Source organism: Rutilus rutilus (genome assembly GCF_951802725.1).
Source record: "Rutilus rutilus genome assembly, chromosome: 17".
Taxonomy (NCBI): Eukaryota; Metazoa; Chordata; class Actinopteri; order Cypriniformes; family Leuciscidae; genus Rutilus; species Rutilus rutilus.
In genome coordinates, this window is record NC_140230.1 from 17861715 (window position 1) to 17922833 (window position 61119).

Here is a 61119-nt window from a genome sequence, read left to right on the forward strand (position 1 = left end):
AGGCTGATCACATGGATGAGTCAGTGATAGTGCCACCAACTGGCAGAAGGTGGATTGCTTGCTGCACTGCTTGCAGCTATGTTTCTGGTTTGGTTTAGTTTTCATTCTGTTCCCTGTTCTGCTTTGCCTGATTCCTGTTTGCTAGTTAGTTTCCTTAGTGACTGATTACGCTCACCTGTGGTTCATTTAGTTCCCTCTTTAACTGTGTATTTCAGCCTCACTGTATTTAAACCTGTGTATTTCAGCCTCAATTCTTTGTTCGGTAACGTTTGTGTGGTAATGTTAAAGTAAAGACTTTGTTATTGAATTTCCTGCATCTTGCGATAATTGCAGCACCAATACGTGACACAACCTTTTTGTTTTTTAAGGTACATTTTGGGGTTTGACTTGTATTGAATTCTCAAAAACGACTTTTGTGTTCTACAAAAAAAAAAAAAAAAAAAAACCTGCATACTGGAATAGAACGACATGAGGGTGAGTAAATAATGATTTATTTTATGTTCATTTTTGATTGATCCTTTCCTCTAATAGCATTTCCTGAGCTCCAAGAACTGTTGCTAAAACATTTTCTGATCATTTCAAATCCGTTCAGCATTTAGTCACATCAAGCTACTACCTAAAAACAAAATACGACTATTAATCTATTGACTTTAAGAGGCATGTGAAGCTGAAGAGTTTAGACATTAGACATTTCTGCTGTAACATGCAATGACAGATGTACATTATTCTCTCTGTGTGTGGGCAAATCACAAAGATAGGAAATCTGTGTAGGTACCAAATTCATACTGTGGGCACTAGATGTTCCTAATGACTCACCAAGTCCATGTGTAATGTGGGACACCCCCATATTTTCTCAGATTTTTGCGTTTCATGCTCTTAGGATCTGTATTAACTGACAAGAGGTGGTGGTGTGTTCAAGATAGATGGCAGTAACACAAAACTCCCCAGTTCAGTCTCAGGAAGGGATGATCTATGAAGTTTACCAGTGTATTTAGAGTCCATTGTCTATTTTTCACATCACCAAATACGCCACTAGCATCTACAGAAGCGGCAGCCAATAAGCATAAGGATTGTCTCTAACATTTAGTGAAACACTGCGGGTCATGTAATTTAAACATGGTAAATTACAGTGAGGGGGCGATCCGCACCATATATAATTAAAACACTTTTTATAGAAAACTATTATGATGAGTACATTTTACTCTTATGAGAGTGTACACCATTCAAATGAATCTTCACGTAAACATAATTTATTTTTTAATGTGTAAAACTGTTCAAATTAACATAAAATAATGCTGTAGGATTTACAGTCAGGCACTGAACAGAATTCAGATAATGGGATCCATCAAAAGACACACAGAGCAATTACCATTGAGATTTGCAGGTATTGTGGACATCATTAAAGGTTACCTTGTAAATGCTGTATTAAACAGTCGACGCTGTTTGTTTCTGCTAAATTTGCTTCATGAAACCCTGTCATAAATCAATTGGGAGGTTTTGAATGTTCTGCTATGTCTAAATCATGAGCACACATTCCTCACAAAGGTCACAGGTTTGACTAATAGAGCTGATCACTGACCATTTGTGTGTTCAGACTGAATGACAATGGCTGCTTAAGAGTCGTGTCATGTGTTGAATAGTTTTCGACGCTTTGTTTGCTCTGTTCAGGTGCGGCAGCTCAGGGCAGGGTGTGAAAACAGGTAGAGGAAGGGAATTTCCTTGTCTGTCTGTGTGAGAATGTCCTCCAACGTCTTCTGGCATCAGATGAGTTCCACGCTGACATCTGCATTTGTTTAGGTTTGAATCACTGTTGCAGGATTTCATGACAAAGATACAGTGTTATTGGTTGATAATCTAACATAAACAAAAGAGCATATGCTCCTGCCCCATGTTTGTGGAATTTACTGTGCTCCTGTTACACACCTGAAATGCCACCATCATCTGTTCCATCTTGGACCACTGTTACACACTCATGCAAACACACACCTGTGGCACTGAAAGCAACAGATTGGCCACCTGTCTGCGTGAGTGGGCGGGTGCAGACTGAGGCAGATTGTGAGTGGGAGCAGAGATGACTGACGCATCCTGTGACCAATCTGTACACATCTCACAGCTTCTGCAGACTGATTAGCTGTTAGCATTCTCAATGGAAATCCGCAATTTGAAAATGCCAAACACTTTTTAGAGCCTATCACCTGAACAGTAAGGCTGGGCTTCACAGGATTAGGCCTTAGTTCAATTAGGGAATTTAAGTAAAGAAATACTGGTGTCCATCTTGAGACAAAACAGTGGCACTGACATATTTTAAGATAATGTCAGTGCAAGTTGCTTTTGGTTAAAACAGCTCAAACGTGCATTGTAGTCTGGGACTAGGCTTAAAGGGTTAGTTCACCCAAAAAGGAAAATTCTGTCAGTAATTACTCACCCTCATGTTGTTCCAACCCCGTAAGACTTTTGTTCATCTTCGGAACACAAATTAAGATATTTTTGATGAAATCTGAGAGCTGGCTCACTCCTCCATAGGCTTCTATGTTATTGAAACTTGCCGGCCCAGAAAGTTAGTTTAAAATAGTCCAAGTGACTACAGTGGCTCAACCATAAGTTTATCAAGCGGCGAGAATGCTTTTTGTACGCAAAAAAAACCAACGTCAGAACGTAGGCTCACTATTGGCCGACGCTGGTCATGTGTGTGATGCTGGCCAATAGTGAGTCTACGTTCTGACGTTGTGCTGCGCTGCTACACTCCGTGAACTCTCTCAGAGGCCCACACAGAAGAAAATGAATAGCTGAATAAAATCGTTATTTTTGTTTGTTTTTTGCGCACAAAAAGTATTCTCGACGCTTGATAAACTTAAGATTGAGCCACTGTAGTCACTTGGACTATATTAACAACGTCTTTACTAACTTTTCTGGGCCGGCAAGTTTCAATAACATAGAAGTCTATGGAGGAGTGAGCCAGCTCTCAGATTTAATCAAACATATCTTAATTTGTGTTCCGAAGATGAACGAAAGTCTTACGGGGTTGGAACAACATGAGGGTGAGTAATTACTGACAGAATTTTCATTTTTGGGTGAACTATCCCTTTAAGCCTCGTCTGTGAAACCGGGGTAAATGTCATGTGACTAATCAATAGAGTGGAACAATTTTTTCAGCAGCCTTGGTTCTGGAAGTATTTTTCCTATTCATTTTAACTTAAAACAGTCTTTATTAAAGAGTTAAAAAGCCAGGAACCAAACAAACCAGCAACAAGATGAATCACATTACAGATTTTGATTTGAAGCCACAAAAAAAAACATAAAAAAAAAAAACATAAAAAACAACAACAACTACAATCCCATGGCCATGAAGCATTGCTAATGATATCAAAATAAATGGTGGAGATATAAAACTACTGATTTAAAGATGTTGATTATGTATATAGAAAGAATATATTTTAAATTTATTGCAACAAAAAAAAACATTTCTTGTAGGCCTACATTTATTGCATGTCTACTGTCAGAAGCTAATTTCTCAAAAAGTCAGTGAGTTTGCAGGTATGAAATTTACATTTGAATGCGGGAGGGCCATTTGATCATGTAGCTGAGCTTTAGCTTTGTTAATAAAGTTGATGTTAACTTAATGTTCTAATTTTTTTCAGTAGCAGATGTGAGGACATGAAAATCTTAAGGTGAGATTTTTAATCGTCTACAGTGGAGAGTAGAACATGAGTAAAGGACAAGCTGTCTGGCAAAGACCAGATGTCCCATGAGTCAGATGAGCAAATGAGAGCTGTGAAAAGTGGAAAAAGAGGGAGAAATAGAGAAACTAACAGATCTAGAGAGAGTGAAAGAAGGAAGGGGAAGAGAAGGTGACTAAGTTGAGGCACCATGTGGAGGCAGAAGCTCCTACGGATGATTCATTCGTGTGAATGAGAAGAGTATGTGGCTGTTGCTGCCACCCAGCGGCCAAAGGCGGAGAGACAGCATCACAGTCCTACAGATCGTTGTCACACATCGATTAAATGAACTCACAAGAAAAAGACAACATTTTCATGCACTGTTTTTTTTTTCTCTACCGTTTTTATTCAGATGAGTGAAACACTTCCAGTTACAAAAATGACTTTAAATGAACAACACTGTACAATGAACAAGCGAGTTATTTGTCAACTATTTTTTGGTTTCAGAGATAATTACACCGAAAGGCTAACCTGTCACCATAAGGAGGAAAAGAGACACGGAGGACAGAAGAGAAGAAAAAGGAATTGCTCAACTCAAAGGAGAAAAAAAAAAACAAGGATGGAAAGGGTAAAAACATGGCAACGCACATCAACAAGCAAAAGAGACGTACTACACGTTCACGCACATATCCACACTGCCAAAATAACCGCATATCTGTTCCGTTTTAGAGTGTAAAATACGTTCACGCGCACATGAACATGTACGCACAGAAAATGACGCAATCACGCGCTCTCAATTACGCAGATTGAGCAGTGAACGTGAAATCAGGGAGAAGATTCAGGGGACAGATCAACATCACTAACCCCCCCAAAAAGAATCAAAAAAGATTCACATACATACTAAGTCTTTTCTTTAAGATCATCGTTATCATCATAAGGATTTGTCCCTAAATAATGAATAATTAAAAATATACATTTCATCATTATCTTCATCGTATGTTACTTTGGATAGTTGAGGTTTTACCTTCAGAAACTGGGTTGCTAGGTGACCAGGGAAAGAGACAAAAGAAAACAGCTGAGGATGTGTTAGTGTAGCTCTTTGGTTTAACTAGATGTGTTTAAGTTCTTTGCTATTTAAAAAAAAAAAAATCTTTTCAAACACCTTTGGACTGAAGCTGGTATTTTTATTTTATTTTATTTTTTTATGTATAATATATAGACAGAGATAAATCAGAGAGTGAAGTGAGAAGGAAAAGACTCGCAGACTTGCAGTTATCTTGGTCAGGTATGCTTTTTTTCTTTTTCACCCATATCCGATTGTTACTAATTAATAAAGTGAAAACCGATGCGAATCAAACTCAAGGATTGTGTACAGACTTTAGGGAGCGTGTGTGTTGTGTTAGGACCTCGACTGTCGTGTTGCTTTGGTATCATTCTCAGGAGATTCACGCCAGTGAGAGACTTTTACACTTTGAACACGGTCCCTTACGCTGCTGTTATTACTTGCATATCAACATCGTGAAGTTTTTAAGACGTCCTTAACTGCGGTAAGAACGAAAGCTATAGAAAATATAAAGCAAGATTGAAAGCTTTCTCCTTATTTTCCTCTTCAACATCTCCTGCGTTTTAAGACATAATATTTGTCACCTAGCAACAACAGTCACCGCCTGCTCTCAGTCACCTATCTTATATACATACATGCACATTAACTGTGTGTATATATTATAAAGGTGTGTGTTTGTGTCCTGCCCTGTGTTTGGTGACTGGAAAAGTGGTCCCAAGGGACGAGGGAGAGTGAACATGGCAGAGCATCAATCTTATAATTAAGTTCTTTGAGTGCTTTCATCTTCATCCCTGGAGTCGGTTGCATAAACTGACTAGTTTTACAAGTTAAGCCCAATTTATACTTCTGCATCGAGTGTACGCAGGAGGTACGGCGTAGCCTACACATAGTCGTGTACCCTACGCCGTACCCTAACGCGCACATCCCCAAAAATGTAGGCTAACTAGTAACTACACATCGCAGACGCAAGATCTGTGATTGGTCGGCTTGGTAGCATCGCATTTCCTCCTATGCACTTCAGGCGCGTTCTTCTGCGCCGCCATTTTTAAGTTCAGTGAAGAATATGGCGAACATGGACATGGACCAAGTGAGCGAGCGATTAATTGAAGAGGTGCGAAAATACAGGCATCTGTATTACTCATCTTCAGCCGAATACAAACACTGCCAGATGGTGGCGAATTCGTGGAGAGAGACGTTGTTTTGGAGGTAGCGGAATGTATGAAGCGATGGAAGAACTCCAGGGACAAGTACGTTCGCCTCCGTAAAAAAGTCGCCACAAGGAGTGGGGACCCAGGCGGGAAAAAAGTCCCGCCGTTTAATTTCTTTCTGTCTTGGCGGCCACCCCATGTGAAACACCGGGTTAACACAGAAGTATAAATGCTCGGTGTCGGCCTAGCCTACGACATACACTCGACGCAGAAGCATAAATTGGCCTTTAGTCATTACATTTTTCTCTTTAAGACTGTTCATAACTTTTTTTAAGTCAGTTACATAAAAATGTAGATTGGTCTAATTTGATACCGAACAGTAAGACTGATTACCCCTAACTTAACTGCTAGTTGGTCATACTAGTTCTTAAGACACAGTCTTAACATAATGGCTATGTTTATACAACTGGCCCCTGCTGATCTTTCATCTAAACATTCCCTGGCCAATCCGAACACACGTCTCCGGCCCCTACAGACGGATGGAGCCCGCTTCTCCGTTTTAAAACATTCATCTATTTGGTTTGTTGTTAAGAGAGTGAGGTATATGAGGAACTATCTCTCTTCTACACCTCCATAGCCAGGAGACAGAACGACAGACACGCTAAAAAATAAATACAAAAAGCAGGAATAGAAGTAGGACAAAGAGGAGGAGGAGTGAGGCAGAGAGGAAGATGGAGCACTGATACATTTCCGCTATCATACAATACATACATTTTGCTGTATTTTCTCTCCAGGAACCCCAAATGCCCCCATCTTTTCTCTCCTAAAGTTTTTGGTTTTGTAGCTGTTTAAAGCTTTCAGGTCAAGGCTCACAGCAGCACTGCGCTCAACGCCATCACACACACGCACACACACACACACACACACACACACGGTAGCCATCACGACAGTAACCATAGCAACACGATCGGTAACATCAGCAGTGGTGAGACAGGTACTGTACGTTCATACACAATGCAGGTTCCTACAGAACCGTATCCCTTCTGAGCCATGGCAGTGCGTGCTTTTACTCTGGAAGGTTACTTCAGCGTTGAATGAATACTACCGAAACATTTGAGCAGAAGAACCACAGTGCTGCTTTTTCCCCTGATAGGTTTCCCTCCACAGGCTCTGTCCAGTAAGGAACAGCTAAGAGGTCGAGAAGACAAGTGTCTGCCCCTACACTGTCGATTAGTGGCCGGTCCATTCGGACCGACGGTTGCATTTGTCGATGGATTTGGTTTGAAAGGTCGCCTTGGCAAAGGAAGTTTACATTTGAATACAATCTGGTGCCTCAAACACACCCACTACAAAACAGCATTTGGAATATATTAAATAAATAATAATAATATTAATAATAAAAAAGGTCTGTTAAGAAAATTCACAAACGAGCAAGAGGAGGATAAATAACAAAATCAATTTCTTTAAAACGGGGATGGAAGAAAACAGAAAAACCCAAAAGAGAGATAGTGTGAATTTTTGGTCTAAGTAAATATCAACATTTTTTTTTTTTTATCTTTTCACATTGTTTTCTTCCATACATAAGCAATTAGTAAGCATTATAACATAGATCATTTACTACAAAATCTAGAGAAGCACTAACTGACCCATTCGGACTATACAGTAACGTAGAGAACTGATGTATCTTGTATCTATCCATCGTTGAACCTGCAGCGCTCACCGACTACAGGTTTCAGCACGATATAAATACAACGGTAAGGTGGATGAGAGCATGTGAATAGTTGTGTATGGGATATTTGGTTCTCTTTAAAGCTTGTTTATATTTGACTTTGGTTCTTTGGATGTACTTGAGCGTGTTTATCCTGGTTTCTTGTCTGTTGAACTGATTTCACAGTATTGTTTCAACCACCTGATTAGAGTCTCTAACACAACTAGATAGGAACAAGTAAGGAACGTAAAAAATGAGATTTTTTCCCCAAATGAAAGCACACAAATCTACACACACAGCTGAGAAAAAGCCCCACAAAACAGACAGACAGAACGAAAGAAACAACCCTCCCAACCCCCAAACGAACCCGAAACATCTTCATCTTTAGATGAGTCCAGTGAGGTCATCAAAGATCCCGCCACCCAGGACCAGAAAGAGTTTGAATGACAGGAGGCGGAGCCAGATCCCTTGCTACATGGTTCTGGGTGACCTCGGTCCAGAGATGCATGAAGGGATGCTGTTTTTTTTCTGTACAGTGACTCGTTTTGCTCCTCGATTCGTTTTTGGCTTGGTTTGTTTTTGGTTTTCCTTTCTGGGAAGTTTGGCTGGCTGTGAAGTTTCACTTCATTTTTTGGCTTGTAGAAGAAGCAGAGAGGATAGGAGCCCTTTCACCGCTACAGATCCCACACCATGCTGTCTTACCAGAGCGGCCTTGTCAAGGTTTGGGTCCCCGATCTCTTTCTGCATCATGTGAATGATGAACTGATCATGTATGAATGAATCGCTTTGGTATTCAAAAGGGACAAAGTGAGTGAGGGAAGCATGCAAGCACTTGAGAAATGAGAGTATTTACACTTAGAGCAGTGAAAGCTAGAGAGAGGAGCTTGGTCTCACTTTTATTACACTTTACGACATTCATGTCATTGGACAAACAAGTGCATCAAGCTATGCAGTGCTAATATGATGAACATCAAAGACCAAACACCCAATTCTCTCTATACGCTCGTTAAGACATGTAATGATGATGATGATGATAATAGAACACTGATGTACTGAAACATTTAATAAAGACAGATGGAAAATCTGCTACTTGTGTGAAAAAAAATTGACTAGAACGAGGAAGAACCAGAGAAACACAAGAACGTTTGAGCTCGACTTGCTCATCTTTTATGCTGAAACATTGAATCATAGAAACCGTGAAAGAAAACGGTATGATTTAATGGAAAATGAGATGAAGAGCTCAGAGATGGCTGGATTGTTGTCACTGGGTCTGGTCCTGGACGGTTGGCTATTTACAGGTCCTTTGGATAAAGCTTTTCCATCCGTATTTTTTGGTGTTTGTTTTTGGTATTTGAGATTTTGGTATGCTTGTATTTCTTTGTCATAGTGAGTCTCTCAAAGTTCCTTTATACTTTTTGGTATTCAGTATTCCACGTTTTCTTAAAAGAGTTGTTCTACAACACAGTAAAGTTTGTACTTTTTGTTGTTTTTGGTGCTCAAGGATCTCCTTTTGTCCTCTTGTCTCACTTCACTTCTCACATAGTTTTTTCTTCTCCTTTAATTTACGTATTTGGCTGTGTCCCGCTAAGCCTCATGGTGTTTTTTTGGTTTCATTTTCCCTCTTCTCTTCTTCCTTCCTCCTTCAACTCTGTCTCTCCATCTCTCCCCTCTTCTACTCTTGTGTATTTTTGGCATCAGTAGAGTGGGAGAGCGGAAGAGAGAGAGTATGAACGAGAGGAAACGAAAGGGAGCGAGGGGATCAAGAGATGCTTTGGTTGACAGGTAAGGTTTCACCTCCTCCTTCTCCTCCGTTTGTGATTGGACTTGGGCGACATCACTCGATTTTAGACCCTCCGATTGAGTGCGGGCTGTGCAGCAATTCACCGGAAGAGCAGGAAGAGACTGGGCTCGAGCAAGGGGAGGGACTCATGCCGCCTGCGACAGGAAATGAGGTTTTGCCAACAGCTGAACCGCCCAATCCCATGCCGGGGCCTGTTGCCATGGGCAACAAAGAGGAGTGGTTGAGGAAGAGGGAAGAGGTAAGACCTGCTCCTTGGGCCCCAGAACCACCAATTAACACCTTGCTGCTGCCTTCAAGACTGGAAATGGGCAGCTGGCCACCACTGGCTGCTAGAGCTGTGGAAGAGACGGAGTGTTACTCACAAACATCAACAACAATAATATGTGACACACACGATAAACAGGATGCACTAGTGCCGTGTGAACATAAGAACAATGGGAGCAAAGAAGAATAGGAGTGGTAGGACGTAAACAAACACTCAAACAGAGAGGACAAAGTAACATGACTGATATGAGGCAAAGTCATCAGCGTCTTTCTCGCCCTTCCTTTCGCACAAACCTTGAATAGTAGCAAGTGGGTTGCTGCCAAGTAGAGCTTGGTTCATTCCTGTGTTAATGCTCCTCATCGTATTCCTGAGTCACACAAACAAATAACCATCCCACAAAACACACAGAAAGAAACAGAAAACAGAAAGGAATGAAGGGAAAAAGAGAAAACATTTCGAAGCATAGTTAAGAGCTGGAAAAACAGTGCAAGAAGACAAATCTTTGCAGAATAAACATGGCTTTTCTTGTAATACAATGCAGGTCGCATACCAGCAGAACTCAGTGACGCATCAGTCCATAACAACCCGTACACTAAGATAGTTGTGGGATTTTACTAAATCTTTTGAATAAATATGAAAATCCCTGAACAAATATGCAAAACATACTAGCACTTTTGTGTACTGAGTGGATACTAAAATCAAAATATATAAATATAATTTTTTGTAGTAGTAAAACAATTTATAATTAATATTTTTTAATGTAATATATTAAATTGATAACTATTTAAATAAAGGAATGTTTACTTTACAACAAGGTAAGGCCTATATTTGCACTACTACTCAAAAAGTTAGGGGTCAGTAATTTAAAAAAAAAAAGAAATTAATGCTTTTATAAAGCAAATTATCAAAAGTGAAAGTAAAGATTTAAAAAAAATTATATAACATTTTTACATTGTTACAAAATATATATTTCTATAAAATAAATGCTGTTCTCTTGAACATTATATTTCACTGTAATTTGCTAAAATCGTATGATGATATTGTGACAACACTGGTGCTCACTGTGTGTATGTTGTCATAAATGGTCAAGTCAATATCAAAAACAAAGCCAATTTACCAGAATTCACCCTATGCCCTAATCCACATTTCCCTATACTTGGCAATGACAAATGTTATGTGAATGTGTGTGTGTGTGTGTGTGTACATGTTTTTCTATCCTGGTGGGGACTTCAACCTGAATGCACACAGACTCATGGGTACTGGTGTCACAGTGGGGACCTAAATTTAGGTCCCCATGGGTACACAAGCTTCTAAATCATACAGAATGAGTTTTTTTGGAAGTTTTCTGTGATGGGTAGGTTTAGGGGTAGGGTTAGTGTAAGGAGATAGAATATACAGTTTGTACAGTATAAAAACCATTAAGTCTATGGAGAGTCCCCACAAAGATATTGAACCAGACGTGTGTGTGTGTGTGTGTGTAAGAACACAGACTCTGCTGGTTGTATTCACCTCAAACTTGCAGCAAAGTCAGTGATGTAGTTAGAAACGTCACCATTCTTTTTATGCCATGAACTGCGGATAACAAAACCACACACAAAAATACATTTGCACACACACAAACACTGCAGGTACCTATATTTGCTGAGCCAGAGGGAGTAAAAGGTGATGAGTAAGTGTGTGTGTGTGTGTGTGAACATGAGAGAGAAATCAACTCACCCTGTGTTCAGACTTAGCGTACTGTGAGTTGGAGGGGCGGGGCTGGCATCACCACGTGAAGGCGGGGTTACAGGTGATGAGGCGGAGCTTAAGGTGGGCCCGCTTGAGGTCAAAGGGCAAACTGATGACATGGTGGTCACTGACAGAAGTAAATAATAACAGAAAGAACATCCATCATATATATATACTAAACAATTATATTTGTCTCTGATCAACAGATGTCCACTTGTGCACCCTACCTGCTGTGCTGAGACTGCTCACTGTCTGGGATAGTCCCTGACTGGACATCTGTAAGGAAGATGTGGATATGATGTCACAGGTCAAAAGGGAAACATGATGGACAGAGAGTATTGAAGGGTGAAAAAGAGGAAAAGGAGAGAGGCCGGTGTCAAACACTGGAAGGCTTGTGCTCTGTTTGTAGATGCTACTCACTCAGTTATACAAAACCTCAATTACAGAGAAAAATACTGAGTTTCAAAGTTAGTGAATACATGCAATATTCCTCCAAAAAACATGTGTAAGTAACAGAGGTTCAATCCTCCTGTAGTATTACAACAATGACAGTGCATAAATTGGCTATGAAGAAATGGATTACGATTATTTCACATTAAAATGCAAAGCAATGCAGGACGGGTGAAACCACATTCAGGAATGAATGGATGTGCCATTATGGGAATGATTATTATCAACTGCTCATGCAGGAGAAACTAGTAGAGTGTTGTGGCACAGGGTCATTTGAGATGGGGGTATGAGCCAAGGGAGCAAGCCAGGTCGTACCATGTGTGGGCTGTAGCAGGGGGGTTTGTGCGAGGTGGGCTGGGGTTGGCTGGGCAAGGGAGGGGTGGCACTGGAGGGGTTAATACGTTTCTCTTTCTGTCGGCGGTTGCAGAACCAGACGCGGATCACCTCCTTCTCCATGCTGAGCTTCTCTGAGATGAGCAGGATCTCCTCTGAGGTAGGCTTCTGGTTCTGAATGCAGAAAACACGACCGATTCAGAGGTTTCAGATGGGATTATTTGAGGACATTCATTTCGAAAGTGTATATGAATGTTTATTTGGTTATACTCTACCGTTTAAAAGTTTGGGGTCAGTGTTTTATATATATATATTAGAAATTAATTTTAAAAAAAAAGATACTGAAGACTGGAGTAATGGCTGCTAAAAATTCAGCTTTGCCGTCACAGGAATAAATGGCATTTTAAATAAATAATTATTATATTTTCTACTGCTTTGGTGAGCATACGAGACTTCTTAAAAAAAACATACTTTTGAACGGTAGTTTATGTTGTGCAATGGTTTTGTAATCACGTGTTCTGACCGTGATGAAGCTGCGTTCCAGAGCGATGCGGACGTTGGTCTCAATGCTGGTGCGTTTCTTCCTGCGGCGGCCAGGCAGGCCCTCAAACCCCAGCGAGGGAGAGGAGAGAGAACTGGGACTCGGCAAGGTGCAGTCCATCGACATTGTTTCTGAGTAAACCAAAAAGATATTTCAATTTTTCAGTTGATTCAACTGAAAAATGTTATATAAAACATTTTGTGGTTGACAGTCTATTTTTACATTCTATTTTTCAATTATAAAGTAGCCAAAATGCCACTTAATCTGTAGTATTATTGTATGCACAGGACATGCGTTCGAGACTGCTGGAAACTTTTTGGATTGTGTATGATTAGATTGATAGCTGTTAAATCTGATGGAGCTCTTTGTGATGGTTACCTGCGTCATTCAGCCACTTCTCCAACAGAGGTTTGAGTTTGCACATGTTCTTGAAGCTGAGATTGAGCGCCTCAAATCGAGAGATGGTGGTCTGACTGAAATCATTCCCATAGAGTTTCCCCATGGCCATTCCCACATCACCCTGTAGAGGGAAACAGAGACCAAACATGACTTTACAAGGAAATACAAATCTTATTTGTGCGCGTGTGTGTGTGTGTGTGTGTGTGTGTGTGTGTGTGTGTGTGTGTGTGTGTGTGTGTGTGTGTGTGTGTGTGTGTGTGTGTGTGTGTACCTGTGTGAAGCCCAATTTGATCCTTCTCTGCTTGAAAGTGCGGGCAAATTGCTCCAGTTCCTCCAGGTCACTGGGCTCCTCAGGGTGAGATGTCACTGTGTTCACGCTGCTCTCTGCAACCTTTTCTCTCTGCCACCAACCAGACACACATCAAGACTCAAACATGAGAGAATAGCACAGAATATAGTGTTGTGCACATACACTACTATTCAAAAGTTTGGGTTTGGTAAGATATTTGTATGGGGTGGGTAAGAAGGTTTATGAAAGACGTCTTTAATGCTGACTAAGGCTGCATTTATTTGATCAAAAATACTGTAAAAACAGTAATATTGTGAAATATTAGTGCAAAACTATTTTTATATACTTTAAAATGTTATTTATTAAGCTGAATTTTCAGCATCATTACTCCAGTCTTTAGAGTCACATGATCCTTCAGAAATCAAGAAACGTTTATTATTACAGTTAATAATATTAATATCTATTAATAAGTATGCTTAATATTTATGTAGAGCTGTGATTTATTTTCAGGATTCTTTGATGGATAGAAAGGTCAAAAAGATTGTCACTTTTGAACAATTAATGCATCCTGGCTGAATAAAAGTATTAAGTTATTATTTTTTTTTTTTTAAACCCAATCTTTTGAACAGTTGTGCTTATTTTACTACAACTGTAATCCACACAAATTTACAAAGTTTACAGACATTATTGTGTTTTTCTTGTTTAAAAAGGAACTGAAAATAATGACAATTCTTTTACAGTTACTTTATCAGTTATTTTATTCTGTTGACAACACTAATATTTGTAAAGGCATAATAAAAGCACTAATATATTTTTTCTATACTATGGAAGTTAATGGTTATCATCAACGGTTTGGTACCTATACTTGCAGAATAAAGAAGTTCATTCAGGTTTGTAACAACTTGAAATATCTTTGCAAAAACCCCTTGGAACCTGTTTATGTGCCCTCTGACATATGTTTACCTCCCAAATATATGGGTCTTTCATTAGACGATGTACCTGTGCTTGAAGACTAAGTCTGGGTGGACCGGCCAGCAGGCTTCCTTGGTTTTGCTGAGGTAGTGGAATTAGATTTGGTGCTGATAGCAGCCCTGAAACATACACAACCATATGATTATATTTATTACCCATAAATGGAATCTGAATGACAACCACGTTTTTTTAATCCAATCACTATGCCCTGAAAACATTATAAAATAAAGTGATAATAATAAATTCTTGTCTATGTTTTGTTTTGACCAGCTGGATCATGACAACTGACATGCAACAAGTCTGGCTTTAAGTGAAGAGGGACAAATGACCTGACATAGGAAACGTATTTAGGACACAGCGTGAGAATACAAATAGTGAATGAGCTACCTTGCTGCCCTTGCTGCGTTTGTGGTAAAATAAACTGTGAAGGCAGAGTGTGTCCTGGAACGAGGACTAACTGCTGCAGCTGTAACAACTGCTGAATGTCCTGAAAGAGAGAAAAGAAACAGATGCTGAGAGGACATGATGGTTTCGCTCTGATCTGAGGTGGTCTGAGGAGGGAATTCACTGAGAATAAGCAAATAAGATGCAGGATTTTGACTGTTTGGTGAATTCGTCCCTTGTATCACCTCAGGTGCTGCTCAGCACTGATTGGCTGTACCTGGGCAGTGAGCTGGATTGGCTGAGAAAGAGGGAGCTGGTGAGGAGGAGGTGGGACGGGGGTGGCGGTTTGTTCTTGTGTGCTCTGCGATTGGCCATGTGACTGCTGCTGAGCTGCCTGCTGATTGGCCTGCTGCTGGGCCTGCTGTTGATTGGCTGCGTGGGCCACATGTGACTGCTGCACAGCTGCAGCGAGGAGCTGCGCCTGCTGTAAGAGCAGCTGTTGCTGTGCAGGCAAAAGTGCAGTCAACTAGAGAGAGAGAGAGAGAAAGAGCAGCAGAGAAGGAAAATGTGGTGAAAATAAGAGTTAGAAAAGTGAATGAAAGAAAGCACATGTTAAGCAAGGCAAGCAAGCTCACGCAGGAACCCACACAGACACACACAAGCAGCACATGTAAAAAGTAAGTGTGTGTTTGTCTCACCCCTGCGAGCTGGCCACCCGTTAGCATCAGCTGTGTGTGGGAAAGGGCCGTCTGAGCGGGTGCAGCGGGAGACATCTCGCCACAATCCTCCACCTTAGCCTGAGACATAGAGACAGGGAAACATCAATGATGAATTCATGGGTTAAAAGAGACACGGGAAGTGGGGGTATTTAAATGAGGGTGACAAAGGGAGGATAATGAAATAATAAAAAGAGGTGGAAAAACTGTAAACTGTTAAAAAAAAAAAACCTGTAAAAACTAACTTTGGTTTCACTTTATTTTGACACTTCTGTTGACTCTCATTAGAGTGTTGGTAGAGTATTAGTAGACTAGAAGGGTTAGAATAAGTTTGACTTGTATTTGCAAAGTTACTTATAGTCAGTAGAATGTCTGTTGGGGAGCATCAAAATAAATTTGAGCAGATATTGAGCGGACAGTCTACTAATAGTCTAATGAGAGTTAGTTGACATGCAGTTGCAAAGTTACTTATAGTCAACAGAGTGTTCAAAAGGGACCATCAAAATAAACTTTTAGTCTAATTGTCTTCAGAACCGGTTTTAAATTGGCCATAACCCACGAACAAGAAAATGTGCAGACCTGTGCAGACTCACTTAAAACACTCAGTAATTCACATTCATTTACACACATCTACTCACTTTGTTGCCGCTACTCAGTGTGGGTGAAAGGGAGAAAGGGTTGATTTTCATCAGCTGAACCTGTTGGAGGGAAACACATTGAAAATATGATTCATTTTTTGAACGCTGTATTCAGATAAAAGATAACACTGGTACCAGTCACTTACCTGATTAGTTGAATCTGAGCCATTTCTTTCTGAGTCTGAGAAACACAATAAGAGAAGGCAACGTGATTTGTTTAAGTTAGTTGGTTTGTTAAATTGAGTTAGTTTGACATTAGAAGACTTGGCTACAAACATAATAAAATACATGTATAATTTTCATTCAATATAATGTTACAACATTATAAGAGTTAATATATATTATTTGATTTATTTAAAATGTTAACATAAAAATATGCTGCTAAAATACTTTTATCACATTTGTTATAGGGCCAGTGAAGATGTTATCAGGGCAAGTAAATATCTGAGCAGGAAAAACTTTTTTGTTGAGCCCTGTTTCAGACATACAGAAATATAATATAGCTCCATACCTGTGCTCTCCATCGGAGAGTCTGCCGCTGGATTCTCAACCTCTACTGGCTTTGACATTCTGATATCTGAAAAAAAAAGACAGAGAGGTATAAAATTAGTCATGAGCTGATGCATTTCTGTTTAACACAAGAGTAATGAAATAATATGATATATTATTCAATTTACTATTAGTTTTGATGATGATGAACGGAAGTTTAACAAACACAAGTTATATTTGGAATAAAAACATTTTTGATGATAGAGCAGCATCAGGTCTAGATTCCTTCATTCTCAAACAAGTGGAGACGTGATTAATCCAACAAACAACTATTACATCACCGCAGATGTATCACTTCAAATTTAACTGTAACCGAGCCAAATGGGACTGTCCCAGATCCTCAGCGGAGAGAGAAACAGAGTGTGCAAAGTTAACGTGTGTGAAATATATCTTCTAAGAATTCGAATAAAAACAAAAATTGAGAGTTTTATGAAGTTCTGGTCTACATTGAAGCAGGTAGATTCACATACATATATTCTTCAAAGTCAGAACACACAATTGAACATGTGTGTATGTTTCTGATGCACTCAAGCCAATTCAGTTTATTTGTATGGCACTTTTTACAATACACATTGTTCAAAGGAGCTAAGCAGCATCAGATGTAGCAAAAAAAGAATCTCTCAAATAGACGTGCATAAAAACACACACACACATGCTCACTCACACACAGAAACACTCACTTCCCTTTTGTGAAAAATGCAAATAAAGCCAACGACTGACTAATAATATCACCCACCTGCATATACCACTATCTCGTCCGATCCTCTTTATCTCAACACTCACATTTCACCCTTCATTTCTCACACTTTCAGACTTCCTTTCATCAATATTTCATTCCTGCCAACTACATGAATCAATGAGGCCTTTATCAGATACTGATAATTAATATCTGGCTCCTCCAGGGGGAAGTACAACTTAAAAATAAGAATCCCGGTAATAATCCCAGAGAAAGATACACAGGAAACCAGTTTCACTTGTATCAGTTGTGTCACTCGTGTAAAAGCCACCAAAAAGCTGATGAATTGCCGACTTCCTCAGGCGATCAAATCCGTGGTCCAGCCACAGTGGTTGGTGAAAGGAAGTAAAAAGGAAGGAAAGCCCCTCTTGAGGCCCGTCAGCGAGCGGGCCGTAGAGTTCAGGGTTTCCACAGAACGGCCTGTTGGTAAAATGGTGCTCTGATAGCTCAGGGTAAAAGTTTGAGAATATTTTCAGATTGCCTCACACAAGTTCTGACTATATTTAGTAAGATTCAGTTTCATAATTCATTTGAATGAAAAATATAAAGGGTCTTTTAAGCTGCCTAGAGGCCTTCAGAGAGGCATGTATTGTTAATTTAAAGCAAAAAGGTCAAAGAAATGTTTTTAATTATGGATTAATTTTAGTGAATCATCACAAACTTATTTGACACCTTGCAGTCTATGATAGCTTATTTGATATACATTCACCACAACAGTTTTTAATGATCAGATCTAGAATTCAAATTTAGTCTTATATGAACTACATGTGCAGTTCATCATTCATATGAAGTTAATATGAAAGAGAGGGTTTTGGTGTTAATGTCTCACTTCCCTCTCTGTTTCCCCTCAGGCTGGGGCAAACACAACGTGTTAAACCAAACACTTACTGTCGGGCCAGCTATTAATAGTCTCACAGACACAATGCTTATTTAGTATTTTTGTCTGGTTTCCAGTCCAAATATCAAAAAATTCTTAAATCAAGAAGCATTTACTAGATAAGTAAAATTAGATAAGATATTATGTCTTGTTTTCTGGGGGAATTAATCAAAATGAAGTGAGTTTTTGCTTAAAACAAGCAAAATTGTCTGTCCATGGGGTAAGAAAAATAATCTTAATATTCAAACAGAAACAAGATTATTTTTCTTACCCCATAAGAACCCCATATTCTTTTCTTACTTGTTTTAAGCAAAAACTCACTTCATTTTGATTTATTTCCCCAGAAAACAAGACATAATCTCTTATGGCATTTTACTACTTTAGTAAATGCATCTTGATTTAAGAATTTTTTTGATATTTGGACTGGAAACAAGACAAAAATACTAAGTAAGAAAAGCATTTTTTTGCAGTGTACACACACACACACGCACACGCTTGAATGTAATTGCCCCTATCATATACAGTCCTTATACAGTAGCTGACACACACAGATCTATTTCTTACTATTTTCCAGACTTCTCCATTTCATAACTTCTGTATTACAAAGATCTCTATTTTTATTATAAAACTGAAATAAATACGCTTACACTGCTTGCACATACTGGAAATTATGTTTTACATGATTTTCAGCTATACTGAAAGATGAAGATGCCACATGCAAAGAAGAAGAGCTATCTTGTGACAATAATTGGGGCAATCTCAAATCTCCATCGCTGTATGCATTTAGATACAAATTAATAATAGAAAGGTATCTGAGTTCCAGTCTTCTGACTGCTGATTTCTGGTCTGTTTGAAAGGTCAGATAATCAGTAATGATAATGCAAGATTTCTTTAGGAACATGATACTGGTTTCAACCTGCTGGACTCTTCACAGCAAGTGAAGGCAACAATCCTCAAAGAAGCATCCTAACGGCTTCTCATAACCTGTTTTAGAATAGTGTGTATAGTTTTGTACTGTACTGCGTGCAAATAAGATCAAGTGTCGGTTGGGATCTGGGAGGAAGGGGGGAAACCCCATGAAGAACTTCACACTGGGTTTCCCAGAGGTTTCCTCGCACTTCCAGGCAACAAATATGATTTCATCAACTCTTCAGTACTTAAATGTGCTAATTTTCCTGATGGATCAGCATTTTTTTTTTTATATATATATAAAATAATAGATATACATAATGGTAGTCTAATAACCTGAAGATTTTATGCACATAATACCACAAATTAGAGTTGATGTAAAGCACTTAAAAGCTAGATTTCAGAAGAGGAAAAACTATTTTTTTTGTGTATGTGGTATTAAAATATATTTTTTTTAACAATATTAACAATTGTGCCTTTGAATGCAGAGATATGTAAATTAATCTGAGGATTGCATTACAGAAATCAGAGGAAGACCAGTTAATAAGCAGTGCTTAGTCAAAATCAGATCATTGACCAGTTCTCACATTTTACTCAATTACAAATGCTACAATGAGAGCATTAGATTGCATAGTTTAAAAATGCCCACTAAACCTCACTGTGGCAACAAGAGACTCGCGAGAAAAGCCACAGAGTTCAGTAGCTATGTCATTACTCCCAAAAAAATATGTACAAGAAAACCTTGGGTCTGCCAAAAAGCTAAACGTTATAGGCCTATATGTTGTGCAAATTTAATACTGGCCACACTTTAAAAAACACCATCCTCACAGTGAAGAGGGTGGTGGAAGCATCATGCTGTGGCGCTGGGCATCTTAAAGTACATAAAATATATGGCACAAAAAGCAGAGAAATACAGCACAAAAATCGTATTCTGTCCGCTGAACTGAACTTTCAGCAGGACGATGATCGAACATGAAGGTGAATGTCCGACATTGGCCCAGATTTCAACTCAAATTCAAATTGTGTGAAAACTGCAGCGCATAAACATCATCTGACTACCCGAAAAGCCTGAAGTCTGGGAACGTTCTTAGAAAAAGAGATTCACAATGGCTCCAAAAAGTATTCGAACACTGACGCCACGCATGCCAAATGTCTCACAGTCACATTTATAATAAAATGTAATTCATTTTTAATAATAATCAAACTAAAAATATTTAACGAAACAATTTATACAAAATTTTAAATAAAATAATCACAGATAACGCATCTGAATCCATTCGCAAAGCATTGTAACATAAACTCCTCTATTTCTAGAAAAAAACACACACTCTGAAATTCAAGACATACTGTATATTTTGGAATTTCAGACTTTGTGTAACTTTGCATAGCACTTCCTTTCAGTTTCTACAAGCTGACCTTCTTGGTCTGATGGCCACAAACGACCCTGCATTTCTAACGAATCCATCAATAAAACTCAGAAGAGACCAACCTGGCAACCACACAGATGCTCTGGACACATACCTGGCAACCACATATGGGAATAATCCATGGATGCAACAGGACCGGTCTTTGTCATGTTGATGAATATGTGTGCACTCGTTCAGTGAGGTCCTCTTCCTCTCTCACACATGCACACACTCGTTCTCTGTCTCACTCTCTCCGCTTCTCTTTGGCGGCCAAGGAGGAGGAACAAACTGATAACAAGTGGGGGGGAACTCTCCACTCCTCCTTCTCTCCTCCCTCCGTCACCTCCTCTCTACGCTGTACCCACCCACACCTCCGCCCCCTCCTTGCCCACTTCCTGACCCCGAGAGAGCGAGAACGGAGCGGGTCAGAGCAGACACGCCACATTTGCATTTACAATACAATGCATTTTAAACTCGTGAGTGTGTTACAGGTCGGTTCGTCGGGCGGATTTACGTGACGGTCGCTTTTGGAGGATAAAGGTCTGAGGAAGGCGGGCAGGATGCTGAGCGAGCGAAGGAGGAAGTGAAGCACTGTCGATCGGTGGGCTGAAGAGTGGGGTCAGGTGAACTGAGAGAGGATGAAAGAGGTTGAGAGTGGGAAGGCAGCAGTGAGGAGTGAGAGATGAAAAATAAGCAGATGTTGAGATAGAGGTGAAAAGAGGGGGAGAGTTGTGCCGCTGGAAAGTGCTGGGGTTGCTGGAAAGAGTCGCTCACGAGTCCTGCGGTGACTCTCTCTGTCTCTCTCGCTCACCCGTGTCACGCCGTATCTCTACTGTATATCAACACATCTGTCACAACACAAGCCTCCATCAGAAAATATAGAATGAGGACGCTTTGCTCACACGGCCTTTTTTCCAACCTCACACGTCCACACTGGGGCATGAATCACCCCGTAGGAGCCCAAAACAAAGCAGAAAAAGCAAAACATTTGTGATGTAAAACTGTAATGTGTCTGAAGCAGGAAGCAGGGATGGATCACAAGCTGTACTGTTCAGTGACTGGAAATAGAAATGTCTAAACTGTCCTAACTACATATCAAAGAATAGTGTGGACATAATTATTTTTATTTAATTATTATTATTTATTTTTTTTCACATTTGAGAAAATTAGTAAAGTTATTATATGCTATGAAACAACACAAGTAGAGGGTACATCCTGGGATGCTTTTTTGAAGTGTTGAAGATACTTTTCACTATTTGGTCCAATTCAAATCACTAAAAAAATCTTTTTGTAAAGAAAATAATACGTCGACTCAATCAATTTGTCTAGAAAATTCATTTAAGCATGAGCATTTTAAACAAAAGTTCATGAGAAACAGTCACATTTTACTGCTCCTGCATGTCTTCATTTAGTTTTCACAAGTATTTGCATTTTCTGAAATTTATACGATTTTAAGACTATTTAATAACACTAATTTGAACATTAAATAAAGATAGAATATTAATACAAAAAATCCTAATGCAATATATATATTGAAAAAGCTGAGATTTTAGCATGTACATATACACAATATGATATTGTATATTTTGTTTAAACGTTAAGGCAAAGATAATGTAGATGGAGTGATGTAAAAGCATTAGTACATCTGAGCATTTACATTTATGCCTGAAGATTCATCACTATTAGATATATTTAAATACTGAATGTTTATTAAACATAAAACAGTTAAAAAGAACAAGATGTAATGACTCGTTCTTTCTGGGGATTTAAGAAAAAGTCTGAAATTATTTACAGTCAAGGTAAAGTCCAAGTCCAGGACATACGAGGTGATATAAAAGACTGCAGTACTGTATGTTCAACACTAAGAGGCGGCATTGCCCCACTTTATTATGAATGTTGGGAATAGTTTTTCTGGAATCTCCCAGTTGATAAGCGCTCCATTTCAAATTGACTGGTTATTTCAAAGAAACATTAAAGTGAAAACAACATATCTAGTTTAGATTCTCATTAATATACAGACACACACTCAAAGACAAATATAACAAAAGACAGCTGTATAACCTTATATTACAGGCCTGAAATAACAGTTTTTTTGGTTATACTCTCTGCATTTATTCTCTCTGTATAAATATAGATATATTTTCAAACGGATACAGATGGTAGCTTATGTGTTTTGTGGTTTCACACAAAGAGAGCAGAGTGTCAGGTTCACGGTCATCGAGAGTCTGTGCGTTTGCAGTGCGGCTGGTGGGGTTAGAGTTCATGACCCCGAGGTCACACACCACAGACATGTCTGCATATGTCAAGGGGGTCTCAGGCCGTTTGGCCGGCCCCTCATCACATGGCTTACGTGGAAACGTCACTCCTCGTAATGACATCAGTTTTAGTTTACGTGATGACTTGCAGCCTGATGCATGTGTGAAACAAACAGGAGCATCTCATGATCCACCAGCAAATGTGCCCCTATGATTTTTAAAAGCTAGTATGATTCTTCGTCCGTTCCTCTCGCTCTCCTTCCCTCCATGTTTATCTGATCAGCTGTCTGTTTAAGAGTGCAAGCTCCAGGCCTCAAGAGAGCCATCAATCTCACAGCTGTCAAAGCTCGGAGCCGCATGCGTGCGTATGTGTGTGAGTGATTAGATACTAACTATTTCACACAGCAAACACTCTTCGCGCTGTAGATGCAATCGCGTTCACTCCAACACAAATGTGTCTTAGTCTTTAATGCTGATAAAGTTACAGAGACGCTTTCTTCCCGTCCACCGTTCCAGGCTGATACGTCCACCTCTTCACCTCCATAAACACAAATGTCCATTCCCTCCACTTCCCACTCGCTCCTCCAGCTGTTAAACTATCAGCGTGTCCCGTAATGTAATGATAAAAATGCTCTTTTTAAATTGTTTCCAGACATTTGCTCTTTCTTTCCCTCTTTCTGTCTTTCTCCCCTGCTGGTCAGCAGACGCTGTGACATCACTGGACACTGCTCTGCACTGTGATTGGTCACTGGCCCACGTTGCCAGGCAACAGCAGTGAAAGGTCTCTTGTGTGTGTGTGTGTGTGTGTGTGTGTGTGTGTGTGTGTGTGTGTGTGTGTCTGTGCTTATGTGTATGTTTTTACCCCTGTGACAGACAGTGAAATGGTAAACGGAGAGCAGCTCTTGTGCTGATAAGTTTTCCTATCTGAAATGGAGCATTATTCCTGTAATGTGAGGGCTGAGTATCGTTTCCCCTGAATGAATGTGTGCATGTTTAATATTTAGGCTTATATCTGTGTGTGAACGCAGCTGTGTGTGAGAAAGTGTGTGTCTGGGGAAAAGGTGGTTATTGTTTTTGACACAGACCCTCATATTTCTGCATCGATCGATTCCTCTGACTCCCGACACGACAATAATCGCGCACGCACACACACACACACTTGGGCCTCTTTCTATCAGTAGCATTATTACTGTGCAGAGAGGTAAAGGGGGAAATAAGGGGAGCTAAGAGGAATTCATATGGCAGAACAGGAAAGAACGCGGATGTAGGAGAGAGTCAGGCCACTTGAAAAAGAAGTGCACAGTGGGAGAATTGATAGTAAAATCTCACAGGGAAAGAAAAGGACATGGGGGAGATGAAGAGAGATGAGAAAATAAATGAAAAACTTGGAAGATAAGACTAGAAAGTAGAAGGAAATGTGTGTTAGCGGAAAAAAAGTGCCACCAATCCCGTGCTCTTGGTCTCTACAAATGGCCGGTCAAACGGAACTGAACTATTTATTGGTGCAATATTGAATCAAACTGGCAACGTTCACAGTTACAGTTACAGTTTATCAAATATTCACAATATCTATACAACGATTTTACTTTCACAATGTAATATGTACAGTATATATATATATAAAACTCTGATTTAAACCTCACAAAACCTTTTGATTTGGAAAGTTTGATTCATTTCTGTGAATCAGTTTAAACTTTCCATTTCAATGAATTGATGATGCTTCATTCAAAATGTAATGATTAATTTGCATAATTTTTGGTTTGCCTTGAATTCAGTAACAAGTTGGTATATAATATATTAATTTTAGTTATTTGTTTAGTATTGATTAGTTTCTTATTAATGTATTAAATATGAATTAGTCAAATAGTGCTGTATTGTTATATTTGTTATATAATGTTGCTATACTGTGCATAGAAATGAAAGTAATTAGATATTTTATATTTATATATTAAAAATGGATTTAATCAAAAACAGTTTGGAAAACCTTCATTATTTTAACTTTTTACTTTATTTGACCTTTTTTTGCACTAAATATTTTTAATCTAATTGGCTACAGTGATTTTTTGGTGAAACTATGGGTCCTCTGAACCATAAACAGATTTCAGAGCAATTACACACATTTTGAGATGTATATCAAATAACGTCAAAATCCTGAAATTGACCACTATAATATTTTTAGCTATCTCGCCCGGCCCTATACTGCAGCATAATAACAGAAGAGCATTGCAAGAGAGATGAAGGATTCATCCCATCTTTTTCCAATAAAAGAAGAAATGAGGGATTGAATTGGGGAGGATGGGGGGCGAGGGTACAACAAAAGAGATGAGACGCACATTCACACAGAAAGTGTTGTTTTTGAGAGATGAGGAAGAGATGTTATTAGGTTGACAGCGGCGTAATGACGGAGCAACTCCAGAGCTGTCACACAGAAAAAGCACAACCGCACGGTGATGGAGGACAAACACACACACGTTCACACCTACACTGTCACTTTCAAGAGGAACCGTTTGCTTTGACATGAAGGACGGGTCACGATGGTCAACTAGTGAGGTTGGCTGGTATACCTAGATTTTTTTATTCGATTTTTCTTTGTAAAAAGTTTTATTTAGTGCACGTTTTCCTCTTCACACGGTCTCATGTCTATCGTTCTTACTCATCAACTCATCAATATTCCCACTCACCTTCCATCTTTATCACAACATCCATCTTTCTCTCTCCCATAATCCCCTTCTCCTTCGCTTTCCGCCCCCCTCCTTTTTGTATCACTTCATTCCCCCTTTCGTTCTCTTCTCATCCAATTTCACTTCCTAAACTACATCACTCTCTCTCTCTCTCTTTGTCTATCCATACATTTCCAGCTGCCATTTCTTACCTCTTTTATTGTTTAATTTCCTTTCCTTTTTATGCCCCACTTGGACGTCTCTCTCTATCCGTCCTTGTCTCTGTGTTTGTGATAATAACTAAAATAAGAGTTTCTTCTGCCATTATTTATTTCTCTCCTCCCGAGCGAAGGGAGATATCAAAACCTAGTCAGAGCCGGCACAGGGGACCCGTGCTACATTTGGGGAAAGGAGAGGTGGACTATGAGATGGAGAGAGAGGGAACGAGAGGGGGTAGGGGCTCTACTGTTCTTAGATGGGGGTAGATGGGCTGGGGGGGTGTAGGAAATCGGTCTGGCTAGCGGAACAGCTTTTCACCTATCTCTCTCTTTCTCTCTCTCTTTCCCCATACTGCTTTGTATTCTGTGGAGATGACAGGGGAAAGCTTTATTGCTCTGAGTCGGTATCGATCGGGGCCCTAGGCAGGGGGGAGCGCACAGACGCCCATTAGAGGCACTTTCTCAACGACCGCTCCCTAAGAGCACAACCCCACCCTACCCCCTTCTTTCTCTTTCTTTGCCTCTGAAATTCTAATTCAAGGTTTCTATCCTTGAGGCTTGACTGGGAAAGAGGGAGAGAAAGCGAGAGGAGACGTAATCTGATAAAGAAAGAGGCAACAGAGACACAAAGCAAAGAAAATATATCAATATTTCAATAGCCTATGAATACATATGAAGTGCTACATTTCTCTTATCCCCCTTTCAGCTCACTGTTATTCCACATCTTCTATATTCTTAATAGCACATGAAAATATGTTGGTCGAAATCAGTGATTTCATGTGTAAGTCCAGCACTATATAGTTCACATAAACCGTGAAAACACAAGGATGCACAACAAAGACAGTACACTGGTCCTTTGAATTGTGTCTAACACCAAAGAAATACCTTTCTACAATGTTTATGCGTTCAGATCCCAGTGGGATGTCACACTGTGGAATGAGGCCTATATCACCTGTAATCTCCCTCTTCACAGATTTCCTCATTTTGAATCAGAGTTTGGCAAGACAAGAATCTCACCTTCCTATTCACCCCTTCTTGCTCTCTCTCTCACACCTCGACCAAACAAAACCACACTGCCATCACGAAGAAAATGCTTTCTGGTACCTCCATGGCTATCCAAAATCACACATAGTACACTATAAATATTAATTCTCTATTACCTTGCAGAAAAAGCCTGACCTGCAGAGACTAAACTTTGACCTTGGGGAATTTAAAGTTATATCTGCACATCTCCTCTGTCCTTATAGAGTTGAGTTAAAAGATACAGTGGTCTAGTGCACATATTCCAGAAATTGAGCCTCGCTGTTCATGTGGAAAATGGAGATTTGAATCTGGCTGGCAATAAGTCCTGGTCCCAGTCTCCCAAGTCATTTCCTCTCATTCTGTATCTATCAATACAAAGTGACATAATTATATGTGTGTGTGTGTGTGTGTGTGTGTGTGTGTGTGTGTGTGTGTGTGTGTGTGTGTGTGTGTGTGTGTGTGCGCGTGTGTGTGTGTGTGTGTGTGTGTGTGTGTGTGTGTGTATAAAATCTAAAAATAATTGCAACAGCATGATCAAAGTGACTCCTCAACTTTGAACCTTGGTGATCTTGTGGGAAATGCAGATTCAAATCGGGCCTGCAACATGTCAGGATCCCAGTCTCCAGAATAATTTCTTCTCATCTCTATTAACACTATCAATAAAAAGTGCTAAAATATATTATTAAAACAAAACAACATTAAATCAAAATAAAATTTGCAACTGCATTAACGATCAAGTTTTAGCCTACTCATGTGGGAAATGCAGATTCAAATCTGACATGCAACATGTCCTGATCTCATTCTAATCAATACTATTTCTATCCACAAAAAGTGATACATTAAAATATATTAAACATGTTTATTTGCAACAGCATGATCAGAGTGACTACTGAAGTTTAAAACTTTATAAATATAAATCTTTAATAACGGTTTATATTTGATATTTCTTCTTTTCTAGTCATAGAGTATCACTATGGTGTGACCTTCCAATATGAATCTGATTACATGATTTTAGCCTGACAAACATTGAAAAGTCTGTCTCTATAACCACCACATGGGAATAGTTGAAGAGACTTCAACGCAGCACAATCGTGCACCATGTTTACACATGTGAGTCAATCGCTCCCACGCCAATCGATGGAAAGAGAGAGAGAACAGGTTACCTTTGGTCATTAAGACAGGGGGAATCCCAGACTTAGGCTGGTTAGGGGGTTCATTGATAGAGAGAGAAAGAGAGAGAGAGAGTATTTGGCAAAGAGAGAGAGCAGACAATTATCTGTATTGATTAAAGGGAGGCAGCACAGTGAAGAACAGAGCTCACTATGTGTCGATCAATAGAGAGAGAGACAGAGAGAGAGAGGGAATTGTTTGGGGAAAGAGGGTCAATAGGGTGGGAACGAGATAGGGACAAAATCAAGTGTGAAAACGAGAACATGTGCGAGTTAGGTTAAAAAAATGATATTTATAATATCTTATGATATTTATGATACTTTTTATTGCATGAAATAAAAAGATCTGTATTAAGGTTTTAGAATTCTTATTGACATCATACTGATTATAAGCGTCCAGCACATGCATTCAAATGTCTAAATTTGGCTGTCATGTTCAGATTACTGATTAACCTGACATTACGCCCTTATACAATAAACAAAAATTACCACTAGGCCTAACACATTTTACAGTTACAAAATGAACTTGTTTTAAAAATCAATAAATTCTTTTTTCTTTGGTCATGTTAGCCTGGGTTTCCTCATGTTGCCTTGCGCGCAGCGCGATTTTCCCCTCAAAAAGGGAACCAATCACAGAACGGGGAGGGAGCAGCAAGACGATGACGACGTCTATGCGACACACCGAAGCAGTTTCTTTATATCTATGGATCCAACATGGCATCAGACGCGAAGTTACCTTTCGATGCAGCCTTAGATAGTGTTCTAAGTAGTTTAGAACGCAAGTTTATTTTGAAAAAAGAGCAACTTTTGGCGTTAAACCATTTCATAACCAAGAAGGATGTTTTTGCCCTGCTACCAACAGGCTTTGGCAAAAGCCTCATATATCAACTAGCCCCGTTAGTGGCTGAGGCAAAAAAAACATGTCTGTAGAGAGTTTATATGTACCTTCTACCCTCATGTTTGTCTTGCACAAACGGCAATATTCGCTGAACGCCATCGTGTACACATAAATCTTTGACCCATCGTCTTCTTCCTCGTCGAATTTCTGTCGCTCTACATACGTCATCTGGTATAATTGAAACGATTGGCTATGAGCTACGTACAGGCGCATTTGATAGACATTCAATAAACGGCTCTGGGCATTCGTAAACCACGCCTCAAATACGAGAAAATGAACATGTGGTTCCCAGACCACGTCTCAATGAGACGAGGTCTGACGTTAGCCAGGCTTTGGTCATGTATTATTTTGCCTACATTAAAAATACTGGTGCATGATTATCATTAACTTGTGTGAAAATTATACAGACTGAATGTCTGAGTTGAGTTTGAATATAAGTTGGGCACTTTGTAGCCAAGGCCACTTCTCTTCCTCGGAAATGCGTGAAACACCGGGACAAAAGCTTCAAAGAGGAGTAACATCAAATGAACTGTGTAGACACAAGCCGTGCAGACAGAGCCACTGCTTGCCCCTTCTCAAAATATTAATCCCCTTTCAGACAAACTTGACCCCCAACACACACACACTCCCCTTTTCCGCTCCCATTAGGAGTTGAATGCATATCTACGGACTGTGCTGGCCGTTGCCTAGTAACCGTGACCCTCATCAGCTAACACCAGAAACAACACAACATTCATTACATCCTCTGACTCAGTTGTTGCTTAGTAATGTAACATTGTCCAAAAAGCATGTATTAGTGCAACTTAGCTGGAGTTTTAAAAGCAAAGTTTTAAACAATGAGAGCGTTTTCAGGTTAAGTCTATTAAAACATGAACATTTTAATGCATTAGTTCACGCAATGCATTAAATGCATGTTTAAAAACAAATAATACAGAAGTGTTGATTATTGTCTATTATTTGAACTTTTATTTTTGTTTACTGATGTTTTTTGTTAAAACTGTTTGTTTTACATTGTTACTGATTAAAAAAAGAAATTCACAACTAATACTGATACAAGTTATTATTATTATATTTAAGTGCCAGATAATCAGTATGCAGAAACAATTCTAAGTTGTTTTATTTCTACTTTTTGATAATAAATTCAGAATCATCAGACAACAACAAACAACACATAATATCCATATGCATATCATATTTCATACTTTTATTATTTATTATAGAGCTATCTAAATAGATGCTAATAAAAATATTTCTGAATTATTTATTCCTTGTTCTATAGGCAGTCTAGCTGTAAACATGTTATACATTCCTCACTTGAGAATTTTAAAAGTGCATTAATGTACTTTGACTGAAACACACATTCTTGTTTAACGGCATTGTTGGGTGCCGACCAAAAGATAATTAAGAACTAACAGAAAAAAAAAGTGGAAGGTGGGGTGGTGGAGCGATGTCAAGGGATAGTTCACCCAAAAAATAAAATTCTTTCATCATTTACTCACCCTCAAGTTGTTTCAAACATGTATGAATTTCTTTCTTCTGCTGAACACTAAAGAAGATATTTTGAAGAATGTCGGTAATCAAACAGTTGATGGACCCCATTGACTTCCACTGTATGGAAAGAAATACTATAGAAGTGAATGGGAAGTCAACTTTTTGGTTACCGACATTCTTCAAAATATCTTCTTTAGTGTTCAGCAGAAGAAAGAAATTCATACATGTTTGAAACAACTTGAGGGTGAGTAAATGATGAAAGAATTGTATTTTTTGGCTGAACTATCCCATTAAATCAGCCATTTACAGCTGTTGTGATTGCCAGAATTAGCCTAGGTGTTTACATTTAGTCTATTCAAATACAGCTTACTCTTTTCATACTAATTAAAGAAAAGTATTATTTTTTTCTCTAAATAATTTAAAGGTTACTTAGACATGAGATCAGATTGCATCATGGGGACAAACCTTAGCCTAAGATGAGGCAAGGTTAAGCGAATGAGCACACACACACACACACACACACACTATAGCACCCGCACTGATAAAGGCCTGTTTAATATGAATCAGATCTCAACGGATACGGCAAGGACACAGAGTCTGCGTGCATTGTAATGTACCAGAGTAAATACTTATTTATATGTATATAGCACAAACAAACACTCGGTCAAATAACTATAATCTCGCAGTTTGTGTACGGAATTTATAAATAGAGGCTATAAATACAACATTTGAAGAACCATCTGGGTCTGAAATACTAAAGCGTTGAAAAAGAAAAGGAAGAGAGTCCAGCAGAAAGATTAAAAACAGGAGAATTCAGGTGTGTATAGTTATGCATGCATGACATCACAGGTCCCCTCCCCCAGCCACTGGGAGTGGGTGCCTTGGAAACGGTCGCTAAGGGAACAGACGACGAAGAAAGAGAGGGAGGGAGAGAGAGAGAGAAGGTGAAAAAAAGCGGAAGTAAAAGAGAATAAGAAAGCATCCTGTGCTGCCGTGCAAAGGAAAAAAAGTGGAAAGCCCCAAAAGAGAGGGAGAGAAAGAGAGGATGAGACATAAGAGCAGATAGTAACACACAATATAGTATCTTATGAACATTATAAACAACATTACATAAGTCATATTAAATACAGCTCATTGGATAATGTGCTCAGGCAAGTAAAGGTAACTAAATGAGACATTATGACATTCTGAATATTAGATTATTACATTATTTAAGGCAGCAGCAGTGGCATATAAGTCAAGGCCTGCAGAGCAGCATGTGTGCCTGTTCACCTGTTCTACACATCCATCTTACTGTCTACTAATACAAAATAATGAAAGAAATGAGCCGCTGGGCTTCTAATGCATTTGATATTAATCTCAGTATCTGTAAAACTCACACACTATCTGACTAATGTGAAAACTGATTAATAAAGATTTGACAGCCATCATAGAGGAAATTATTCAGTGCTATGTTCTCCAATCATATGGCTTTAATGTAAATGTATGCTGATGTAAAAGTTCACATTTCCATTTATATCCCATATACTCCTGCAGCCACATCCACCGTGACAGGCATCTCCTGTTACATCATTCATGAGTCTCCTTCAATATCAAACTGCTTGAGTACTGTATATATCACCATGAAAACACATACTCTCCACCAAATGAGAAAAATAAAAGGGTGGAGATTTGCAAGGCCATTAGACCTAGCAGACTCCAGTAGCCATCTCACCTCCAAGAAAATAACCCTTCATCTCATACTTAAAAGTATTACTCTGGGTTCAATACAAGTTAAGCCCAGTCAACAGTATTTGTAGCATAATGTTGATACCAGAAAGATCAAGGCTATGGCGAGACACTTACAATGGTAGTAAATGCAGACCAGTTTTTGGAGAATTTAAAAGCAGAACTGTGAAGGTTATCATTTATGAAAGCACCTACAGTAAGGGGCCATTCACACAGAAAACCTTTTTGCAGTCCACTGCGCTGCTTTTCCATTGTTTTCTGAAAACATACTAGACGGACGTGTTTGACTGTTGCGCTGGCATCTTTTGCAGCGTCTCGTGCATGACTCAGTGCTCAAGTTAAAAGAAGTTCAGCGCTTTCATGCATCTCTAGACCTTGTATTTCATCTCATGTTTTTAATCGCAAAAACACGTTACGTGTGAATGGTGATGTTAACACTCATATTGTTTGCCTTGTGTCTGTACTTTTGAAACAGTGAGTATTCTAACGTTTACTGATTGAAGTGCCTCACTGTAAGATTTTAGATTTTTTTTTTAAGTGATGTAATCAGTTTGATTTAATCAACATTATGCCTCAAGTGCTGTCGATTGACCTTAACTTGTACTAAACCCGAAATATTCCTTTAAACTGAAATATACACGCATTCAAACCCACACCAGAGATTTAAATCAGTCTAAAAGCCCGTTCACATTAAGAACGATAACTATAAAGATAAAGACATAGTTCTAAAAATCGCTCTCAATATTAAAGAATAGCAGAGTTCACACGTCCTCAGCTATAACGATAACGGCACAGAGAAACGATTTTATCCAGCTGATGAACGATAAAAACATTGACAGCCAATCAGAATCCATTTTTCTGTATTTAAAGTGGCAGACAAGCACCCATAATTAGAATAAACAGAACGATATCATCAGCTGGTGTGGGCGCTAATATAGTTATTTTATAGTTATCGTTCTTGGTGTGAACGGCCCTTAACTGTCTATATTTATTCCAAACTAGAGGCTGATGAAGAATCAACCTTTTCCAGGCTCTTCAATAGAGGGTATGTGACTTTCCCCCTTAGCTTTTCGGAGTGTTTCGCATCGCATGAGGCGTTAAGGTTCGTTAAAACTTACAAAAGTGGCAGATGCCGCTATCAGCTGCAACACAGCTGGGTACAAAACATCCAACTAGTTCCAGGACCATCCAAATGTGAATTTACAGATGCTTATCCACGCGAACACGAGTGTATGCGGTGGGTGCATGAGATAGAGAAAGCAGGGATCCCAAACCGACATGTTCTCATTTATACTGATAGGGCTGTTGTATCTGACTCCTCAATACTATTGCAGCATTGTGGGTAAATGGTAGACTACCCCCACCTTCTACCCGCTAGGTTGAGTCTTTAACCTTGACCTCTCGTGCCTCTGCCTCCAGTAATGAAGTCAACCCCCCCGCTCCCCATTCCCTCTCTCCCCCCGTCTATCTGCCCCCAGCTCTGCTGTCCAGCGCTCCTCTCATTCATAGTAAACACTATTGATTTTTCAGCACAGAGAGTAAAAAAAGCCATGAATTTTAATGCTACTATCTCTCCCTCGCTCTATAGCTCCCTCTCTTCCTCTGTCATCCTTTCCTTTCATGCGTTTTCCCTCCATCCCTTCATCCCATCTTCTTCTCTTCAAGATGTGAGGGAGGGCATGAGTTGAAGCAAGTGTGTGTTTGTTGGCTATAAACTTTGGATACATGAATGTGTGTGTGTGAACGGAGCGCTAGCTAACGCTCTCGTCTCTTTCACCCTCTGTGACTGAGACCGATTGATTTTGCTATAAGCAGTGCTGAGGCTATGACAGGCCAGCAGCGACAGACAGAGGAGCTCATCAACGTCCAATGAACACGGAAAAAAATCTCCTTAAAAATCCCTCCATCATGCCACACCAAGACTGGAGGAGAGAGAGCAAGAGATACGGAGAGAAGGACAGAGGGTAGAAGATAAGCCTGTATAAAGAAACCCCATTAAGCATCCCACACCGTAACATCAAAACAATAAAGAGAGAACAGACAAACAGGGCAAACTGCATTTGTGAGGGACACCATTTAGAAATCACATTATTGTCTGAAAGGGATAATGAACAGACAGACGGCTATTATCGGAAAATAAGGGCCACGACGCAGGGAGACTATCAGCAATAAAATATATAAAGAAATATGTAGATATGGAATATTAAATTGAGTTGAAATGGTTTTATAATATTACCTGCATAGTAGCTTCCTCTAAAAAAATAAAAACAATCCACTATACAACGTACAAAACAATCAGCCTAGCTCAGACAAACAATGCAACAACATTTCAGTAATATTAATATTTAAAGGATAAGTTCGTCATTCCAAACCTGTATGACTGTATATTAATAAAAAAGAAGATATTTTGAAGAATGTTGGTAATCAAACAGTTTTGGTTAATATTGAGTTTCACTATTCAATATTCCACAGAGGAAAGAAAATGACACAGGTTTGGAACGACATGAGGCTGAGTAAACTTTCTTTTTTGGGTGAACTATCCCTTTAAGTCATCTGAGATTATTTTCACCGCAATCGTTAACTGAGCCGCAGCGAGAGATTGCGAGTACGCGATGTGATACGAGAGAAATAAAAGTAGCACTGGTTTCAGTTTTCTGGTCACAGCGTTGCCATGGATGACGGCGAACATTAGGAAATATCAGACCACTGAATGTCATGATCAACGTCAGAATGTAGTATTTCGGAGAACCATAAAATAGTTCTTCATACACTCTCAGAAAAAAATGGTACAAAAGCTGTCAGTGAAACGGTACACTTTAAAAGAAGTTGTAATATGTACCTTTGGATGTACCTTTTGAAAGGGTACCGCCCCAGTGACATCTTTTGTACCATTTTTTTCTGAGAGTGTAAAATCTGCAGTTCAACCTATTTTTACGACTTTAATCATTTCTGCTATGTTGCCTAAGCTCCCTCATTGTACGTCTCCTCGGATACGGTACATTCCTGGTTTAATGTCCATCTGCATCATCAGATGCTGGACACCAATCAAGCTAGTATGCATTGATGGTAATAAACTCACAGTGCAAATTGCTTTCGGGGAACACAATTATCTCATCAAAGCATGTAGGGTACAAGTAAGGTTGTCCAATTAAAGCCGAAACTTCTCTGTATTTTGGAGGCTTTTTACTACAGCAAGTGAATGGAAACGATTTTCTCTTAAAGAAGTGATGAGAACATGCTGCATAATGGATATAAACTTAAAGTAATCTGATGCAATAGACATTTTATGTACTCAGGTGCAGAGTACAAATTGGCAAGCCACGTATTGATCGATAAACCCGGATTGAAGGAAACCCTGTTAACAGGAGCCTGTCTGGGGAGTCGGGCTCCATCCCTCCCCTCTCTCCATCTTAATTTGATTGATGATCATACTTGTCACTCAAGGCAGCATGTGGCCAATTACAAGATTTGTACGGGTAGGTGGCTGGTGGTTTCGGCTTGTGTTGTCAGTTAAAAATGTGTGTGGTTGTAAGTGGGGTAAAACTGTATTTGTTACCTAATTTTACTGCAGCTTGTGCTGTTTTGTGAGGATTAAAAGGATAGTTCATCCCAAAATTACTGCATGACTTTCTTTCATCTGTAGGACATTAAAAGAAGATATTTTGAGAACACCGTCTCAGTGTTTTGTTTTTATTTATTTGTCATTTTTTGGCCATACAATAGAAGTCAATGGCCAGCAAAACGATTTGGTTACCAACCAACATTCTTCAAAATATCTTCTTTTGTGTTCCACAGAACAAAGAAATGCATACAGGTTTGGAATGACATGAGGGTAAGTAAATGATGACAGAATGTTTTCCATTTTTGGGTGAACTATATCCCTTTAACAGTAAATAATGTACTCAGGGAAAAAGGAACTTCAGGATCCAAAAGAAAAAAAAACTTACGAATAAAACTAAAGGGCATGAAAGGATGAAGGAATGGTACAAAGAAGGAAGAGTCACCCCCTAACAGTTTATTTACTGATATTTTCTCAAAAGCATCCAGGGAGAAATATGCCAAACAATTAATGCATGTATTATTATAAATAACACTTACACTGAAACAGTGGGCCACTAATGTAATCTAAAAACTGTATCTATTAGATTATGGCCTATAATTTAGATAACAATTCTGTTTGAATTTTAGCTGATTAATAATACTAATAATTGGCATTTTTAATCATCAAAACATAACACCAGACAACCTTACGACCATTAAAAGGGTAAAAAAAAAAGCCCTGAAATAAATTCCCAAAGCCCTGCATGTGAACAGGAGACCTTGATCGCTATAAATCTTAAATGAAATGGAGGAAGAGAACAGATTTAGGTCTTGAGCTTGTTCATGAGGAGTGAAGGACATAATCAAAGAGCAAGCTTTTATTACACATTCTCTATTGTCAAAATGTGCACACACACACACACACACACACACACACAGACACAGCAGCTGCTGAAAGGACAAATTACACTGGTTTAAGCCAATTTTTCACCTAACAGCATCAAAGGGGGGACGGAGGAGGGGGGGCAGATTTAAAAAGTAGTGTATTGCTGTGTCAATCCATCCATCTTATTATCCCACACGGTATTCTGAATATCTCTCAGTACATCAGTTTGTCAGTAAAGCCACTATGTACCTGCCATGTCAAAATATCAATACATTCATTCATGTCTATTTATGCTCATCTTTCAGTCAAGTCTCGATCCCTCCATCCATCTACACACACACAACATTTCTGTATATAACAATGTCTCTCTCTCCCTCTCCAACACATGTGCACATACACACACAAATACACATGTGCAGCCAGATAATCACACTAAATTAACACAGCAGTGGAGAATCCGTGTGAGTGCTGCTGTACTGGTAGGGGGTGTATTGACCAGGTGCTGTCTCTCACAGATGTGTTGATTAAGGGCCTGTCTGAACAATTCTCCTACTTTTGCGCCATCATGTAGCCACCAACACCTCCAGAGTGTGTTTTTGTATGAGAAAGAGAGAGGAGGAGCCAGAAAGAGAGACTAATAATAATGTTAAATATTCCGTGAGGTTAGAACAGTCTAAGTGTAATGCTGCACCACAGCGGCTTTGCGGCTGCATGCGTCATTTTTACCCGACCGCACGCAAGAATCAACACAATCACTGCAGTGTACGGCAGTGTTTCCCAACACTTTTCCTGAGGGCAAGCCGAACAGTACACATTTTCAAACTATCACCGGATTAAACTCATTAGCAGAGACTCCAAGACCAGATATTGATGGGTCAAATAAGAGGGACATCCAAAATGTGTACTGTTGGTGTGCCTCCTGGAAACAGTGGTGTAAGGGGCCATTCTGCTGTCCACTGTTTTTCTATGTAAACATGGACTAGATGCTCATGTTGGACCGTTGCTCGAGTTTTACATCTTTTGAAGTGTCCCATGCATGATGCAGATTCTAAATACATGGCACTCAAGTTAAACGATGTTCAACTTTAAAAAAAGACACCCAGTATGCAAAATTACAACCTCTTCATGTGCAGTATACATTTTGAATGTCGTTATACCAATGAGTACGTTTTCATGCACAAAAAAAAATGTGTTCATTATAAAAACTTAACTGAATTTGAAATTCTTGATGTTAAAACAAACATGAACTGTTTATGTACTGTATATGAAGTGACAAAAGAACACAATGTTTAGGCTACATGATTACGGCTTCTTATCAGTGTTGGGTAAGTTACTGTAAAAAATGAATCAATTACTAGCTACAAATTACATCTTTAACAGTGTAATTAGATTTTTGTACTAATTACTCTCTCTAAAAATTATTGCATTACTTATCACTAATTACTTTCGAAATCCCATATCAACTTCGACCAGTTGAACAATACAAGAACAGACATGAAACTGCTCTTTAAATTCTTTTAAATAAATATAAAATTGCATAAATTATTATTTTTTTGTTATTTTTGAGAAGTTTACATTAAAAACATAAATTTTATCATTAGAAGTTAAATTTTTATGTTAAATCTTTCTTGTTTTATATAGAATTGGTCAATGCAATTACATCAGAAGTAGCCTAACTGTAGTTAAATTACAGAAAAATCCTAAGAAATCTTATTTTAAAGGGAAAAGTAATTAAATTACAGTAATTAAATAATGCATTACACCCATCACTGCTTATTAAGTACAATCGTTATAAGGTTGTAAATTCAACCTTCTTAATTTCTAAGTTCATAATACGCTCTCAGAAAAAAAGGTACAAAAGATGTCACTGGGGTGGTAACCTTTCAAAAAATACTCCTTTGTACCTTATTTACCTGCATATTAGTACCTCAGAGGTACATATTCGTAGCTAAAGTGTACATATTAGTACCTAAATGTATTAGAAACTTATGAAAGGGTTCTGTCTCTGACAGCTTTTGTAAAAAAAAAAAATCTGAGAGTGTACTGCACTAAAGGACATTTAGGGATTTTTGCTGAATTATTTGTAGAAGTTTAATATTTAGTCAGAATGTTTGATGAATATCAATACAGTGCGGCCTTACAAGCACTTGTGAGTCTCTTTAAGCTTTAAATATATGATGGAGAGAGTTTAGTCCAAAATGTTGATCAGAAGTTTAGAGACCAGTCTCAAGATGTCTTTCTGTTTGTATATATACTCAGAATGAAGACACAATCGCACAAATGTGTGTGTGTGTGTGTGTGTGTGTGTGTGTGTGTGTTTGTAATGGTCACTGGGTGGAAAGAACTCTAGGGAATTTCTTACAGAGTGAAAAGCAGCAGTGCTAATGAGGGAAGGGGTGCCGTCAGTGTTAATACACTACAGAAGGTCAACCCACACAGATGCAAACACATTTCTCCTCTGCCAAAACTAACAGTAACTAAAAGACCTGTGGGAGTACTGTCACTAAATGAACATCGTGACGACATGGAATATCAATCAGAGCAAGAGATGGTGGAAGAGAGTGTGTGTGTGTGTGTGAGAGAGAGAGAGAAAGAGTGAAATGCAGTAGAACATTCTGTATTGACATCTTCTTTATATTGATTTCCCATTATGTTACAAACAAACCCAAGCTGACATTTTGTCATTGGCAATCATCTTAACACCAGGACTCGCCCTAATCTATAAACACACTTTCTTTCACATTCGCTCACACAAACACAGCGTTTAGCTATACCAAAATATAAATAAATAATAAAAAATATGGATTCCATTTCTGCCAATGTCACCTGTCATTGTAATTTACAATTACACTACCTTAAATCTACACTGTGTAGGATTTTCTCCCATCTAGCGGTGAAATTGTTTATGACTACCAACTGAATATTACTTTCTAGCCCGTCCCATTCCGAGGGCGTTTTAACTCCTACGGAGGCCGTATTATTTCAAATCTGCCGACAGTCGCGAGTAATCTCCCCCTCGCATTCGTCACGGTGCCACTGAGTGTAAAAACGCGAAAGGCGAAGCTTGAATTTCCAGGTGTGTCCCTCTTTGGCTAATTTATTTTCAAGATGGAGGCGCAACATGGCTGCCGCCATTCGAGCGACTCGCTCGTATGTATTCTAAATGGCAGATTCTACGCTTACGAGAATACTTGATTAGTTGGTATAAGTAATTACACATTAATGAGCACATATCATTTTGAAAGAACAAAGTGTTTTTTGCTAAGAATCAACTTAAAAAAATTTAAGTACAATGAACTTGGATGTTTGTCTTTTCAACTTAAATTACATTAAACTGACTTTAAAAATTACTTGAATCTTCTATAACTTATAAAAAAGTTGAAATTTGCTTAACTTATTTACTACAATGTACAATGAACTTAGTTCAAGCAATGTAAAAACATGTGTTGTTATTGATCTTGTCATTTTTGACAGTGTATTTTCACCAAATTATTATGACAATGAGACTATTATTTTTCACTAATTTTAAAGTAATTTTCTCTTAGTTGACTAAATATAGTAGCCTAGTTATTTCTCTCTGTTGATGAGATTAAAAAAGAAAAAGAAAAATGATCTCACTCTTTTTCTCTCACTGTCAATATTTTCTCATCCTCCTGGAGCTGCCTGTTACTGTACCACACATAAAACTTTAATGGAGCAGTTAATGGCAATAATTCCCGAGACCACTTACAAGAACAGGTCTTGATTATCTCTTTCTCTGCCTCTGTGTCTGCCTCATGTCTATATCCGCTTTCTAATGGGAATAGGGTGTAAAAGCTGCATATATTAGTAACTGGATAATAGTTAAATAGGTTCTGCTCTCTCTAATGGTGATTAAGAGACTTTGATGAGATATGGATATTTCAGCTGGCCGTAATGGTATTTGACATCATGAAATGAAGAAATAAGGACTGCTGCTCTCAGATTTTAGTGGGTTAGCTGACTGTGAAGGTTTGTCTAATGCTTAATCAAAAATATTTAAGCAAACCAGAATTTGTAAATTTGTAATGAAATATTTTTCCAGATGCCAATCACCCACTTCTATGTGAAATAAGTGTTAAGTATGTATATCTAAACAACAAAGTTTACATCCTTGCTTATCATTCATAAATGAGCAACTGCCATACAATCTGAGTCTAGAGCTCAAGATCACCTCTCCCTCTCAAACTCGGTTTTCCATACTTGTTCCCATTTTTCACTGTCATCTGCACCTACTTTCCTTTAGTGGTCCACAGCTTTTTCTTTTTCTGCCCTCTTTTTTATCTTCTTTTGACACTCGCTATTTTTCAACGAAAGGGGCATGAAACTCCACCTCCTCTCCCTGGCCCTGTTAATCTCTGAGGGGAAGAGGCTCATTATCCTTCCCCTTAACCATCCTGTATCATTCTTTAGTCCCAAAGAAAGCCTATGAATACCTCTAAGGCATTAGAGGTAAATGTAAGTTACGCAAAAGATGAAATTGTAAAATCATACAGAGAACAATGCAATCCCACTAACCACTGTAGGTAAAATGAGGTTGCAAAAAAAGTCTGACCAAAAATAAGGCACAACACTTTCCATTGTACACATTCTGAATGCATAAAAATGGACGAACTTGACATCAACTTGATTTTCATCATAAGGAGAAGGATCACATATGCATATGGGCAGAAGCATAACTCGTGTATAAATTGTTGTTGTTGTTTTGTTTTTCTTTGTTTTTTTTTGGGGGGGGGGGGGGGGGGGGTAGATTGAAATTCTAATAAATTTATACAATAATTTGTATCATAAATCCTCTAATTTTGAATAACCATTTAATAACCAAATAGTCATGTAGCCTATTTAAAATATATAGATTTTAAAAGTAGCCAAATATTATCATTCCAAATATTCTCAATTAATACGAGCTCATTAGAACTGCATGAATAATACATATAAAATAAAAAGCAAAATGCTGTTTACAATAGACTTAGATGAAGCATAACATTTCACACCAAATGAAATGTACATTTTCCCATATGCAATCCAAATAATAGAATATACATGGCTACTGCATAAATTATCCAGAAAATAATTTCTTTATACAATTACAGAACAATTCATTGTATTCTCAGACAGTCACATGCCCAGTAAACAGCAGCTTGCTTATGCAGTTATGCCTCTTCTCCATTCAGACAACACCCATCTCCTCCTACTCCACCCCCGCCCTCCTTCTCCGTCCTCCTTCCTTCTGTTTTCATCTTTACGTGGCCACCGAACAACCGGCAAGTTCCCGCAAAGAAAACAATAACGGACCAAGTCGTCCGTTTGCACTTCGCCCTTCTCTAATAACAAAAGTCGAGGTGCAAATCACATTATGCACGATGTATGTGATCATCAATTCAAAACGCAATAGCCGATCACACGTGCAACTAAATGTCTATACATGACCCTCACACTATACATTTATATTTGTGAGCCAACTAACATAAGATGTTTAAATGGCACAAATGCTCATTTCTCTGCTCTCTGCAGTTGCTCTGATTCTCTCCTCTCTCCCCTCGATCCGCCGGCCCCGGAATCGATCCTGCGGAGATCGATATGTTGGCATGAATATTCCCAGCTCACCGCGAGTTTAGTTCGGGGGAGACGGAGGCAGAGGCAGAGGCGAGAGAAGGAGACGGACGGATGCGGAGCCCAACGAGAAACAGGAATATATTCAGGAAACACCTTAACAAAACAAAACCGACCTGAGCTGCATTTCGAAGCGCGACAGTGCAGTGCTAGTTTTGCTGTAGACAAACTTGACTCGCGTCGTTTGGACTAAACTGAAATTTTGGAAAAGGCGGCAAGCGCGCGCGACACAAACAGAAAACGACACATGAGGATGTTTCATTCACACGGTGAATACGGGGATTATGCCGTTGAGTGGGATGAACTAAAGAGGTTTCACCGGATTCGGGATTGGAGGAAAAAAAATGTGGTTGTTGTGGAAGAAAGCCTTACCGGAGTGAGAGCGGAGAGCCAGCGGGGACTTGAGGCGCCAGGCGTGGAGATCAGAGGCAGTTCTTGGCAAGACAAACGGCACCGGCAAAGGAACAAACATGATCCGTCTTCTTGTCTGGTTCTTATCAGATGCTCTTTTGCTGTTGTTGTTTTTCTTTTTTCTTTGCTATTTTAGCAGTTGTGGCAAGATAAGCTTTTTTTCTCACTTAAATCATTGGGTTCCGTCTGTGATCCTGGCGTTTCTGACATAAAACTGTTTATTCATAATATAGCGTTTATACTTTTTCGCTTGTAGTTTACTTTTGATCTACATGCATAGATACGCAGACGCGCGCGCAGCCCGACTGTGTTTTCCCAGCGCGCGCACACAGGCGGATAGACGGATTGAAACAAGACAAACGTGGGTTATTTCACTATTACTTCACGTTTGTCTATTCGTTTTGGTATTAAGCTACAGTATTTGGTATAACTGTTCGATCTGCTTGCCGAACATATAGGCTATATGTATCTGTCACTCAAAGGCATATAGGCTAATTACTATGTTTGCGAACGTTTCTAACTGCATATCTCGATTCTCCCGTTCTCTCCTGTAGTGTTTCTGTCCTTGTCGACACTGTCCAGCTGGCCTTCTGCTTCACCCCTTGGTTGCAGTCGCTTTAACTTTGGTTATCTGCTTGTAAAATAAACGGACCTTTCTGCATTTATTATAATAAAGGAAAAAAAGATTTCACACCCTGACTGTATAACGTATAAAAGACAGCGGATATTGTTATTACTTGGATATGTGGTGCATTTTTTGGTGAATTTATTTGGTCTAGCTCTTCTATAGCTCTCTTCCTTGTTCTAGCAGCTACAGGCTACACGTTAATTTACACAAAGTCACTAAACGTTGTTAAAATCGTCTGCTTATTTTGCTCATTTAAATTAAAAATCTATAGAAAAATAAGGCAACTCAACGTGCTCGCCGGATTCGCCCCTCCTCCCACGCACCTTGTCACACGCCAGTAATTAAAACGCAATCAATCGATACATGACTAAATAAGGCAAACAAATAAATAAAGCACGAAAACATCAGGGGAAAAGAGCTCGATATGTCGCTGGTTTTTAAGAACACTTGCCTATATTTCCGTCCATCCGCCTGCGTGTTTTGGTCTGTCTGTCTGCCTGTTCCCGTTATTTGGGAACCCCAATATCTTATTCGTGCACGCTCTCCTCCCATACGCTCGCGCGCTCTGATTCCACGCTGCCCGCAACATTGAAGCGCGAGCGGAGCCGTTACAACTCTCACATCACCACCACCCCACCCCCACTCTCTCTCTCTCTCTCTCTCTCTCTCTAACGGTTCCGTACCCCTGTGCTTGCCTCGCTGAAAGGTAAAAGCACACATGGACTGATACGAGCTAAAAACATGTCTCTCCAACACTACTAATTCACCTAAAACAGATTAAAACACCGTTAACGGTACTCATTTATACAGCAAACCCAGTTTTAACATATTAATACAAAAAAGAAAGGCAACCCATCAGTAACCACGTTTGCATGGACACCATTTTCAGATTAAGTTCCATGCTGGTTAATATTTTGAATAAACGAACAGTTGTCATGACCTCTCTTTTGGAAATACTAATTATTCATACCATAGATATTTTGGACAATAACCTAAACAAGTTTACCCAAAATGAAAATTCTGTCATAATTACTTTCATGTTCCAAAGATGCATTTCTTAGTTCTGCAAAACATTAATGAAGTCATTGGGGTTCAAACAACGGTGGAGTCCATTAACATTCATTCTGGACAAAAGACATTTTTCTTCTTTTGTTTTCCAATATCTTCTTTTGTGCTCCACATATATAAAAATCATACAGGTTTGGAACTACATCAGAGTGAGTAAATGATGACGGAGTTTTTGGGTGAACTATCTTTTTAATCAACTCGGTTACACTTTATTTTGAGGTGTTTAAGTACTGAGTAATAATAATTAACTATGTTACTAGGGTTAGGGTTAGGATGAGGGTTTGGTTGAGGGTTAATTGCATGTAATTAATTATGCATAATTGATCATTATTAATACAGTTACTACATGTAACTTGTAACACTGTAAAATCAAGTTTTAACATCAACTCATTAACTGTCATTCATTCATGATTCATTCAAACAAGAGCACAATAAATGGCAACATTTGGGTCATGATTTTTTAAAAGTTGCTGATAAAAATGTGTTTCTTCAATGTATTTAATTGGGTAAATTCAGGTTGACTGAACCCCTATTATATAATTACCTTTGTTTGAACATGCAGGCCTACAATTCTGAATGAAAGTTCAGTTAAGGTATACAAAAGGTGTTCACAGTCTGATTAACAAAGCCATATGTGAGCTGATGTGTTCAGATTTCTATAAACTGTAATATTGGCTTATTACTTATTGTCTTATCACTGACAACTACAAATCGACCAAATTCTGATTATCATCAGAATATGCAGAGATGCAGTATTTGTTTTTGGACACACCTGAGATTCCCTTAATTTCCCTTCAAGTCCCACAGACAGTTATATATTTTCCCCGTCAATAAACATTGTTTACCAATATGATACAGAACAACAGCAGAGGCAAAACTGGCTGATCTTAGGAGAGCTCTTCTCAGCTCTGTTCCTGCGCGCCCCGGCAGCACACATTCCTCATTATACTCATTATAATCCTGAAAGTCCTGAAATAGGTGTGTCAGACATCCAAAAAGTGTTCTGTTGGGGAGGCCTCCGTGCAGGACCAGGGTTGGGAAACACTGTGCTAGGAAATCTCGACATAGCCAGCAAACCTCCCGGGGGCCTTAATCAGCGAGCGGCGCAGCTTCTCTCTCCGACCACCAATTCATCACGCCCTGTCAATTACAAACCATGCTGCGGCGCACTTACACACAAGATTATTGTCAATATAGATTTTTAAATAGAAAAATCTATACGCTAAACACTCCAGTCGATAGGAGTAAATCGATTCCACTAGGCAGCAAAACTCTCTGTGAGCTCAGGCTCAGAAGTCCTAGTAATGACCGAGATGTAAACCAAAACACAAATGATGCATTTTGGAATCTGCTTGCCACATATAATGCCGTAGACATTGTGTTGTTTCGCATTACTAATAAAAGTGATACAATCACTCCTCTTGTTGAAGACCATGTTGTGTACATTTTGGGGGGGTCTCTACGTCCGCAACAAACTGCTTTCCATCCTTATTTTGTTCAATAAAAGGATGTGTTTCATTGTCCCTGTCCATCTCTTGAATCTCGCTATTGACAGATGACATCCGCAGGTCAAGTGAAAGAGATGAAAAGGAGTGACCGGTTGTCCCTCGCATACCCCCCTTGACGCGCTGAGGTAACGGGGCGCTCGGGCCCCTCCCTCCAGTACTCCTTTCAGACAAAAGCAATTATTTCTTGTAGAATATAGTGTGGTTGTGCGCATCTAAGAGAAGGAGAGAGGGACTGGAGGGAAAGAGAGAGTGCGAAATTGAGGGAGAGGAAAATAAGATGGTGTTCGAAGGAAAGAGAGCTAACACCTCCTTCCTATAGCTGTGCTTTCCTCATCCAAACATACCTAGCTATTGTTTATGTGGCATCCTGGAGTAATAGGAAAGAAAAGCTGTTTCTCATTCACATACACCAGAGGAGAACTGGCCCAGCGACCGAGCCTCGTTTCTCCCAAGGTTCTTCTTTTCCTCCATTCTGACACCAGTTTGGGTTCCTTGCCATTGTCGCCTCTGACTTGCTTAGTTGGGGACACTTAATATTGAACAATATTATTGATCTGATGTACTGACACTGTTGAATGAGAACTGAACTGAGTTGAACGATGACATTATTTTTTGCAGAACTGCTTTATAGATGAAATGACCTAATGAACTAATAATTGATGATCTTTACAACGGTACTGAATCAACACTGAACTGACTTCAGCTGAAAAGTGTATCAAGTGTTCACTAAAGCTGCTTTGAAACAATTTGTATTGTATAAAAGCGCTATAAATAAAGGTGACTTGGCTTGACTTGACATACACACTTAACATATGTTCACATACAAGAGTGAATTTACACAAATGAATCACCGCAGACCAAAATGTCGATACTATTTTCTCTGTTCACCCAAAAATGAAAAATCTGTAATCTTTTACTCACCCTCATGTTGTTCAGAACATGTATGAATTTATTTTCCTTTCTTTCTTTCTTTCTTTCTTTCTTTCTTTCTTTCTTTCTTTCTTTCTTTCTTTCTTTCTTTCTTTCTTTCTTTCTTTCTTTCTTTCTTTCTTTCTTTCTTTCTCTCCATACAATGAAAGTCAATGGGGTCCAAAACAACTCTGGAGCCACACTGACTTTCAATGTAAAAAGCACTGATACTTGTATATATCTTTAGCGTTCCACAGAAAAATAAATAAAACGAAATGAAACGGTTTGAAATGAAATTCTTTTTTGGGTGCACTATCCCTTAAAAACACTCTTAAATATGTAAATATATTTTATTTTTTGGTATCCGCTTCCATGAAGAACCATTACAATCCATGGAATCTTTCCATTGCACAATAGAGGAAAAAGGTTGTCCTTCACACAAAGAAAACAACTGTTCTCTAAAAGGTTCTTCAACAGCACCTAAATGGTTCTTCTATGGCATTGCTGTGAAAACCTTGGAAGCTTTATTTTTGAGCGTATATAACAACATAATACAACTTATGACTTCGTGTTATCCAGTTATCATATGCATACCCATAACAAATCCAAATGAAATCCTGAACAAATGTAAGTTTATCAAAAACCCAGTGAGGAAAAACTTCATTGATCGACTACTGAAACATAGCTTTTGAATTTTCCACACAGTGCTGTGAAAATTGACAAAACGGTCGCCTGTCATTTTGCTCATTGCTTCGACTGGAATTAATTATTTAGATGAGATCACAAGAATCCTTAAAACACAGTTTGCTGCTAGCAATTGCCTCTCTACCAAAGAGCGGTGACAGCTTTAGCACGCAGATCTTCAAATGACTCCACACGAGCGTGGAATGAAACGCATGCATGATTAATGCTGCTGTGTTTGTTATTGATGATTAAACTGTCACGTCTTGACAACTGCAGAAATATTCCATGCTTATGCGCACAGGAAATAATAAATTCTCTTAGGCTATAACACACATTATCCAGACAGAGACATATAGCAGAGTGGAAAGTATGATTAATTTAATGGAGGAAAAGAGCAGGCTGGGAGAATGTAAGAATAAGCAGTTTTATATGTGTGCTTGTGGGTTTGTGATTGCTGTTGCTAAACAATGATGCCACGATGACAGATGAGCAAGTCAGATTAGATTCGCTTTTATCAACAAAATGGAAGTCTAATCAATAATATCTCTCAGCTACATCATCTCACGCTCTCTTTCTTTCCGTCATACATACAGACACATTCAAAGAGCTCAGAAAGAGTTGACGTCTTAAAGATTCTCTGCGAGCACCAATTTTAGTGCTTGTATAAGTGAACATACACATTTATGTCTTGTACATCTAAACAGATGGACAGTCATCCACACATACACACACTTTTTGCTTTTTTATTTTAGAGCAGAAAGGCAGATCCATCTAAAGCCTCTGTTCCTTCCTCACTCGTTGTCTCTTTTATTAGTTTTTATGAACTCCCTCTCCCCTTTTCTCCTTCTCTGTCTCCGTCAGTACTCTCAATAATCAATGCTGATATATTGCCAATATCCCAGCCAGTCCCCGGTGCCATCCCTCACTGCTCTTCCTTTATTGTGGGAGATTGGTCCAAAAATAATGATATTTATTAGATATATTTATTATCCTCCGCAGTGCTGCAGTGCTGGTGCGTGAATGTGCAACCGCAATATTCTCCTTTCTTGGTGGGGTTGCAATACAAGAAGCATTTTGCAACAGTCGCTTGAAGGAAATGTTGGTTGGTCAGGACTGTGGCACTAAATTTGATTTCCCTTATTTCTTTTTACTTTTGACTGCATCACTTTAATGTTTTTCAGCGGATATATAATTTAGGGGTGTTTTAGCTCCTGTGGCGTATAGAGATTTACTGAGGAGAGCTACAGCCTCATGGCTAAGTCCTAAGGCAGCCCCCCGCGAACCCCCCCAGATCCAAGGCCTTCAGACGTTAATCTACACCTCCCTTCCTCATCACTTCTCCTATCGATTTCCTCTTTCTCTCTTCCTCCCTCTCCCTCGCTCTCTTTCTCTCTCTAGGACACAGCAGGTGCTGCTAACTCATTGGTCAGCAGAAGCGAATGGGAACCTGGCCACATTGGAGAACCAGCCACGGAGAAAAAAAACAAAACAGAAAAGAATATAGAAATAAATACATAAATGAACAAATACGTGAAATTGCGTAAGTAAAAGCCATGACAAAGTAGAAAATATTTTTAAAATCCATATGAAAAAATAAAATAAAAAATGTGGCGAGTTCTCTGTATGTATTTCTGTTGGTTTTAAATGGTTTTGGGGAAAAAAAATTACAAAAAATTTTAAAACAAGATTTCAATTTAATTATGAATTTAAAAAGCTGTGCTGTGTAGCTATATATATATAAGGTAAAAAGTATTTCTGAACAACTATCACATTTTATTAATCCATAAATATCTTTATAATAGCACCACATGATATTTTATAACCGGAACTCGGTCGTGTCATACAAAATCAAATATCTGATAAGTTTAAAAGACTTTGATTTGAAAGGATTTGAAATGACAAACGTTTGTGTTATTAACTCTGAAATAGAAAAATATTATTTTATTAAAGAAATAGGCCTAATAATTAAAGAAATATATTATTATCATTAATAATAAAATATTTATAAAATAACATTTAAATTGTGCCAAATTACTTAAGGTTATCTTTTCAAGAATTTATTTCTTGAAGTAATTAATGATTTTGAGGCATTTTCAGAATCTGACTTGGCTTGAACTGATATGGTAAAACAAACGACATTATTAAAGGTATTATTCACCCAAAAATGAAAATTCTGTCATTCATTTCTCACACTCGTGTCGTTTCAAACCCGTAAGACTTTTGTTCATCTTTGTAACACAAATAAAGATATTTTTAATGAAATCTGAGAGATTTTTGTCCCTCCACTGACGCTTCAAAAGGTTCATAAAGAGATCGTAAAACTATTCCATATGAATTGAGCGGTTTAGTCCGAATTTTCTGAAGAGGCACGATTGCTTTTTATGCTGAACAGATTGAATTTAAGCTTTTATTCGCATAATAATTGAAGAATAATTGATTATGAGGGTGATAATTGAAATTCAAACAGACCGGAGAATGTATGTAAAGGGAATTTGAATTTGGCACAGAAATCAGCTTATGAAGACGATGAGAAAAGAAGCAGAGAGGAGTGGTGACGCATGACAATCCAAGCAATCGGGGATAGCACATTGCACTGCTTATGTGTGGAAAAGGAAAGAAAAAGTAGAAATCAATTGCATTAACCCCCCCAAAAACATTCTCATTCCAAACGAGATGAAAATCCTGATGACGGGATAAAGAAATGTGAGATTCTCTCATTCCGCTGTGAGCACATCACAGCAAATGGACAAGATCAGTTCTATTCCCCATGAATACACACTGTTTCAGAGGAGACACAAGGCCACACACTCACATTTGGTCAGGAAAGGTCTCTCAGCCTTTTCATCAGTGGTCACCCTCAGCTGTGTCCAATCACTCAGAAAATAAAGAGAAAAAGCAAGTTCTTTTTCTTTATATAGATATCCCATCACCTTCCTTTCCATCTCGCTGACTATTTCTCATTCCTTCTCTGGGATCCTATGAGCTGGCAAATGTTGATTATTCTATAAATTCTCTGTTTATCTATTTATCTGTCCACCTCTCTATTGACTCATCACTTCCATTTCAGTGCCGTAGACTCTGTTGTGTGTGGATAAACAGGATATATAAGGGAGCGAGAGAGAGAACGGCAGAGAGATTTAAGCCCGGGATCAATGGGAAGTTTCAAAAATCAATGCTCTAACAACCAGGAAATCAATGAGCTCTAATGAGGATGACAGTTGCTTCCGTCAAAACAATTAAGAGGTGAAGAAATGTTTAACGAGAGGAATGAGGGGGCTTACAGAGAGAGAGCACGAGTGAGAGAGAAAGAGAGCACAAAAAAATGACTGGAAAGACTTTACTTAGGCCCAATTATTCAATTAAATAACAATCAATGGTTTGCAGTTAAGTCATTGATGATATTTCAGTGATTTCTTTGCAAAATGCTGATGAGCTTTTGCCATTCTAGACAAAATCTCTGCTTAATTTTACAATGTTTTGATGGAGTCTGTCCTGAATGACTCTGTACTTTGACTGAGGGAGGAGGATGGAAAGAAGGGGCTAATTTGGGGTCAATCAATCAATACCACCCACAGTCTCTCTCTCTCTCTTGTCTTGTTCATTGTTGAAGGCAATCAATAAAAAATAAAAAAAATCCCACAGCTTGTCAATTGCTGAACATACAACTAATCACATACTCGCACACACTGACAAAGCTGCAATTAACCTATTGATTGAGAAGATGTGCAAACAAGAGTATGCACGTCCAAAACAAACACTTGTGGGACTAATGTCAGTTAAGGCTAATTTCCTTGTTGTCATCCGCACCTCCCTCTGTGGTGAGCGTTTGAATGAAGTATTGAATAAAGTATTCAAGCCCTTTACCACACTGAATGTGACATATAAATACAGTTCTCACTGTTTCTAAAACAAAACAACAGTCAAAATAAAATAAATAAAAACAAAATGAAATTATATATTTATTCTTGTGTTCATTATTATACTTGCTAAAATCTTAAGAACAATCATTCTGGTTCTGAAGGATGGCTGTGAAAATGAAAGGGATAGTGCATCCAAAAATGAAAATTCTGTTAATATTATATTTACATTTAACGTTCCAAACCTGTGTGACTTTCTTATGTGAAACACAAAAGAAGATATTTTGAAGAATGTCCTGGCTTCTCATTTCTATACAGTGAAAGTGAATGGTCAGCACTATTAACCCCAAAGTATACTTCAGCCGTCCGCGTGACGTAATTTTCGTAATCAGGAGGGTTTGCGGACGTCCGCACACCCCGTCCGCATTGCACATGGTGCGCGTACAACAGCACATGTGCAAGTGACTTAAGCGATTGAAAAAAGCCACTGGATAGTGTGCACTCGCCGAATGTCTTTCTGCAGTCATGGCCAAAGGAGTATACTCGGAGGGAGCGGAACATACCCAGGCCTTTAAAGTCAAAAGTATTATCAAAAGTATAGTCCATATGACTTTAAGTCTTCTGAAGCCCTACAATAACTCTGTGTATGGAACAGACCGAAATGTTGGGGTTTGGAGCAAAAAGGGGCTCAGTTAAAATGAATTGTAAGCTACAAATCACCAATCCAAAAAATGTAAGTGTCAAATCACCTTAAACTGCCTTTATTGTCCTTTAAACCTCTCTGCACAAACACGGAGGAGAGTTTGAAAGAAGTCAACGATCACTGTGAAGGAGCTACAGAGTCCAATAGCTGAGAATAAAGTTGAAGAGCCCTACCCCTATCACTGGCTTGTATGGGAAGATGGCTGAGGGGCCATTTCTCCAAAAGAACCTTGTGAAAGTATGGAATTAGTTGCTTGCTTTCTATTACTTCTAAAAGAAAGTTTAAAAAAATTGTAGCATGATGCTTTGGGCTGGCAGGAAATGGTCATCTTGTTAAAGTGCTGCAAAAACCTAGGAAACTCTTAAGGGAGACTTTGGCAAAACTCCTGCACAGCATGTAATATCCTCCACTGAGATTTAGTCTGTCCCGTTTTGATTTGTGTAAAACTACTTATTCATTTCCAAGCAGTGTTTGAAAGAATTGGGTTTCCCACTGTATTTCTTCCTCCATCTTACAACCTGATTTAACAGATACAGTACGAACAACTCATCAAAATAAAAAGTAATAGAAGAAAAATGTCTGCTTTTTAAAATATAAAGTTATAAATATATCTCATATCAGCCTTATTTTTTAAAGCAGACGTAAATTGTTTTCTGTGAATGTACGAGACTTCTAATTCATTAGCCGCTATAGGGAAACAACGAGAAGAATATCACAGTGCAGTAAACGGAGAAACGTTCTGCACTACAAACCAGTGTGTTTATAATTAAGAAAACACATTAAAACAATATGTTAAGAAATAGCATATTTCAATATGAAGCAGCATAATGAGCTGTTTATACAGCTAAAAATAACTTAAAGCGAATGACACCGGAATGACTCATTAAATTTACAAACTGCCGGATCCACTCTTATGTTAAAAATAAGGTCATACACATTTTGTATACATCAATAACACTCACAGACACAAGATTTTCACTCACTAAAAGAACCTTATTGACACTAAATTGCAGTGATTTCTCATCAAAACTGCTGTTAATTTGCACTGATGATAACTGTAAACGGAAAATATGTTGTGATGGAACACATGCATGGTCTTCTACTCTTGCTCTCCGTTTTGTCCATTTCTCTACCTCTCTATTCTCAGAAGAGTTTGTTCTGTGGTTGGTAGCCTATTTAAATGGCATTTTCAATTTTCTAAACACTGTAAAGAGATGCGAAAAGGTTTTCCCCATACAAAGAAAAAAAATGAAATGGAGCAAACCCTTGAAAATGCTCGTATTAATGTGGTTTCCTGTGCATTTTTGGGGATGAGCATATAAATATAAATATACAAACAGTACAAATTCTTCTGGGGCCAAACGTTTAAGCAATTTAGGGACAGTCGGGCAGTGAATAAATGAATCTGGACAAAGAAATCTCAACCAGATTACGTGCTCTTGATCCAACAGTGAAATACAGAGAGAGAGATGAAAAAAATGAAGGCATTTGGGGGTGTGGGGAAGCTTCCAGAGATCATTTTTCTCAAATAAGCGTCTGCATCCAGTCCCTTTCATCCCTCTTTGAGAGCCTTGTTCTGTTCTGTCTTCTTTTGCTCTCTCCCTCTTTCTTCATCCCTCACACCCTTTCACACTGCACTTTTCTTATGTTTGTTTTGTTTTCTTGGTCATTTTCTTCCATGTAACAAATGTGCTGGAGGGAAAAAATAAGCAAGGAGAAAATATACGATTTTTTTTCTCATTCGCCCCCTCAAAAGTAACATTGAGCATGAGATATCATCTAAAAAACAGACAATGTCTCATACAGAAATGACAAAAGATTAGACGTAATTTGATCTACATTAAATTTCTTTTTAACTGAATGAGTCCATATTGACCGCTTCTGTCACAATGGGTAATTTAACTTTAATGATAGGCCAAAAGTGATTAAGTATGTCTTAAGTGTTACCAAAAATGTGCCTTTAAGTTGCTGCCTTAAATCAACTGGATGTTTAAGTCATTTCAACTTAAATTACATTAAACTGACTTTATTTTAATCTTGTATAACTTGCTGAAAACCGCTTCACTTATTTTGATGAGTTAAAGCAATGTCAAAATATATGTTGTCATAACTTATTGATCTTTTTTTTTGTTTTTGTTTTTTTACAGTGATACAGTACTTTTCCATGATTGTTTAATCATACTTTTTAATTCTAAACATTAATTTTAATTGTATTTAAAGCTTTTAGTCCCATTGCGATCTTCTTACCCATTAGAACATCATAATTACTTATGTTTGTTTCCGATTTTGTGCAAAAAATCTAAAATAAGAATTAGGCTAAATTAATTCTCATTTAAGCTATTGTTATCCAAATACCAAATCACACATCAAATAAAACACTGTTTTGATTGAATTCAAATTCGATTTAAAACTCATAAAGTGAGAGAGTTTTGCCATGCAGTTTATCCATAACCAAACCTCAACGCAAGGCAAAATAGCTATAAACCATCACAGAAAAACTTTCTATAATTTCAAATACCAGGTACCCGGATTTAAGAAAAAAAAACAACTGAAAACACCCAGAGCTATAAAGAAAATTCTCCCTAAATACCCCCATCACAGAGAAAATGCCCACTAAACACCCCATCTGGTAAAGGCCGACTGACTGAGTATCAGCACAGGCCAGATAAAGGGAACGTCAGCCAAACCTGCTGTTCTCCTTCAGCGAGAGAACACACAGGTATAACTCTGGCTCTGGCCCATGAAGAGAGATGGGAGTAATTGTTTAAATGGGTTACAGGACAGGAACGTTCAGACACAGAAAAAGGGAGAGGTGAGAAAAAGAAAAAAAGCTCAAAAGTGTTCGGAACCGTGTCAAACGATTTTAGAAATACAAAACATCTTATTTAATGAATCTGGGGAATTTAGACGAGAATCGAGATATTAGAAAGTACGTTTAAAAAACGAAGCACTTTTGTGATAGAGAATACTGTGAGCGCTGCAATAAGCTTCAACTGAGCACAAAGGAACAAACAGGCATTTTTGCGAGCTTTTTCATGTAATTTTCCTCACCCTCAGGGTTGCTTGCGTCCTCCCTCCCGCTCCTTTATCCTCCCCTGGTCATTGGCTAAGATGAGTAGCTAAACTAAATGGGCCAGACAGCCAGCTCTCTGCTGCCAGGCACAGGTCATGTGTGAAACTGCACCTATTTCATCAGCCCCCTGCATGGCCCCCAAACCCATACCCTGCTGGGGCTTTTAGAGTGGCCATCAGCCCTGGTTCTTTACTAACCCCCAGTACCTGAGGTGCTGAACAAGGCAACTGCAGGTGTTTAAACCTCAAGGTTATAGAGGAAGTGTGTGGAGATAGAGGAACACAGTGGAGCTGGGGTGAAGATAAAGGTCAAAGGTTAACTTTTTCTTTTGTGTCTGTGGGACTGAAGCAAATGGAGAATACTGTTGGAAGTGGGACGAAAAATATGTATGTTTGATATCCACCTCTGTATTTATGCTTTTACCCTTTGCGACTGCTTTCTCTGTTTTACCCTCAAATCATTTTCTATATCCCTTCAAATCCTTCCCCCATCCTAGTATGACCCCGGGGTCATTCATAAGGGCAAGGTCGTCCGTCTGGGGCTGAATTTGAACTCTGACCTCATCGTCTCATTGGGTTCTAAACACACGCGCACATTCATAAACGGCGCGCGTGTCCCTCTGTGTATTATTGTGGTCATCTTGATTCTTTCAACAGCCACATAGCAGCAACAAAATAGAGCTGCAAGCAGACCGGCCACACATTCAAACCAGGAGCAAAAGCCACAATTGCAAAGGTCACAGCAACCGCCACAATTTATTAGTTGCTGATATTGAGGTTTCGCCGGGTGGATTTTACAGCTGCGAATGTGGAAAGGACAATAATTTCTGATTTATGCCATCTAAATAGAATAAAGAATTTTTTTTTAAACGAAACACTTTCACACAACTTCTCAAAAATGCCTTAATTTATATTGTATAAATGATGCACCAACACCAACAACTATTTTCTGAAAAATAAGCATGAACTTATTCTGCCTTCTGCAAATCAATATCTGAAGAATTGATAAAGAAAATAAATAGATCCTGAATATACTGAATAATATATAGTAGAATAAGTTTAATTTTCAGAAAGCAAAACTGAGTGCCAAGACCTTTTTTATTTTATTTTCTAGGCCCATAAATACTTTATATTTCGACATTACAGTATGTCTCATTTACAGCAGTATTAGTATATGGTCATATGCTTTGATTACATCATATTTCTGAAATAAACTGCCAGGAGTTTTGTTCTTTTGTTAGAGGAAAATTGGATGGGGCCATAATGCTCCATCTCTGTCCGTTTTAATTGCACCGGTGGTCGTTTGGCCTTTGACCAGCGGGGTCGTGAGTTACGCTGACAGCTGCTTATGAAAAACCCCAAGATTGATACCGGACACTGAATATCTGCGGGGCGATGAAAAAAAGAAGGAAAGAATAATAACAATAATAATACGAATATAGCCTACATGTGTGCATTCTAAATGAGTGATATAAACAAGACGACGACACATAAACGTTCATCTGACAGACTGAGCGATATCGAGGATCTGTCTGATCAGTGATTTTCTAAAATAACGAGAAAAATACAATGCCCGAAATACAATCTTCCTCTCACGAAGGAACATGAGCAGGTAATTGTAGGTTAATAGAAGAATAAACAGAGTAAACAATAATAAAAAAAAAAATGATAGGCTACTTTTGCTCTTATGTCATATGTAATGTAAACAGGACGCGAGAGTAATAGCCTATAGCGATTAAGCGTTAATCGATGTGTAGGCTAAGGTCTTGGATGGCTTACAAAATAAAATAATCTGATTGATTGGGGAAATGATGTAGATATTTAGTTAAGGAGTTAATATTTGCATTGTGTTTTATTTTTATTTTAGTAGCCTAAATTTAAAAGCTCTCTTTATAAAAAATAGTTAACCGTTGTTTTACCCGCTATTTTTGTGTGTTATTCTCTGGTTATTCCACGAATATAATGTCTATAATATCACTTATTAGCATAGTAACAACAGATGACTTGTGATTGTTAAGTGTTTTAACGGCGCAAACTTTCATGAGAGGTTTATTCTAGTCTCCACCAAAACTGTAGCTAATGAAATTTTCTTTTGAGAGCGTGTTTTCGTATTAACACGTTTCTTTATTTCAAATTGTATAGCCTATAGGCTACATATTATTTCTAGTGCATCTTTGGGAAAGTCTGACACTTTGGTATTTGAAGACGCGCTCATTTGAAATCATTTTATTTAGGCCTAGGCTATTTGGTGTATTCAGAGGACAAATAATTTATTCGATGTATCACTTTATTTGCGTTTTATATTATAGGCTAATTAGCGTGGGTATAAATGCTAAACCAAGAATAGCTTATTATATAGGGCCTATCTAATGCTCAGTATTTCAGTTATAGCCTACTCGAGTTTAATTTTGTGAATTAAAAAATATCTGGTGTATTAAAGTTAAAAAAAAAAAGTTTGTGATCACACAACGACACAACGCGTGACGATATTCTGTCACTAACAATCCAATAATCGAATGCGAATATAGCATTTAAATACTCAAATAGTAGGCTACAATAATTTTAAAACACTACTTAAAATATAGGCCTAGCTCTGAATAATTATGGGAAGTCAAGTGAACACTTCGTCTCAGTACAGAGATAAGAAGAAATGTATTTTTCTGCTTATGTTGAGAAGACCATTATTCGCCTCACATATAGGCTATATTTTCATATGCATGCAGTCCATATCTGACTGAATTATTTTCTTGATTTGTATTATTTTAACTTACCATCATTAAAAAACTAAAACGAGTGAATGCGTGGCAAATAGCACGTTTGTTAATTGTTTTGATATAGGCTAAACCCAATCCGGATAGGTCGCCTAAAGTGTCCAGGTAAAAATTAGGCTGCTTTGAAAAACGTGAAATCTGTTGTCAGTTTATTGTCTCTTTCTACAATATCAGAATGCAGTGGTGTTTTATGTAGCTATACCGTTTAGTAGCCTAGATCTGCGTATTCAAATCTTCATTAAAACATTGCATGAGTAGGCTAAATCATAAAAATACCAGGCTAATAGCCTACATTTAATATTTCAACTTTTAAAACTAATAATGGTTCTCACGATTTCTGCATCGTATCGCAACTCCCAAAAGCGCAAAGATGGCATCAATAATGAGTCCTGAAGAATTAATGACTTCGTAGGCTATATCTTCAGAGATATATGACACCCGTGTTTCTTTGTTAATCTGAAGCAAATAAAGAACATGTGCCTGTTTATCAACCATGAAACGTGAGAGCACATATATACAGAGAGTCAGGCTGTTCAAATATTTGATAGACCATCTTCACTGTCTAAACTGAAGAGAACGTCTCCACCTTTCTGCCCATCGCTACAAACCTATTAAAAAAAAGAAAAAGAAAAAAAGAAGAAGAAAAAGTTCACTGTGAATAGATAGTCCACATCGAAACACGTTTGTTTTTCTTCGGACTTTGTTTACTGAGGCAAGGGAATATAATGAGACCTGATGTAGCTCCGCGCGCTTCTCATACAGTCACCGACACGTGCAGGTTTCATCTTAAAATATCTGTTGAATGAAACGTATCCTCATTACAGAATTGTAAATATGTTGTAGGGTCGCCTTACAGAATTACAAAAAAATTAAGACTAGTTCAACGTCATAAGCTACGGAAAAAATCCCCACACGGTCGCGCACCACCAAGAAGAGAAGAGCGAACCCAGAAATGTGTGAACTGGCTTGTGCATTCAGTCCCTTTTTCTTTTGCACTGGCCGCCTTTTAAAGCCCAAATCTCCACCTCTTAATTGATTTTCTCATAATTAACTCAGTGTGCTCATCGATTTCCCCCTCAGCGGAGATTCGGCGTGTGTGGCTGTGGACACTGACGGCAGTGCGGAGGCCGCGTGATGCTGTTATTACAACGTCGTTAACAAGGATACGCCGCCAAACACATATCGATCATATTGATTACAAAGCTTCCCAAAGGAGTAAACATATGTCTAGATTTTCCACAAGTCAAGAGACAAAACATAAGTTCGCGCGCACAATTAGGCCTACAGAAATAAAATAATAGCCTAAATGTTGATAGCCTACCGATAGAAGGATTTAAACCATGACAAAAATAAAACCCTTTTCAAGCTTAAAGAGTTTCGAAACATTTAACAACTAGGCCTACGACTTTGTCAATATTCATAAAAAAAAAAAAAAAAACTGCTAAATGAGCCCTTGGAATTTGGCCTACAATTAGCCTACATTCATCAACACCCAAACCGTGTGTCATTCCAGCGATGAAAACAGTTACTGTGAAACAATTATAGCCTAAATCTTTGTCCTTTCACAGACGTACGGTTTATATTCCGCCCTTCTCGTTATAATCGCTACTATAGCGTCTTATTTGGTAAACACAGGGTTTTTATAACAAAAACAGCAGTAATGGAAAAAGCATACTGAAAGCTTTGCTTTATTCATGACAGAAAGTCACCACGCGACAAATAAGCACCGCTAGAGTTCAGGACTGTAAAACACGAGCGCATGCATATTTCACAGCACGAGCTCAGTTTTTCCCAAATCAAATATTCCCGCGACGCCCTGCGCCAATTACAGCATGCAGAACAGCGCGTGCACATCCCGAGACTCGCAGGAACACGCAGAGAAACACAAGCAGAGGGAGAGAGGGCTGTCCCATGAATTAAATGAATCAATAAAAAGAAAAGCAAGAGCAAGAAATCATTACAGGCAATAACTCTATCCGCCTCTCTCCTGCTCGTGCTTGGACGGGTTAAAATAAGATACGACAACTTTAGCGCGAATCGTTTTAATGGAATACAGCCTAACTAACAGCAACATTAGAAAGTAGAAACAAAAATAAGTCAGGGTAAAAAAAAAAAAAGATACATATGCAAGATAATAATTTTATGAAGCTGTCAGTTTGTTTACACAACATTACCAGCTTTTCCATCGATGAACGCGTCGGTCTCCGTCACACGCGCGAGCTGCTCGGGCACGAAAAACAGTCGGACACAGCAAAACGGGAGAGAGAGGGCAGATATTTGGGGTGGGTGGGGGTGTTCTCGTGGGGGGAACAGAAAAGGAATCGGATGAGGAGCCTGAATTTTAAATTAGGGGCGAAAGGTGATGAGGTCGGGTGGAGGGTGTGTGTTCGTGCGCAAATCCTTAATGTGTCTCTCGGCCCTCCCTATCTCTAGCGGTTTCCATGACAACGCGTTTGCTGAAAACAAGCAAAACTTGCATTTGTGTGTGCGAGAATGAGAGAAGCAAAAAAATTGAAGTGTGTAGGCTAGATTTTAATCAATATTTCACCCTTGTACGTAATATTCCTTCAGAGGGCCTATGTCTGAGTATATGTTTTGCGTACGCTTGACTAGGATTAGGCACTAATATAGCTGCCATCTACAGGTGAAGTTAATAATTGCACAGAAAACGCGGCGAAGGCTCGAAGTAGGCCTCTCTCCAAAACACTGCTCTCTAAGTAAGTAAGTGTTGACCTACAGTTTAATTTACACCGTATTATTATTTATAAATTTTTAAATTTTCACAATTTCAGCTGTGTTTAATGCTTTGAGCTCCCTTAAAAAGAAAGCCTTATTTCTTCAGCACCATGGACAGAGCCCTAACTGAACAGCCCATGGGCACTCCTAAATATCCTCTTTCCTGTTCCAATCTAAAAAATATATATTTTATCATAGGTTTTATGATCATGGCTTAACGGATAGGGTGACTTTAATAATACTAATAGTTCAAAAGAAAGCATCTTAGCCTGTACATAAATACTATTAGCCACCATTAGTAGATGTTCGTTTTGAAGCAAATTGTAAATGAGTGTAGACTATAACCTCATGGTGTAAAACCTGTTTGAGACACAGCTGGGATCCAGTGGGCACTCTTCGCTCACCCTCTTTGCTTGGTGTAAAATTATTCAAAATCCCAACCATCTGAGTCAGCAAGTGTTTAAACGCAGGGAATATATATATATATATATATATATATATATATATATATATGTGTGTGTGTGTGTGTATTAGTCCAGCAAGCTGCTCCTAACAAGAAAAAACACACACACAAAATCACACCCCAGTTAATGATCCTTAAATCCACAAGGGGGTGCAAAAGCATAGAAAACACTATTTAACAATAACTAAATATTATTGCATATAGCTCTCTAATATTGTAAACATTTTAATTATGTATATTAC

At 38.5% G+C, this 61119-nt stretch overlaps 1 protein-coding gene across 3 annotated transcripts; it reads right to left on the bottom strand.

Moving 5' to 3' along the window:
* Positions 1-8458: 8458 nt before the first annotated feature.
* On the bottom strand, positions 8459-42631 carry pou2f2b (POU class 2 homeobox 2b). Of its 3 annotated transcripts, XM_084385206.1 has the most exons (17): positions 42440-42631; positions 16603-16668; positions 16238-16272; positions 16092-16151; positions 15436-15534; positions 15015-15263; positions 14741-14840; positions 14381-14472; positions 13364-13492; positions 13072-13213; positions 12676-12824; positions 12135-12326; positions 11597-11645; positions 11358-11496; positions 11151-11213; positions 9935-10008; positions 8459-9711 (listed from the first exon to the last, which is right to left on the bottom strand). In XM_084385206.1, exons 1-17 carry the CDS (start codon positions 42537-42539, stop codon positions 9410-9412), a joined length of 2040 nt encoding a protein of 679 aa, XP_084241332.1. In that variant the 5' UTR covers positions 42540-42631; the 3' UTR covers positions 8459-9409. The 3 variants fall into 3 exon arrangements, with proteins under 3 accessions (XP_084241332.1, XP_084241330.1, XP_084241331.1); XM_084385204.1 differs by lacking the exons at positions 9935-10008; positions 42440-42631 and adding an exon at positions 20684-20836; XM_084385205.1 differs by lacking the exons at positions 9935-10008; positions 15015-15263; positions 42440-42631 and adding an exon at positions 20684-20836.
* Between the last annotated feature and the right edge of the window lie 18488 nt (positions 42632-61119).

Bases quoted from the DNA above. Each gene is read 5' to 3' on its own strand.
- pou2f2b (XM_084385206.1), bottom strand. From the start codon at position 42,539: ATGTTTGTTCCTTTGCCGGTGCCGTTTGTCTTGCCAAGAACTGCCTCT. The intron at 13,493-14,380 runs GTACATCGTCTA...GGTTGGTGGCAG, and splicing joins GACTTAGTCTTCAAGCACAG to AGAGAAAAGGTTGCAGAGAG. The intron at 12,825-13,071 runs GTAACCATCACA...TGGTTTACTCAG, and splicing joins GAAGTGGCTGAATGACGCAG to AAACAATGTCGATGGACTGC.